Below are 56,256 nucleotides of genomic sequence, written 5' to 3' on the forward strand. Positions count from 1 at the left end.
ACAATAATAACCATTGACATGCATGAAAAAAATAAGCATAACTTCTTTAAAACACACTTCACTGAGAGAGTTTGCTGCACTGTGAAAAAGCCGACAGTCTATGTCAGCAATCTAATGTGTAACCTACTTTCTCTAAGATAGTGAAATCAAGTAAGTTACAGTAGGACAATACACATAAACACTAACCATAATAATCAAAATAAATTGTTAAAGTATAGATTCTTCTAAAATCCTCCAATCGGTATTTGACGTAGTTCTACGTAATAGCACTAAATCAGTATACGTCTAAGTAACATGATTATAAACACTAAAAAACATAAATGTTTCGAAATTAGGACTAGATAATTATATGCACAAACAAATTAGTAGTCCAATAATGCATACTTTCATTTATATCCAAGTATTATATCCAAAGATCAGTTCTCGCTAATTGTCGAAAAATACATTATTTTTCAACTTTTCTTTCTGTAAAGTAGCATATTCTCAAACACGTTCTAAATTCACAGTAAAATTTCCACCTTTTATCTATCAAAAACAATGCAAAGTGAATTGATCCAAGTAATAACAATTTATTGCAGTGAATATCAATAAAAAACGAGAAACGCCATGGAACACCAAACCGCACTCTACGAAATCTGCTGCAAACTGATGCGTATACAATAGACAAAATGTAAATGCTCCAGTCCAATGTCACCACATGATGAAAAGCTTCTGAATAAATGCTAAAAGTTTTAAAAAATTCTTCCATGAAACCCAATGAATTTAATTAATACACAAAAACTAAATCCGTTTAATAAAGATTAATAATTTACCATTATAATTATGCAAATTAGATATAAAAAAAATTGATACACGAAATCTCCCGCCAACTATATGTCATGGGAGGATTGTCAATGTCACCTGCCATTGAAACATTCCTGCTAAACACTAAAAACTTTATTTAATTTTTTAATTAATTCAGTCAAATTTAAATAATATAAAATGTCTAGATCTGTTTAATAAAGATTAGTAATGTACTATCACAGACATGCAAATTAGATATGAAAAAAATCACTGGGAAATCTCCTGCCAAGGCGATAAATATAGAACGATCATGTGACCAAAAGCTAACACCAAGAAATATGAAGAATTATGTTTAAAATTTAATGTTTGTGTACAAATTAATAAATTTTAATGAATTTCATCAACGACAACAGAATAATTTTTAGCTTACATAAACTGTACAATAAATGGTTATCTTTTTGAAAGAAGTCGATATACACAAATAAATAATTATTTAATAATGCTTTTATCCATTTTAAGTTGATACTGTAAAAAAAATTAAGCTATTTAATTTGTGTTTGGCTTTTATAATTTAGAGTTTCCGAGTATTTTACTGCAAAATTGAATTTGGTAAACAGAAACAAAGATAAGCTATTAAATATAAACAGGACAATACAATAATTTATAAATAGTTTAGCGCTTTATTAATTTATTTCTTATTTAGATAGCAGCACATGCTATTCTATTGATCTAAGAGTAAGTTCAAATTTTAGTTTTAAACATTTTAATTACTCAACACTTCTTCATAAAAGAATACTAAGATATTAAACTTGAAAATTCTTATTACAATTCTTGATATATTCAGTAAATTTATAAAATATTCTATGAGACATTGTCAATTTTTCTTATAAAAGAAAATGCTGAAATTTAAAATAACATAAAAAAGTATGTGAGTTACCATTAAATTGTTCACTCTCAACTTAAAATCTTTTTCTGTACATAAGCTAGAATTAAGACAGTTCATTGTTACATTCGCATCAGTACAAGTGGGCATATGTATTTGCTAGCATTTGATGAATACATATTTTATCTGTTTAACAGTATTCCTCAAATTATCAACCAAAAAATTACATTGTAAAGTTATATTATTACAACAGAAAATTTATCCTAAAATTAATCTAGATAAAATGTCTACTTATTTAATTATTACAGTATTAATTCTTAAAATAATTTTCTCTATATATATCTGATGTTTATAATACATTAATATTTCACTTTTAACATTTAAATACATATTATCATAGTATTAATTAAACATAAACAAATTGTAAATAAATAAATAACTTTATTTTTATAAATTTTTAAAAATAAAATATACATAACTACATTCATCATCCAGAGTCTGGAGTAGATTTGGTTTGGTTAGAAAAGATAAAGGTAATATCATCTTTACAAGTTGCTAAATATGTATCCTAAAATGATAAAAAATAAATTACTTCTATAAATATAATTGAAAATACCTTAAACAAAATGATTAATAATAAAATTATAACCTTGTTAATTAAATATACATATTATATATTTAATGAGCAATTATTTATTGTGACATTGTCACAATGCCAGGCTGCAAGTTTTATTCATATTCTTAATTTATCTAATTTAAAATATAGGTTCTCCGTCTCAAATTAGTAGTGTCTTGCCCCTGCATATTCTTTCCCTGAAAACAACTGAGTCATGCTGGTCATCTATGTAACTCCATTTAGGGGAAAATGTTTGAATTGAATTCAAGTACTTCCAGTCTAGACCAGAAGTTTGTATACCCGAGCCTCCTGCTCTACGCTTTCCATACCTGGTCTCGACTTTCATCTGTCTAACGCCATTCTCAAGATTAAGAAAGGACAGACAGACGACAGTGAGAATTTATATGAAATTTAAAAATTACAGCCCAATTAGCCAGTTTATAGCCCAATTATAGATCTGACATTATCATTTACTAACTATATTACTTAATGATGAAGTTTAGAACTTATAGTACAGATATTTAATTTAAAACCAAATATAGTAAACACTCGGAAACCAGTAAACCATACGAACTAATTGGGGGAGGAGTTGCAGCTATTGTCAAAAGTTCATTAAATCAAATACATTTTATAAACATATAATGATGAACTTAAAATGTACAAAATGTGTTAAAACCTTATAATAATGTGTAGGTATGAATAAAATAATAATATAATGTATATTGAGTAATTTATAGTGTTTCACTCATTAATTCTACCTTTTAGCATACTCTGATAGCTTGTGAATGAAAAACTTTTTAAAATTTTTCTATAGGACAGAAATTTTTCATCTTAAATGGAGAGTTTATTCTATAACAAGTTTCCTTCATTAGAAAAATTCATGAATAATTTCTTAAAAATAAAAGTTTATGCTGAATTTAAAATCTTAAAATGTTAAAGAAATTGAGTTGAAGTCTTAATAAGGTATAGAATTCAGTATAAAAAATATTAATTTAATTTCATACTGAAACTTAAATGCTGTAGTAAAAAATTTTGATCTTTTATTCCTAAAATAATTCATAGCTACCACTCACAGCCCTTATGTAATACATTACGTATTTAAATCCACTTATTTATATAAATATAATGTGTTAGACATGGAAATGTTGGATAAAAACAGGCTCTGATCAATTGCCATTATCCATATTGATTTTCATGGAAAAGAAAATAATCAGTGGTAAAAAAAGGAATAAATCTTAACAAAGTTCTGCATGTTTATTCATTTGAATCAGATTGCTGTAAAACTTGTACAGTTGTCATTAAATCATTCACTCTGGCTATTCTTGGTAGTGTAAAAGAATGACTATAGTATGAAAAAATTCTCAAATACGAAACTCAAAATATTAAAATATTCTTATTCTACAGTAGCTTTATGACATGAAAATTGAATGTAATCTCATACAGGTGATTTATAACTGCAATATTTCATAACATAGTTAGAGCTCTTTCATTTGCAAAATAAAGCGTATACCCTAAAAATTAATTAAATTTACTATCAAAAAATATTTAAATTTAGTTTGTAATACAGTATTAATGATTTTTAATGTATATCAATATAGTTTCTAGATTTTACAAAATATTTAGGAATTTAAGAAATACCAACCTGGTATGTATCAGAAATTGAAATTCCTGGAATATGTTCCCATTTCAACAATTCAGACATACCAACACTCTAGATAAATAAATATATACTAAATTTGAAAAATCTAATACTTTATTATAAAATTATTAATTATTGGTAAATTTTGAATAAAAACTTAGTTACAATACTGTTATTGCTAAAACTCATAAATAAGTTTTTAAAGAAGTCCTTTACTAATTTGCAAGATCTTGAGAATGAGTAAATAAAGCTGACTCCTTGAAAAAGATCATGCTACTTCTGTATTTTAGTTAGAAATAAATTATATGATATTATACCTTATTAAACAAAGTAGGTGTTTCATTTAATTGATAAGCATTTGTCTCGGTTTCATCTTCATTACTTAAAGATTCATCTGGTGTTTTGTTTTCTTCTAGACAATGGCATTTCAAAAGATCATGAGTTAAACAAATTGCATCTTTTTGAAAACTAAATAAATCCTGTTAAAAATAATTATAAAATAATCAAATTACATAATGTACAGCATATGTAAATCATTAATAAAAATATTCATGCAAAGAAAATAATAAATAAAAACATGCAAAGATCCCATTAGTAGCACACTTTTAGGTAAAACTAATTAGAATTCATTACATGCAGCATTTCCATTATTTTATACTGTAAAGATTATTTAAAGAATTCTTTCGTCTTCCAATATAAATTAAAGTTTTTAAATGTTTTAATTTAATTAATATATTTTTAAGTGAATATATGATGTTAACAATTAAAACTCCAGTATGCAGGTAGTGCAAAAATGTGAAAGGAGGGCCAAAAGGTAATAGAATAAATAGTGGATAGTGGATGGCAGTCTGGCATGTTGCTACAATGTGTATGCTTACTGCAGGGGGACAGTTGTAAAAAAAGATACTCCAAGGAAGTTTATGAGGAAAGTAATGAATTTTGTGAATTTTGTGTATGTAAAATATCATTCATATCTATGTTAATCTTAGAGAAGCAGATTGCATTTAATATTGTAAAAAAGGAAGATATTAAAAAATAGTAGTTTATTATTATTATTTGCTTTGTTGTCCTATTTTATAATAAATATTCTTAATAGCTACAGTAGAGCATCGATTATCCAACCCCCGATTAACCGATTTATCGGTTAACCGACCGCGTTCTAGTCGGCAAATTCAAATGTCCGCTAGTGATGTGGCGCTACAATATTTGGTTATGTCTTGGCTACTTTAATATTATTTTTGTTAAATTTTTGCATGTTTTTGCTGGCAGCACTGGCTCGACCATGAAAGGGAGGCTAGTATTTAAACTAGGACTAATACACTATACTAATAATGTATTTTTTCATACTTTTCGGTTATCCGACCAACCCCAGTCCTCAATTAAGTCGGATAATCGATGCTCTACTGTACTTTTGAATTTGCCGTTACTTGAAAAGCCTTATCAGACCACAGTTCTTTAATTAGAAAGTTGCTAAGGGAGTTATTTAAAAAAGTAGTAGTTATGTGTCAGTTAAAAAAGCTGTAAATTAAAACTAGCTGAAGAGGATAACATTGTTTTTTGTTGTTGAAATACATACTGGAGTTTTACTTGTAGAAAGTTTTAATTAAATGATCTTTCCAGCATTGTCCAAGTGTATACATGCTTGTTATAGCGGTAAAATAAATAACCAAAGGAAATCAATTTAAGACAATTTAGTGTAACATACAAATAACTTCTTACTGTAAAGGACGAAGACAACATTTCAAAAATTGATACAAAAAAAGTACTCAAAATAACCATTTTCAGTGGCAATATAAATGTGAGGTCCCAAACAGAACTCAAAATTTTGTCTTAAAGATAACAAATGTTCAGCGGGACAGTAAAAAGCTCACCTTTGGAAATTAAAAAAAAAGCAAGATTTAGTCTCACTAAAACAATAAAAGTTCTTTCTGTCAAAAAGGAGAACAAAAGGCTGGAATTACAAGGGAGAATTTTTTCAAAGTTTGGAGGAATTTCAGCCAATTGGTATTGGGTTAAGTGCTCTCCCATGCCCCAAAAGGTTTTGAATTATAATTGGGAGACAAGGGAAGACCAATTGGAATGTGGAATAGAGGATAGAAATCCTTTAAAAACTAACGTTTCAAGGAAATGACATTCTTTGCTCCAAGATTTGTTCTTTTTTCCAAGATCCTTTCTTTGCTCTAAAATTTGTTCTTCATCCAAGATCATTTTTCTGTCTCCAGAGTTGCTCTCTGTCCAAGATCTGTTAGATCTGAACTTACTAGCATGCCCCGAGGCCACTGATCCTGCAGAAGATGATCAACAAAAGACAAGTGTTGACATTCAATGTGACATTAGGACTTTTACTGGACTCTCTTCTTAAAAAGAAATATCAATAGAGAATTGTAACAACAAGAATATCAAAAATTTTGTAACATTTTTATATTTTATTAAATGGGAAAAGTGAATAGTAGATCTGTTTCAGTGTGTATTTCACACCCACACACGATTGTCTCAACCCCTCGACAATCCCGACAATCACACACAGTCAGTAAACCTTACATAAAGATGTAGACAGAGTTAAGTCTGACATTATGAATAACATAAAGCATTCCTGACGTTACCATTTCACAATCCAATCAGCTGAATCTCTCCAGTTTGCCATCATGTGGTATTGCTGCATATCTATCACACACCAATGTTTTCAGATGATCACTCTGGATTTTTCCAAGAAGGACAAGTTTAAAAGATGTAGTGGCCATGGAAGAGGGTCGAATGTTTGAAAAAATTTACATATTGTTACTGAATATTGTGTGATTATTACATGTCCTTTTGTTGAATGATTTATTTTATTTTACAGAATGTATTAATTTAACAAAACGCACCTATACCTGTTACTGGTGTTGTTGAAAAGACGAAAAAACAGAAAATCGTAAACATTTTCGAACTTAATAGTTCTTCTTCAGACGAAAAACAGAAGTGATGGAACACAGAAAAAATAGAACATTGAAGTTTAAACAAAATTCGAACAGACGTCTCATTAAAATCGCTGTATCGACATGCACATTTGATGCAGGTAGACAGCTATCTGTCTACTGTAAACCAGGCACGGCCCCCTGTACATCCCAGTTGGGTCATGTAACCCTTTTCAATACAAGACTGCCGCATTCAACATGTTAATCAAGAGGGCGTTCTCGCATTCGTCCACTCCAGCAGCACTAGCCACTGAATTAGCTCATATCAAACACCTAGCGACCATTCACGGATACCACAAGCTAATCAATGGATTAATTAAACGTCAACATCATTCCACACGTGTTTCTGACGTCCACTTAGGTGACATCTTCCCTCCTGAAGATGAGAAACAGATCCCAGTCACGTATAATCCTTACATGGCATCGTTATATAAGGGGATCGCCAACAAACGCCGCATTAAGATCGCTTACAGAAGATGTCCTACCATCTTGGACATCCTTAGTAACAGGAAGGATTCCCCCCGATCTCAATAGACTCCTGGGCGTTTACTCTATACCTCTTAAGGACCACAGGTGTGACAGGAATCTGCTTTACATCAGTTCAACCAAGCAATTATTGGGAACAAGAATACGTCAGCACAAGCCAGACATTCTACATGGGAGGAACTCTACGGCCCTTGCTGTTTACGTGGCCAACCCAGACATTGAGGTAGCCTTCAACCAAGCAAGGCTCATCATTACTTTGCCTCACCCTGGACACCTGAGGTGGCTGGAGGCTATCTCCATTTACAGATCTAGCTGCACCACCACCTGCATAAATTATAAGGAAGAACTTAATTTGTCCGTTGCCTGGCAGGCCCTCATTGACACGGACCTTTAATAGCTGTCTACCCGCATCGAATGCGCATATCCGATACAGCAATTTTAACGAGATGTCTGTTCGAATTCCATTTAAACTTCAATGTTCTATTTTTTCTGCGTTCCGTCACTTTCGTTTTTCATCTGAAGAAGAACTATTAAGTTCGAAAACGTTTACGATTTTTCGTTTTTTCGACAACACCGGTAACAGGTATAGGTGCATTTTGTTTACATCCCAGTGTTCTGCAGAAGTAGAAGTGTATTAATTTATTATTACTGTGACATTTTTTAAATGAACTAATGTTTTACCCTTGGATAGATATTTAAATATTGGTTATTTTAGCACTGGAACAAGCATGCATCACATGCATACATGTATTCAATGCCAGAAATATCATATTTGCTCCTGCACAGATGTTTAAGTAGATACCATGTATATTTATAAATAAATAATTTGCATTAAATTAAAAAAAGTAAGTAAAAGCATTATTAACAATCACACCAGTTCCTACTATATTGGAACACCGGTGCGATTATTATTATCAAGAAATGCAGGTTAATATTGGATGATAATAATAATAATAATAATAGGTAATTAGAAATTAAAATGTATTTTAAATACAAATTTCATGAAACACGAAAAAGTTAAAATCTAACTTTTAACTCTTCAAGTGAAAATTTCACTTTATTGGCTTCTTTACAATCTACTACAGCTCCACATATATTCTGTTTTGTAATTTGTCTCTGATAGATTTTCTCTTCTATTGTACCCTGAAATATATATAAATAAATTTTTTTTAAAATGTTGATTATAAGTACTCATTCATTTATTTTTATAATTATTTAATAATAATATATAAATGTACTCTAAATGGCAACATAATATTATGTAAATATAATTTTGTAAAATAAACTTATCTAAATAATTTTTATTATATAAACTTGTACATTTATATTTCTGTACTTTAATTATTTCAATGTCTGCAAACTATTTTTCTAGTAAAGATTTCATTAAAAGTTAAAGCAAAATTTTGAAAATCTATCGTTATTAGTTCATGTATATCATCTTAAATATTAAAAACAAAATAATTATGAAAATATTATATTGTAACTTTATTTTATTATTTAAATTTGTTGTGAATCATAGCCATTTGGGTTACGACAGGAAGAGGAAACTAAGTCTTTAACAAATCTGAAAAATTAATCTTTTAATGAAATTAAATTTCCATAAATCATTAAATGATTAAGTATTTTTCTCTGTCTGCAATAAATTGCAGACAGAGAAAGCATAGTAGTGATCACAACACATGCTGTCATCTTGTATTAAATTTAATAATTAAAAATAAATTAATTTGAACTATTCTGAAATAAAAGATCAATCCCGGGCAAAATTCAAATCTACAACTTCTGTTTACCATGAATACAAGGTGCCAATTAAATTATCTGGACCTCTACCTGACCTTCTCTTCCAGATCAATTAATTTGCAAGATGTAATCATAACAGATCATTTACCTACATAATTAAATGATGATATGCTATGATACATTTACAATAAAATATTTACTAATTTCTACTATATTTTATAAAATATAATTTCAATATATTTATTTATTTATTTAGCGTATGGCTACACATCTAATTCATAAAAAGAACAAATCAAAAATGAAAGAACACAAATCATAAATGTAAATCTAAGTTAGAAATATAGTTTAAAGCACTTTCAGTCACAATCAGGAAGTCACTCAGTTGTCCTGGAAAAGATCTTACTGGACAATCTTCCAAGATGTACAGTCTGTCTTTCAGCACCATAGTCACACTGCGGGGATGTAACTTTTCCCCACCTAAAAAGACTGTCCCTGCACAACCCATGTTTGGTCCGAATCCTATTTAACATACTCCAAAGATTTCTGGATAACTCAAATCCAGGTGGCCGCTTTGTGATTTCAATATATAATTTATGCCAATAAAAAAAAAAAGCTAAAAGTAATCCAGCATCAGTTTTCAAAGCAACAAAAAAATTTTTGAACAAATTTAAAATCTTTTCAATATCAACAAATTAACAAAATGAATTTGTTAAAAATGCCATTTAAAAGAATTTTATTTTTCTGTTATTATAGAACTTACTTGTTAGATGATTTTAAAATATGTTTATAATTATTTTTAAAATTTATTTTAACTTGAATCATCAAGTTAAATTGTTAATTTATAGAAAGGATTATAGAACAAGTTCAACAATACTTGCTATAAATTACCTACTGTAACTTAATTACACAAAACACCATACTTACATATTTTTTGTTGGCTGCTTTAGTGTGATATTGTATAGTTCAATGTTTATTTCTAAAAAACAGAACCTCAATTTATGACAATGAATCTACAGAAAATTAAAGTGTGATTTATGGTGGCAAGCGTAATGATAACTTTTCCAAACCAATTAAATCTAAGAAGCAAAATAAATTCTATTTCATTTCTCTAAAGAAATTCCACTTCATCAAAAACCAGTTCAAAACATTCAAATGGTTCTATTAAACATTATTACAAACTTACTACAACACCTGTGCATTCTGAGAGAATTTTTTTATTAACAAATGTTTTCAGCCTACTCCCGTAGGCAATGTGTATTGTTAACCTTATATTTTTCAATTTATTTATTTAATTCATTTAACTTTAAATTTGTATTTAGAAATCCCATAATTTGTATTTAGAAATCCCATAATTTGTATTTAGAAATTCCACAATGTACAAATTATTCCACAGTTGGAATATTTGTACATTGTGGAATATTTTGTAAAAATGGATTTAGAAACCTGATGATAGCATATGGGAGTAGGCTGAAAATGTTTAATAAAAAATTCTCTCAGCAAATGCACAGGTGTTGTAGTAAGTTTGTAAATTTATCTCTGCTGAGTACTTCCAGACTGTCTTAAAAATTATATTGACTAAAAAGCCAATATAAACTTAATCTTAAATGTTCTCAACTATAACTTAAAATACAAGATTTTTAGTTAACACTCACAGTAAGAAGCACAGTAATCTTAAATACGACTTGAGATGTCATAAATGTCTCATATTTAAAACACAAAGTATTTTAAGAATCACATTAAACAAAAGAGTAAATGGGGAATAAAACTAGGAATCTTAAACTTAAAAATATCTTTGTATATCCCTATAAAAATTTATTTAGAATGTCAGGACTCTTTAAAGATGATCACATATTTCCAAAAAAAAAAAAAAAATATATATATATTAACATTACCAAGCTTCAAAATAAAGAAAAAAGTATACGTTTAGTTAATATAATTAACTTGACAAAACACAATGTTATATACACACAAAACATGTACAGTACAATGGGCCTTATTTCAGCACAGTCATAAAGTGATAAAAGTCTAAAGAAAAAAATTTGTATTTGATTAAAATTATATTTGAAGTATAAAAGAAAAAATTACCGTATATCTTGGCAGATAAGATGACCTTCAGATAAGACAGGAATAAATTTTCGTCGAAGTTTTATAGTTTTAGCTTATATCTGTCCTATAAGATGACCCCAAACTATCAACGGCCTATGAATTTAGTTTAGATCATCTGAATAATAATACTGTATAGTGTATACGGAATTATGTCCTATTTGTAATTTTTCAAATGAACAAATTTATTTTCTTGCATCTGGCAGCACTGCCTTGCAATTGTTGCAAGCGTTCGCACTGATTCAGCATTTGGGTAATGACCTTGACTATTCACAAAAACATCGTATGGGCTATTCTATTTTGTGCACATATCCTACTCTCTATTAGTAAATAATTACGGTTTGTCCGTTTTTTTATAATGGTTTTAATTTATATAAATTTCAATCTAATTTTTTGTATCTGTCCTATAAGACAACCCCAGATTTTCGGGGCCTTTTTTTTATGATTCAACTATTGTCTTATCCGCCGAGATATACGGTATATTTGAATTATAAAATATAAATATGAAATACACAAGGTAATTATAAAATTTTTAAAAAATTAAGTTAATCTTCTCATATGTTAATTTTTCAAAGCAATTATAATTCCGAAAATTGTGTATTCTAAACAATACATAATATTCTGTATAAACAAACAACTCTACTAAATCCAATACATTGTAATACTACAGCCAATCATACTAGAGGGAGGCGTTAATCCCTCTAGTATCAAATTGTTTGGTAATTCGTTAATATTATAGTCGTTAATTAGCCCGATAGTGTACGGCAATGGTTGGCTTTAATATTCTGTATCGTATAATTCTAAATTTTATGTAATATGAAATTTTCTTACATAAAATATTGCAAAAATTAAATTAAATGTAAAACATACTGCAGTAATTAATCTGTAAATAAAAACTTGTTTCTTCTGTCCATCTCGCCAAACACGAGACATTGCTTGCAGATCATTTGCTGGATTCCAATCAATATCATAAAGCAGAATTCTAGATGCTCCAATTAAATTTAATCCAACTCCACCAGCTTTAGAACTTAAGAGAAATATAACTGTAAGTCAGAACAGATATAAATATTTTAAATATATTTATTAACAGACTATATACATTAATGAATTAGAATATTCTCACAATGATTAGAATATGGTGAATTGAAACTATCTACAATATTCTGTCGACTGGAAGCTGGCGTTGAACCGTCTAATCTTACAAAACTATATCCTTTAAGTTTACAATATTTCTGTAAAATATCTAAAGTCTGAAAAATAATCAAATTTTAGATAAAATTTTATGGAATAAATAAATCTAAAATTATTTTCAAATTTAAATTATAACTTTAATTTACACAAAAATTGAAATTTATCACATACTTGAGTAAAATGAGAAACCAAAACTATTTTTTCTTTTCGGCCATTGGCAAACATACTTTCTAATAATTGAGAAACTACTTTTAACTTTCCTGAAGTAACTGATAAATTTACATTTTCAAAGTCTTTTGGAAATCTTGATGAAATTTCTTGATATAATACATCCTAAAATTATCACATACATAATTATTATATATATATGTGTGTGTGTGTGTGTGTGTGTGTATGTTATGGACAAAGTGATTAATACGGGTATTATGAATAATGACCAACAAAATCGGGCATTGTAATAAATTTCAATAATGTATCAAATTTTCCGGTCATTATGAATACTGCTATTACCTAGTCGGGCAAAGTGATGATAATAAGTTGAGGAGTGATCATACGACATGCATTAGCCAATTGGCACTTAGTTGCACGTGCGTATTGTGTTTAGTACCGAATTTGGCGGCAGTCACGACTGTTTGTGCTCTCGACAGATTCCTCCTGGAGGGGAGCCGCCGGCAGGCCGCCGATTGTTTAACATCACTAGTTATTTATTCACGGTAGTTCTTGAACACACGTATCAATATCTAGTAACGTTAAACAATCGGCGGCCTGCTGGTGGCTCCCCTTCGGGAGGAATCTGTCGAGAGCACAAACAGTTGCAACCACCGCCAAGATGGTGCACATAGGTAAAATTTTGCCATTTAATTAATATAGTTAATAGTACTTAGTTTTTAAAAGATTACATGTTCTTTTTAAAAACTTTGAAATAATTCACAAAAAATAAATATTTCTAAATGAAATAAGTGGAGGTTTTTTTAATCAAATTTTAAATTCGGTACTAAACACAATACGCACACGCAACTGAGTGCAGATTAGCTAGTGTATGTCAGATGATCATTCCTCAACTTATCATCATCACTTTGCCCGACTAGGTGATAGCAGTTTTCATAATGACCGGTCAATTTGATAAATTAATCAATATTTATTACACTGCCCACCCTTTTTGGTCATTATTCATAATGCCCGATTAATCACTTTGTCCATAATATATATATTACATTCAATTTTGTTTGATAGTTTAACTTAAAAATATAAAAGCAAATATTTTTGTACTTTTTAAGATTTAAATTCTACACAATATAACAGAAATTTTTAAAGAAGATTATATTAGGGGCAGTCAAATGAAAACAAGACAGACTATATAACAAACGTGGTGTGGAAGTTGGTAACACAGGTAGGCATATGTATAGAAGAGCCCTCTATTGAGAATCAGGAAGGAACAGCTCAAACGTTCACCGCTGTGCCATTTGTCTGTTAGACGTGCTCGAAGTAAGGTCAGTGAGTCGTGTGTGCGTCTGACATCACTATGGAAGCCGGGAAAGAGGAACAGCGCGGTGTAGTGCATTTTTTGACTGCGGAGGGAGTGTCAAGAAGTGAAATTCATGCCCGAATGTCTGCTGTGTATGGCGAACACAGTATGTCACGTGCGCATGTGTTTTCAATGCCCAACCTCATCAAAATAAGCTATTTTGATAAGGTCAGGTGTCATTGAAAGTTGCATTCTGTTTGCAGGATAATGTTTGCCCACTTGTTGCCAAGATTGTTTCGACTATGCTGCAGAAATTTCCCTGGGAAGCACTTACACATCCTCCATACAGTCCCGATCTCTTCCCATGCGATTTCAATATTTTTGGAGCCCTGAAGAACAACACTCGTAGCCGTCGATTTGCTTCAGATAAAGAGGTGCAGGCCTAGGTACAATCATGGTTCCATAGGCAACCGCAAACATTTTTCCATGAAGGCATTGATTGTCTTGTCTCACGGTGGGATAAATGTATTAACAGTTATGGTGATTATTTTTGAAATAATAAACAATTTACTTACTTTTTCCCATCTGTCTCATTTTCATTTGACTGACCCTAATATCACAGGTAAAGAATCAGTGTTTTGTGATTCAATGAGTCCTATGTTAAGTAGAGACCAAAACATTTACAAAAATTATTTCAGTTGGTAAATTTAACAATTTTCATTTATGATTAAATTTCACTAGTGTCCAAAATTAAAGAAACAAACACAAAACCCGTGTAAAATCATATGTAAATCAACAAAGTGTCATGCAAATGAATGCAGGAAAACTATTACAAAAGGAGAAAATGGAAAAGATACAGAAAAACCAGTTGAAAAATGTTTAACTTTCCTGCAGTCAAACATAAAAACAGAAAGCAATGGCCAATAGAAATGAGAATACTTGTAACATTGTGACATCACAACTGTTTATATTTAGAGCTTCTCAACCATTTCATTTATTATTTGGCAATGTATCACCAGATTGAAATGCAGACTTTTAACACAGAACATATTAATTGCTTACATCAGAAAGCAAACACCTCAATATACCAGAAAGATCGATAGTTAGATTCCCTATGTGGCAAAAGTGTCAGCATGCTAATCTGCAAACCTTGGTTTTTATCATGGTTGGAAACTTTGGGAAATTTTTTTGTGGTTTGCATGTTACAAATAAGTTTGTACATCCCTCACCATTTGGCTGAACTCATAAAAGTGTCTGGAAAAAGGCCTATTCAGTGCCCACTAGAGAGAAAAGTTCAAACTAAAGTAAAAGAAATATTAAGATTTTAGATATTCGTTGACATTAAACCTTCAAAAAGTATCAAAGTAAATATTTAAAAAAATCAAACATTATATATTACACAATAAAGGGAAAAAATTTGTATCACTATCAAGCATAATAGAGTTTGTCTTGGAATGCAATATCTAATTCAACCAATAACACTAATAACAGTCAAAATTTGAATTTGTTTTCCACAAATGGAATGTTCAGCAAAAAATGACATTATTTTACTGTAATAAATAATATAAAATTCATTTTTATAACATTTTATTCTTCAAAAATTAAGAAATATATAATTGTTATATATAATATGAAGGTGAAGAATACAAATAGTAGTTACAAACTACTATCCCACATGGCATATAAGTATAGCACACATGCTCATAAATGGAATATATATATATATTAGCTTAAACTTGTTAATATTTATTTAAATTTCAAAAAATTTCTTTATGTAATAAATCAATTTCAAAGACATAAATGACAAAATAAAAATTAAAAAATAAAGCAATAATTTAAAATTAAATCATTCAACAGAACATTTTTAATTATAGGTAACAGAGCATATCTAGAAGGTGATACAAAAGCAGTAAGTTTTGTTACTTTAAAATAAAAATAAATATAATAATGAACATTGCATGACTTCAGTTAAGTGAGATTAGGGTACTGTTCCTAAGGAAATTGAGTAAGGTTCTCTAAAAAACAAGTCTCAATGCTTGCTTTGGCCTCTCAAATCTGTCTCGAGCACCATCCATATTCACAAAATTAGAGATATATCACTGATAGATAATTAAAACAAATTCTTAGAGCATATAATTACCTTTACTGTATTAGAAATATTTCTTTCTTCAGCTTCTCTAAATTTTAAATATAACAACAATGGATGATTACATAACTTTCTGAGAACAGTTATGCACATAAGATGATGGCCTGGATCAACAGTTGAAAAAGAAGTCAAACAAGCTCTCACCGATTTGCATCCTAATATTTCAGAATATAATTCAGCTTGTAAAGATGCTGTAGGACAAAATACTACTTGTTCCACTGAAATTATTTAAAATATTTTTGATTTATAACTATAAAATTAAAAGTGATAAAATAATAATTATAATTTACACCATTCTACTTATAAAACAATGTTCTAAAATATATTAAATAAGCTGAAAGATAACTAAAGAGTAAAAATAAGAGAAAATAAGATAAAGTTATAAAATAACATTTTCTAGATTTTTACACTTAGACTTACCGTTTTGTTCTATTTATCTGTCCAATGGACTGTGAACTACTATGTAAAACTTATTTGGCAATGTGGATTACAGTTTATATATCTTTTTAAGAAGCAATTTAATAAGAAATTTTTTATAATATTAAAATCTTTACATTATAATATATTATTTAACTTATTTTGTTTAAGCTTTGTTATTTTAAGTAAAAGTTTTGTTTGTCTTGACTGTTGTTTCAAACTTTTGTTTATATTGCATTTATGTGCTAAACATTAAAGTGTGCTGAACATATGATTTGAGCTTTTATTTTTTGATAAAGCTAAAGGAAAACTATTCTAACATTGTAAAAACATGAGAAAATTTTTCTTCTTTCTAAGCATAATAATTGCACTACTTTTTCAAAGTATTTATAGATGAAAGATAATGGATTGAACTGATCATTGAAAATGATAAAAATGTAAGTTTTGTAAATTGATGCAATTTTTTTCCTTGTAATATCTTGTACATTTAATTGTCATAAATCTATAGGAGTATAGGTAATTGATAAATATATTTTCTCTCTATAAATATAAATAGTAGAAGATTATGAATTAGATCTGAAATGCTCAAACTCCTAAACCATTTATGAAATAACATATATTCTTTGTTTTAATTAACAAAAAAATATATTAGCAAGGTTGAGACCGAAGTTTTAAATGCAAAAACGTGTACGTCGGATGTTCGGCGCCACTTTCCTGTAATCCTAGAAGTTTGACAATGGCGTTTGGAATGTCAAGTATGGTTCCACTGACTTTTCAAACACCATTGTCAAACTTCTAGGATTACAGGAAAGCGGTGCTGAACATCCGACAAACACATTTTTGCATTTAAAACTTCGGCTTCAACCTCGCTATTAATTTTTAAAAAATTTTATCAAAGAAATCAATATATAAACATCTCAAAGCTCAATGTTTTAATAATAAGCTAAATGATTGCCATAGTGAATCAGGCTACTTTACTGCTATTATTAATAATTAAATTGAGTAATTATTAATAGTAGCAATAAAGTAGCACAATTCAATACAACAATCATTTGGCTTAGTAAAGAAATCAACTTAAATAACTATATCAAAATGTATAATAAATTGTTTTTAAATACCAATACACAATACCAATACACAAACAACGGCAATCTTAATTAAACTATATGCAGTCTCCAGGTTACAAATGTCTGACTTGTGGCATTCCATTGATACAAATGGATTTCCATTTGTATCCTAACTGTACAATATTGTTATATTATATTATTATTCATGTAATATAAAATATATATCAAGTTTAATTTAGATAAAAATTATAAAAATATTATGATTTAATTTTTATCTATCTGGTAACATTTGCCAAGAATAAAAGACAACATTTTGCAGCCTACATGCTTGAGTTTTGTTAATAATTTTAATGTCAGAGCAAATAAAATAGAATTTTCTCTAATTATAGTCTTATTTACTTTTAATGATTATTTACTTATTATCATCAATACAGGCAAGTGCCGAAGTGATTACAATAAGTGGATTCTACTGTATGCTTGAATAATAAAAATAATTACATTTTGTTGGAAGGTATTTATTGATGATTTCTTGTGTTCTTCGTAATACGAATGAACTAGTAAGAGAAAACAACTCTTGAGCCCTGTCTCTTCCAAGACATTTTTCATCTGCAGTTGCATTGGGTTGTCTACTCTGAATTATTGGTTCTTCAAAAATTCTATGAAACTGAGATGGTGAACCTAAGTAAAACAAAAGAAATTGTAAAACATGAAGAGTAATAAAAGAGATAATAAAATAAATAACAAACCTAAAACACCAGGATTACAGAACTCAACAATTGAATAAAATTCTTTCAAATCATTCTGAATCGGTGTTCCTGTCAGAAGTATACGTCTTGGAGTCTGTAAGCCCATCAATAACTGCTCAAAAAAAATAAATATATTAAAAATTATAAGTATTTTTTTGAAAACATGTAAGTTTTCTGACCGCTGGTGGAGATCAGAGACTTAAAATCCCACTTCTCTGACACCAGTGAGAGTTTGCCGACTTAATGAGAGATCAGTTAATCCTGTGTAAGGAATGGTCTAGGGGTTGTTCGCATGTGGGTGGTGGTGTTGAAGGCAGAGATGACAAGTATCTTACATAGAAAACTGTTTATTATTTGCAGAAAGAGTTCTTACCTGGTCTAGCTGGTTTGTTACAGTCTATCAGTTGTAATTCTTCCTGATGTAGAGAAGTGATGTTGTAAAGTACTATTTTTTTTAGTATCTTAGGAAACCGACTATAATTACGGTCGGTAAAACTTCCGTTAACCTAACGGGTACTTTACGCAGATTCGAGATTAGTTTGCCAGGCCTGGGCTTTTAAGCGTGCACCGAAAAATTAGTAATAACAACGATAAATATCAAGTCAAATCAAAAGTTCAAATATATTTAATTAGCAACTAGAACGTACTACGTACAAATATCAATAATTCCAAACAAAATTTATTAACGAAAATCAACAAGTCAACCCGACAATAAACTTAGCTTAACTTAATAGTAATTCCCCTTTGAATTTCGACAAATCAAATACTTAGCAACTATGAACAAAATCTCTTACTAATTAAACGTCTATCCGTCACCTCACTATACGAAGAAACTATTTCCTCAATCCTTTCGATATCGTCAAATCGTCAATCGAACTCCTCTTTAGCACCTTGGATCGTCCAATTATCAATCTGGACTTCTATCAGAAAATACTTCGCTTTCGAATTAACCTCGCTCTCACAGTCGCCTCGATTTGGAATTCACCTCGGTTTGGAAATCACCTCCCCTTCTTTGGTTAACGTACGGGTTTTATACTGTGAGGTGACGTTACACTTGAGCTGGGTTACTCCTCTTATTTACATACTTAGTTGCTAACATTAACTTTCTTTTCTGGCAGCTTTAAGTTTCCGACAAAGCTTATAAACCGTTTACAAAATATTTATCATAATTTTCTGGGATGTTTAAGACGGTTTATCAAGTATTTCTCTACTAGTGATTGTGGGGACTCCCCCCTCCATTTTTTTTTCTGCGGACTGTTACTTCCGCCGGGCAGCGCAAGTGCGCAAGATTTTTCCTACGGCGCTTATTTCTCCGTGAGTTGTTTTATCTTCATTTTTCGTTACTAACAAGAGAATGGTGGGGAACCTTCGTCCTAAATAAACATAAACCCCAAACAAAAGATAATAAAACAGAAATAATAATAAAATAAAAATAACGTTCGGACTCAGTTCCTTACACCGTGACTCCTGTCTTCTACTAGTTTCATGTTGCTGGTCGCAGCCCTGGGGCAGGCAAGAAGGGTTCCTGAATTGGCAATGTTGACAAATAGATGAAGGTGAGATGGCGCTTGGCACATCAGACAGTGCAAAGGGAGAATGGAAATTGACGACACACAATTTCAAGAGTTATCCAAAAGGAGACTGCTCTCTCTTAACATGATGACACTCTACGTTTCATGTACAGAGAGTTCATTGACTAACTTTCTGCAGGTGCATAGTTTATGTAAAAGTATTTTGTTCTTGTGAAGATCCTAAAATCACATTGGAATTTCAATTAATTATAAAAGAAATTCCTAAGACAGGAACCTTCGGAGGTTAAATCAGACCGAGAACACGTGTCGAGGCCATAGATTCACAGACTCAATGGGAGGAGAAACACTTGTGCTAAAACAAACGTGAGACAATATGAACGACTGAGAGGAATGTCCAATGAGTGAGAAAGGGGTTTGTCAGGGGTGCTCGTATATAAGAGTTAGGATGTACACAATCAAGAAAAGAGAGGAGAGACTTATGGTCAAGGACACCTGTTAGATCATGTGAGCCCGGGACTGTCTCAGAGGGGGGTAGTTAGACACAGAACATCTGGCCGATCGGTCAAGCCAGATGTCCAAGAAATGGGAGGCAAACGGTATAAATTATGAGCATAGTTGTCAACATTTGGGTGCCATCCCCAGCTGGACTTGGTTTCTGTCTTGCTTAGAAACAGAAAAATGACCAATTGGGAAAAGGGGAAAAGAACCCAAGATGAATCAAGAGGAGAAGATTCGATGGAAAATTGTATAAAAACCCCCAAACCAAGGTCAAGAGAGGAGAAGATGGAGCTTTCCACCTGCCTGTAAGTGTTCGTCGGAACATCTACCAGCCGCCCACTCCATACACCGACATTCGCCACCAGTTCTACGAACTCTTCTTCCCCACTGCCCCGGGGCTTCATCAACTTCTGGCATCATCTCGCACCCAATCGCTGTCATCTGGAGCTCCTCACCCAACAGACGATCTAGATCACACCTTGTATTATTCTTTTGTAAGTTCACTTTAATGTTAAAATAAACAGTTATTGTAAGACACTTGTCATCTTTGCCTCTGCCGCCACCACCCACATACGATCAGTCCCTAGGCTTTTCCTGACGCACAATTAACTTATTGCCTCTAAACGTTGGCAACTTACATTCTTGAAGATTGGGGATTATCTGTCTTTCAATCAGCCAATCTGATTGGTTGATCTCCCTCATCCATGCTTTCCAAGTGGCTGGTCCCTTGTTACTAAGCATAATGGGACTCCAACCTGAAACGTGGGAGAGGTCAAACTTGAAGCTGAATTCTACCTTCTAATCAGAAATGGATGGCATTCCTTCCATAACTTATGGCTCTGGGTCTCATTTTAATACAAACAAAAGGGTGTCTTGACTACACAAAATTTTTTCTTGCCTTTTTAAACGAACAAAATTTCTCTCTAAATTAACTGATTTTCACAAATTTCATGATGGTTTGGACTTGTCTGGGACCTCACAAACATGATAATATAATTAATAAAAAAGTTTCTAATAATAAATGTACAATAAACATAAGCAGATGGAATGAGTTGCGAGGAGGATGATCATGTATGAAGTCAGGGGCTTGAGAAACCAGGCAGAAATATTGTCTGTAGAATTGTCACAAGACACTCCAGCCTGCACCTTTATCACCTGATCAGTGGAATGATTTGACAGATATGGCTTCATTTTTCGAAGTTAAGACAATGAAGAAAATATACATTTTCAAGTCTATGTTTTAATCCATTTTTTACACCAGCCACAGAAGTAACAGCTAAAAATACATGAAGATAAACTTCACGAAAAAACAAACAGTAAGTAGAAAATTCACATGGTTAAAACGATATCAACGTCAGCCTTTCTATGGAGGATCTGACGTTTTCACATTAAAAACGGAAGTATAATCTTCTTACCATACCATCAAGTCCTTAACATATTTATAACTGGTCTGGTTCTGAGTATTCCAATTTCATTCATTTACATGTACATGATATCCAGAGTTATGTAACGACATGTAAATGAATGAAATTGGAATACTCAGAACCACCACTAGAGGGCCAGACCAGTTATAAATATGTTAAGGACTTGATGGTATGGTAAGAAGATTATACTTCCGTTTTTAATGTGAAAACGTCAGATCCTCCATAGAAAGGCTGACGTTGATATCGTTTTAACCATGTGAATTTTCTACTTACTGTTTGTTTTTTCGTGAAGTTTATCTTCATGTATTTTTAGCTGTTACTTCTGTGGCTGGTGTAAAAAATGGATTAAAACATAGACTTGAAAATGTATATTTTCTTCATTGTCTTAACTTCGAAATAGAAGATATCCAGAATTATGTAACGAGATATGGCTTCAATTTACATGCCAAAAAGTCCAAAGCAGAACAGTACATAGGAGAGGTGAACAAATGTAGCAATGCTAAATATGTTGACTTGAGAGGGGGAGTCTACATCATCAAGGCAAATAGTGTTAACTTTGTCAACATCAACCACAAATAAGTGGTGAAGTGGATCAAAGTGGTTCCTAATGAAATCAGACTCTTGGTTATTAATGAGGAAGGCAAAAATTGGTACAAAGGCAGGAAGCTAATCATCAAAGAATGCAACACATTATCATCTACAATAAGATTCCCATACCTAAACCTCACAACAAAAACCATCATAGTAACTTAGTGTGACTGTGTCACATGGTAACTGAGAAACCCTTAATAAGTTTCTCAATTGTGTGTGACACAGTCGAATTTGTCAAATAAAGAAAATGAAGAAGTCAATCACGAGGTTGAAGAAAAACACATCAACCCCTAAAGAATTACAAAATGATGTTAATCGGATAGAAAGTTAGAAAAATTCAGAAAAAAATCAAAGATGGAAGGAAGAGCTAATTTGTCTGGATGTCTGTTCTTAAAATTTTTTATAATAAAAAGTATTCTTCACAAACAATTTACACTTAAATTACATAATGCTAATTGAAATAAAATGTATTTTTATATTAAAAGGTTAATTTTCTCGTGATTTCCTTTTTTTTTAATGTAATTAAACATTTATTATATTTTTCATTTTGAACATCTTTTAACTTTTTATTGAGTTATTTATAATTAAATAGCAGTTTAGAAATATTTTACTATATTTATTCATTTTTTTAAATATAATTTGTAAGCATAATATGTACATTTAAATAATTTTAAAATTTTATTTGTGAAATTATTAATTTTATTCTAAAATTTACTTACATTTGTTGTTTTAATATTTATATTTTTCAGTCTATGACCTTCATCACAGATAACAAGATCAAAATTCACATCTGATAAAAGTTCATAACTACGAACAAACATTTCATAAGATATAAGCAGAACTGGAGACAATCGTGAATGAAGAAATTCCTGAAATCAATTTTTTTTTTTTTGTTTACATTACTTGTTTACTTGACTAAATTAGAGTTTTTAATCAAAAGAAATCAAATATAAATATCTTTATCATATTTTTTTTATTTCTAATACAAAAATGCAGCAATCTTTCAAAAACTGATGTAAACATAACATAAACACTTCTAAAAAACCAAACAAATCCAGCAAACAAGAAAACTTCAATGACTAACAAACATTTTTGATCATATTCAAATGTTATCCTCGGGTTAACGTTTGAAAACAGAACACAAACTGGAATGTACAGGTTTAAAATGGATGAAACATAATCTCAGACACACGGAAGTCTGTTTTGAAATTTACTAAAAACCATTACAGTATGGCTACATCATCCTTGATGCTTATGATCTCTGCCAATGAGATTGTGTTCCATCCATTTAAAATTTGTATATGTCAATTTGTATTTCCATCTTTAAATATTTAACTTGAAGATGACCTTTGAATAAATGTTGAAAACGTTTGTTAGTTTTCGTCGTTTGCTCTACTTTGTTTGGTTTTTTAGAAGTGTTTATTTTATTTCTAATGTTTTAATATATGGCAGGGTCATAAATAAACCCAACTCTTATATTATTAATGTATAAAAGCAATATTAAGTATTGCATTTACAAAAATCTACTTTCAAAATAAACACTTTCTGTAGCTATACTCTGCCTGTCAATATTCATTACTACATATAAAAACAGTCTCTTAGCCCATTCTGTATTATCTTCTTTGGTGCAATTGTGGCAATACTTGTTTATTGTGAAAGTTCTGGTATATTATTACACCTTATTAATCAACAAGACTAACATAACTTGTCTGCCATTAAGTAACAGTCCTACATCAACATTCTTGATCATCTCTGTGATTCATTAAAATGGAAACCTTATCTTTAGCAAGGAAAAAGTTGAGTTCTGTATCAACACCACCCTGGTGTATCACTCCCTTCTAGTTATGGAATATGTGTCAAAACAGATATTTGTTCTTCCACAGCTTCCTTACTTGTTGAATCTTGTTCTTACAGACCAAATATAAAAGCTTTATTAAGGGTATCAGATTTAAAACAATAAATAAAAATGAAAAGTGTTACAATAATTGCACTCAAAGAGGTAATGCAGAATGGGTTGCAGTACCATTTTAATAAGTGTATCAATTATTATATTTGAAGTTTATTAATAAAAAATAAAATAAAACTAACCTGGATTTTATTTTGTTGGTCAACAGCAAAAACTGATAACTTATCAAATCCGAGCCATTTTTTAAATTCTTTTAGCCAGTTCTAAATATTAAATAACAAAAGTAACTATTTTTAACTTTATGAAAATAAAATACAAAATTTTTATATAAAAAACAAGGTATCTCAAGCATACTTTTACTAAACTACTTGGAGTAATAATTAATATTTTCTTCAATATAGGAATTCCTCCGTATGGTCCTTGTTTATATAATGTCCTGTAAAAATGTATTTATGTATTAATACACTCCTCAAAAGTGAAATCATAACATCATAAAGGAATGCACATTGTAGGACTAGTAGAGGTGACAGAAATATGCAAACGATTAAAAAAAACAAAGATACACAACAGATTCCTGTTTATTCAGTAATGAATATGGTCCTCACAGGCCATTATACAGTGAGGCATACTATCAATGAGACCATTAATGGTTGCCTGAGATATCCCTTGCCAAGCTGCATCCACTGCATCATGCATATCGTCTATGGTATGTGGCTATGGTCCAGGGCCAGTTCTTATAGGTATGCAGTGAGTGCATGCATGAAGGTGACCAAATTCCTAGGCCAGCCAATAGTGCACTTTAAAAAATATAATTTTAATATATTTATTATTTTATATGTGGTCGACGATGAAATAGACTGATGTCTGCGTAAGAACTGATGATATAGCTGTATAGTTTATTGATATAAATAATGCTGAAGCATATATTAGATGTTTTGAATCAGAAAACTTAAAAGTGCAAGAAACAAGTGATGGGGATTCATCCATTGAACTAGAGAAAAATTCATCAGTGGAAATTCCATAACCACTATGATTGTTTCTTGTTTTATATCATGTAAAAAGCATAAAAATTTGGAATTTGCAAACTGCAGGCTTTATTTATGTTAATGCCTTATGATTAAGTTTAAGGTTTCACTTACATAACTCATTTTGAATGATTGCATTATATAACAACAGTGCAGTACAAAGTTTTATGTTTATGCTTAATTTTCATTGTATATGGGCTTTTATTCCCATATCGTTACTCTTAAAGCAATACTTACAGCATTGTTTTAATTGTTAATGGAAATTTAAATAAAGAAAGAGATGGACACGAATGTTATTAATTTAAATATTCATATTAAAATTTTAACTTTTATATACAGATACGTGTATATTGTATTTATATACTAAACAAGAAAAATTCCTTTAAATTAATTTTATTTTAATTTGCAAATTCTATTTTATGGCAATGTTAAAATATAACTTTGCAAAAAGATACCTGTTATCTAAGGGGTTGCTTAATTTGAATAAAATTAAAATAAATATATGCTAGACACCAACCAAAGCCGAATGCTATCAGGCTAGAAATGGCTATATTTCTAAATTGGCTTTGGTTTGTGTCTAGCATATAGTATATCGGGTTTAGCGATGTTGTTTGTTTATATAAATATATCAAATATTTTAATGAATTTTCTTACCCCTGTCAACTATACAAAGCTGTCATAAAACATACCAGTAAATCCTCATGGGTTGGATTAAGTTATACATTTACTTGCATCAGTATTGTTAGGGGTGGCCAAATATCTGTAGCACACAGCTGGCTAACAATCCAAAACTGGCCTTGTTGTGGTTCATGAAGAACCACAGCAGACACCTTACTTCAGACAAGGTCCCATGGGTGTTCGATATAAGAGAGATCAGAAGAGGCTGAGGGCCAAGGAAGAATGTGAATTCCATTCAAGTTGGTGAGAGTTTGCCATGTGACATGTTTGGGCATTGTCTTCCTGGAACACTGTGTTGGGTGTGTCCTGCACCTCTGGCCGAACCACAAGCCCCACAATTTGTGTGAAGTACTGGTTCGCTGTCAGAATACCAGAAATGTGCACTGGGGCTGTCACTGATTGAATGTGATGCTTCCCCAAACCATGACACCCAGTGTGGGGCTAGTGTAACACTTAGCAAAAAGGCCAGGCATGTAGCTTTCTCCAGAATACCATCACAGCAATCATTCCTCCATAGACAGAAATGGGATTCATTCATAAATACTCAATGCCATTCAGTGGTCCAGTTGCAATGATGCAACACCATGCCAGGCTTACAACCCTGTGTGAAGCTTAACTGTCAGCCCCATTGCTGGTTGCCATGTGTAACCAACAATGGGGCTGACAGCAAATGGGGCAGCTGAACCTCATGCAACCTGTTGCAAACAGTTTGCATGGACACTGATGCACCTGCTGATGGAAACAGGTGGCATCAGATGTTTTGTGCCATGGAAAACAGGTCCCAATGGTTCATTTGGCAAATCTGCTGGTTTGTGTGCTTTGTTGTGCACTGGTGTGATCAATCCCTTTTTGGCATGTTCACAGATGTTCCTGTGTCCATCATATTACACATTGCTGGATGGTACTCATGTTGTGCACAACGTGCAAGGCAACTGTGCACATTGACAAACCAAGGTCTCACAGCTCCAGGATACAATCTATTTCCCGTCATTAACTGGTGGTATTCAGCTCACTATTGTCTTTGAGGCATTTCCTATGGCAGCTGCAAACTGTCACTGATAACATATTTTGCCCAAGCTAGATGCTGGTCTTTATAGCCCAAAACTGCGTACTCCACACCTTGATGCATACACAAACTTGCACCTCTGTCTCCTCTGCTAGTCCTACAATTTGCATCTGGCTACAAGCATTCCTTCATTGTGTTGAAATTTCACTTTTGAGGAGTGCATAATGAATAGTAAGTTATTAAATATAAAGACAAAAATTTAATAAAGTATTTTCATTAAAAATAATTATTTACCATACTAAAGTTATACATTGTAATGTTTTTCCCAATCCCATCTCGTCACTGTAAATAGTATGGTATAATATTAATTATAAAATTGATATATTTTCAACATTATATTTAAAAATTATAATCTCTTACGCAAGAATAGCACCAAGACCACTGTAATCTCTAAATCCTAAAATGCATTCATACAGGAAGATTACTCCTTCTTTCTGATGAGGTCGAAGTACAGCAGTCAATTTTGGATCAATGATAACATCAGTTGTAGGGAGTTGTTTTTTGTTATATAACCACTTAGTTAAGTAATTACATAAATTAATACATCATCTTAAAATCTTTCATATTATCTTGTTTAAAAATTTAAAAATCTTTACCTGATGACTATTACTTGGATGCGGCATGATGAATTTATCAACAGAATTTGCATATAAAGAATTTATTGGCTTCATACATTTATTACTTTTAATATAATTCTTAAGAGGTAATACAAATGATTTATCAGAACCTAAATAACAAGTAAAAAATTTAGTATTTTATAATTCAAAATGAATTTGATATATATGTAAAGTACAAGTACATATATAAAATTTATAAAAACTTTATATTTACAATATCAAATCAACAGTCTATTAAGTTTAACTTGATCAATTAGTTAATTAAACAATTAGTAAAGCACAATCACAATGTAATTAGTAATATAAATTAACGTTAAGAATTTTGTTTTGATAATCAAGTATTAATTAAATTATTGTATGTTTACAAATATAAACATCTATGTTTTTGGTCACTGCTCAATAATTACATCAATTCAAATAAGCTTTGCTAGTAATAAATGTTTAATTTAAAGTCCTAACATTTAAATGTTTCAAGATATTATTATAATGGAGCATTACAAGAAAAATTTACTGTATATAAAGAAAAGTAGGAATATAAGCCACTGGATATTATCTATTTTGTGGCATTGTATTATTTTTCTAACTTGTTATTACTTATTAAAACATTTAATAAAATTACTTCTTTAATTCTACAAAGAATAGGATCTTATCTATTTCTTAATATTTAGTCGATTAACCAGTGATTAAAAAGAGAGAAAAATATTTTAAGTGATTGTTGTGAGGTCTGTGTGACAATTGCAAAAGGACATCCAGCAAATTTTTATGGGCCAGAATGGGGTTTTACACAGTGGTGATATTCGAAATATTTAACAAAGGGTTCGCTAGCAGAAAATTTTTCCCTGAAAATCACCGACAAACAAAATGGAAGTTTTGGCTAGAAATAAATACAATACCTTTTCTTGCGATATATCTAATAATCAGTGGCATATTTAGAACGTAAGGGGCCCTGGGCGAAAACCAGGTAACAATAGTATTGTCGACTTTTTTTATTTTTTATGCAGAGAAATTTTTCACCCCGAATGGCACTGCTGATAATAGACAGATGTCATCATCTCTCGAAATACAATATCCTTTTTATTTCGCTGTCCATAGCCCGACACGTGTTCCATAGCCATCTTGTATTATCTAGTGCACGTGAGATTGTGGGATCTCTCTTATGACTGGATCTAGTTTCAAGAACTCTCTTGAATCGATCGCGATTAAACCTCGTTTCGGTCGAGATTGAAATGGTCGAGAGAGATCGCACCAAGGCATAGTCCCCGACCTTGCTCACAATCTAGATTGAAATGCTCGGTGCAAACAGGGTATAAGGCTCTAGTTTAGTACTGTTACAGAGTATAATACATATATTTTAATATATTTTTTAAAAGAAACAAAACCACTGAGAAATGTTGTGTGTTTAACAAGGTTCGGGAAACTGAAAATTTTACTAATGGGTTTGGCCAAACCTGTGCGAACCTGCTGAATATCACCACTGGTTATACATGTGGATGTGTATGTGTTTACGTTTGATTTGGAAATAGTAGACTCGGGTTATTTAATAGGACTGTTTATCAAGAGAAAGTGAGACTCTTCCATAATCCGTGGACTTCTTTTGACAAGTTTGAAAGTTAATGAAAGTTCTTAAATTTTGATTCACCAAGTTTGATAAATTATGCATCTACCATACAGAGTTTGTTGGACAAAGATGAATGTTCCAGATCTACAAAGTAGAGAGGAGGAATCATTATCTTCAATGAGGTTGTTCTCACAAGCATACCCAATTTGATGAGCAGAAGACAAGGAATACAGCAACAGCACAGGATTAATCCAAGGAGCAGGATAAGTCAGATAAAAATGGACAATGAATAAATGGAGCCCATTTCCTTGGGACATGGGCTCCATTTGTTCATTGTCCATTCAATTTGTTGATTGTTCATGGGTTTTCATAACATTTTTTCCTTGATTGTTTATCGTGATTGATCTCAATTCTCTATCATCACTTTCAGATTGGCCTGTTTCCATGATAATTTGAAACTGGGACTGTGGGAAAGGTCAATACTGATATTTAATTTGACACCAAATTCTGATCCCAACCAGAGATTTTTCATTTCAAATTCTGTTTTGGAGAAAGATGAGGATTCAGACCTTGTTGTCTGGGACCTCACACTGTTTTAAGGTTTTATGATAATCTGCTAATATATTATGAAATTTGTTGAATAAATTTTCTGTTTTAATAAATAGTGATGCTATTGAGAAAAATTTTATAAATTTAAAATTAATTTTAAAGACTAGGTTTAAAAAGTTTAAATACTACAGTTCCTTGATTCTAAGTTGCATTGTGAGTTTGTGGAATCAAACTCATGGGAAATGGTTTTTTAAATACAGTAAATTTTGCTGAAATAAATAATTATAGTAACTAATTACACATACATAACAGGAAATCCATTCAGACTGCCTTCATTTATGACACTTTTCTACTATGTTGAAATTTATGTAATAATAATTGTGTAAACAATATTAGTTTTATACGTATTCAACAACTATAAATAATAAAAGTTTTATGAAGAATAATTGATGATAAGACAAAAGAAAATGTAATATAAAATAATGTGGGACAAGCTAATAATAATTACATGATATACGATAATTAAATAAAACTGACTATTCATACACAGTCATATTCTTTGAAGTTCTGTATATCGAATATTGACACTTCATAACAAAATATTTTACTTTTTTTGAAACTTTAAATTTTTTCCTTGTTAACTTTGCCAGTAAAATGGCACAGTTGTCAGAGACAAATTCTACTTTGCTGTCTGCTCAAAAATTTCATGTTACTGAGTGAGTCAGTCAGAGAAGCAATGTAGCTTTATAACATGATTAATGTCCATTTGTTCAAAACCATGCAAACTATAGATTTTGAAACTGAATAATGCTATTGTTAGTAGTAACGAATCAAATCGTATCCGGTTCTGTAAAATCTACATCTCATGGTGACAAATATAAGTAAAAATACTTATGAAACGTCTTACATATTAATTTATCATCAATTTTATGTATTCAAATAAAAAAAAAGAAGTTTCGTTTTTAAATTTCACATTATAGAAAAACACCAGATTAAAATTTTATGTCATTTTAAGTTGTATAATTTGAAATGTTTCCAAATAAATAAAAAGTATCTGAATATTTTATCTTTTGATTTTGTTTATCTGTATGGAATACATTATAAAACACTTTAAAATTCATAATTATTATTTATTCCCATTGAAAAAGTACATAGTAAAAATAAAAATTATTATTTATAAATTTTACTGATTACAAATACAGTTAAATAAAACAGAGTTGAAAATTTAAAATTACATACATTGTGATTTCGATAAATGGCTTGTTTCAATTTCTTTATTCTTTCCCAAGAAGCATTTTCCAGATGTAAAATCACCTTCATTTAATTTGTTTTGAATCTAAAATGTTAAAATATATTATTTAATTTAGAAATTTTCTAGTTTTATATTAATTATCATATTTATTATAATTTCATTAAATATTTAACCACGTTATCCTTAAATTATAGTTAAAGTTTCTTAAGGCAAATAAAAAAGTTCTTTTGATTTGCACAAATATTAGCGAGGCTGGTGCTGAAGTTTTAAATGCAAAAATGTGTATGTCGGACATTTGGCGCCACTTTCCCGTAAGCCTAGAAGTTTGACAATGACGTTTGAAATGTCAAACATGATCCATTGACTTTCCAAACACCATTGACAAACTTCTAGGCTTACAGGAAAGCGGCACTGAACGTCCGACATACACATTTTGCGTTTAAAACTTTGGCCTCAATCTCGCTATTTAATAATTTAAACTGATCAAATTCCACTGTGGTATATTGTACATCTACTGTTTACATGGTTCATTGACAGAAACTAGGAATAACAATAAATGCAGTAATGTACAATGTCTTCCTCATAATAATCATAAAATCAAAAGCTTACCTACTATGCAAAAGACAATAAATAATAAAAAATTGAATAATACTGTACAATTTATACAACTGTATGATATATACCAATAAAAATATAAATGCAAAAAAAAAAAAAAAATTTATGAAAAAATCTGCATATATTAGAGGTTGCAGTCGAAGTTTTAATCTCTAAAACGTGAACGTCGAGTGCCACCATCCTGTAAGTCTAGAAGTTTGACAATGGTGTTTGAAATGTCTAGCATGATTCCAATGACATTGTCAAACTTCTAGGCTTACAGGATGGCAGTGCTCAATGTTCAACGTTCACGTTTTAGAGATGAAAACTTAGACCACAACCTCTCTATTGTTTCAATATAAACTTCTACAATACTTATTATTTTCACATCAAAACGTTATTATAAATTTTTAAGAACATACTTGCAATCTACAATCTCATCACATATTTCATATACCTGAATAATTTTGATATTTAACAAAATTTTTTTTTTCTTATTTTACAACATATAAATAATGAATGTGTTAAAACAAAAGAAAAAATATAAGATTTATTTAAATGGCAGAAATGATTAATGACTATGAATATCAAAAAATAAATCATACATTCTTTAAATATGTAAAAAAAACAGAGAAATAAAAGAATTTTTGTAAATACTTTCTTATCATAATAAAAAGTCTATGCATCATAAAATTTTTAATCATTTGCAAATATCTTGTCATTGATCATTTATTTCTCACTCAATTTTAAACAGAAGAGCTATTTAAAATTGTTAATTAAAGTTTAAAATGAAAATGTTTTTTTTTATTATGTGATAAAAATATTTATATAATTTTATAAAATCAAATTTATTAACACATGAATTTGCTTGAATATTAATTTATGAATTTATGTATACACAGTTAGTCAAAAAGTTGGTCCCAGAGTTGCCCTCCAGACAGTAAAGGAGAAATAAAATTGCGTGCATGTCATTGCAAGGAGAAGATTATAATGTCTGTTTGCAGCTACAACTGGTCCAGACACATTTCAGCATGTGTTTTTTTCAATTTGAACAACGTGTAAAATAAGCTTTATGTGCTAATTGGGAAAATTTGCTTCAGATGTTATCAATCCTGCGATAAGTTTATGGTGATACTGCATCAAAAAAAATCTGCAATTTATCAATGATTTAGCTTTATGCTTCCATTCTGTTTTTTTTTTTTTTTTTTTTTTTATTTTTGATATATAACTGGTTCAGACATTGTTATTTTCTAGGAATTATCACATCAACAAACTCCAAAAAAACTAGCCAATCAACAACTTTATTTTACCCAAAATAAAGTCAGTAAAATAAAGCTGTTGATTGGCTATATTTTTGGAATCTGTAGATGTGATAATTCCTAGAAAATAATGGTGTCTCAACTGGTTATGTATTGAAATCTGCAATTTATGATTGGTTTCATGGTTTAAGAAAAGACAGGAAACATTGGAGGATGAGGAGACTGTCCACATACAGAAATGAAGAAATGATTGCCAAAGTATGACAGCTAATTAGTTTTGATCCACAAATGACTATTGTAGAGTTGGAACTAGTGACAGAGAGATAGTTTCTGCACCATGATAATACATAACATCACTCATTGATTGTTATGCAGTGTAGTAATTTCTCACTAACAAAACACTTGTCCAATCATTCTAATCATCGGATGTTACTCTGAATGACTTTTGGCTGTTCCTTACCCTGAAAATAGGTCTCAAGGGAATTAATTTTTCATTAAATCAAATCAAATGCAATGGCTGAACTGAATATTCCAAAAGAAGCTTTCCAGTGGTACTTCTAATAATGTCAGGATCAAGTGAACAAGTGTATGTGTGTGCTGAAAGGGTCTGACTTTGAAGGTGATAAGTAAGTGTTTCCACATGTCATACCATTACAGTGCTATATCACAAATCTGAAAACGTTTTTGATTGTCCATGTATATTTTATACATATATTTGTAATAAGCTAAATATTATAGAATTATAAATATGATAAAACTTACTTCACATTCTTTATTACCAACGATAATAATCTGTCCTTCATTGAGACATTTTGTTTCTTGTATTTTAAATCCTGATCGTTTTCCAATTCTATTTTTATAACGATAAACAAAAATTAATAAAATAAAAATATATTCAAATTTTTATACATACAGAAACCTATTAAATGTAGAAGTTAAATTATTAAACATATTAAAAAACTTAATATACAATGTGTTTCAGAAATATTTGACTGAATTTTACAAGATTAAAGAGGGAGAAAATCCAAATAAAAAGTTGAGAGCTGTTTTTTGATCCGAGCTTAATTAGTAAATTATTAAACATCAAAACATAGTGACTTCATTTCCATTTTTTGTGTCTATGTAATATAATCTAAATAAAATACAGAAATATAACACAGTCTCGTATCACCAATTTTAATAACATATTCTGTAGAAAACGATATTGTACTTATAGTAAAAAATATATATATTGTATTTGAGAACCAAATAGATTTTTAATACATATTATCAATAAAAACCTTAAGCTTAAAAAACAGACAACAGTGTAATGTTTTGAACTTTTTATTGGAGTTTTCCATTTAAAAAGGCTATTGAAATGGCATTTGTAATACTTCTGGAATATAATGGCCGCATAATTACAAATAAAAGTGGCCTATTTATTTCTTGGGAAACTAGAGCAATTTAAATTTAAAATTGCAGAAATTTTAATTTCTTTAAAAATAGACAAAATTCTGTGTCTGAAAATTATTTTAGAAAAGTAGATTGATAAATAGTTTTCCTACATCTTACGAAAATATAAAAGTTTGATTTCTATTGTTAACAGCTTCTGAGATAGTTTGTTATAACTTTGGTCATTAGTGAATGCTTTAAATGATCTTGTACTTTGGTTATTATTTACTAATCATTATATTTTACTTATAACAAAATAATACTTTACGTTTTTCCTACAGATAAAATATAATTCACTGAAAAATATTTCATTGAGTTCAGTTATATGAGAACTATCACCTTTTCTGAAATTTTGCTGATTTTATTAGGGGATAACTAAAATGCAAATAGACTGTAAATTACATCATAAAACACAAATATTTCTTATCAAATTATGAAAAATAAGGGTATCAATTATGTATTGCTGTCATATCAATATCTTATGAAACCGTTCATTATATTAGAGTGTTCAGTCATGCAATATAGATCTATTTGTAAGTGAATAATTTTTACATATACAAAATCATTTCATAAAATAAGCAACTAAAAAAAACAAAAGATGCAGAACCCTAAATATAAACTTTATATAGTTAGCATTGTTGACTAGAGCAGTGTTTTTCAACCAATGGTCCATGGACCGGTGCCAGTCTGCAAAAATTTTCTGCCAGTCCCCGAGAAATTAAGTAAATTACAAATTAGCAGTGGCTATATTTAATGTCGTTTTTTTTGAAAAACATTTTTCAATATTTTATGCGTTTAAATGACAAAAAATTATACAGGGTGGGCCAACGAAAACGAAACGGCCGAGTGTTCGTGTTCGTCCAAGCAAATCACTCGGACAGGTCGATTTTATTCTCGAGGGGACATCTTATGCAATAAAGTTTTTGCGATTCTGAATACAACAGACAACAAAAAATTTTAAAAACTCATTTATTTTGTATTAACTAAACAAACATTTATTTCGAAAAAAATGTTTGTTTAGTTAATATTCAGATTCACAAAAACTTTATTGCATAAGATGCCCCTCGAGAATAAAATCAAACTGTCCGAGCGATTTGCTTGGACGAACACTAGCACTCTGCCGTTTGTTTTGTTGGCCCACCCTGTATATACACCCGCAACTGCCGTAAATTACAGAGCTATAATTTGGATGTAATGATTATACCACGGGAAAGTGTTATGTCTAAGTCGAATAGCAGTCTCATGTTCTCTTATTCTTGTTTCTAATAAATGGCTTGTTTCGCCAATATAAGTTTTTGAATGATTGTTGCCATTAAATTTCCGTTTTCTTCTTTTTTAATTGTCAAATCTTTAATACTTTTATCAATATTGGCTATCATGTCTGTTGTTATATCATTTATGGACATATTATATTCTATTCCTAATGCTAGGAAATATCTTACATATTTAGGTATTTGTATATTAGAATTATTTATGATTAAATTATTTATCCAAGCATTCTTCTCTTTTGGTGTTGGGTATGAAATTAAATTGTAGTTTCATATCTTCTTTATATTTATAATCATTTGCTATTCTTTTATATGGATTATCATTATAATTAGATCTATGTAAGTTTTTTAGAACATCTTAAATGAATGCGTTTTATACTGTTAAAGTGTATAAAGTTTTATAAAATGTTTTAAACTGCAATAATTTATATTTTTATCAGGGCTGCGGAGTGGAGTCATGGAGTTTTGGTTTTGTAGTCGGAGTCGTCAAAAATCCCCCCGACTCCGACTCCTTTTTACTTTCCCAACTTGTTATGTATATAAAAAACAAAAAAGTATTTGAATCATGTCACATTTGACTCTCTGAGATTTTTGCAAATCTATACATTTGGAGATCCTGTAAACCCAAAAAATGTCAAATAAAGGGAAAAATTTGCATGTCCACGCGTGTATGTTGGCATCTAATTTGTTAAATTTCTTTATTCTGTTCTGAACTATTAAACAATATCTCAGAATGAGTAAAGTTTAAGAAACAAAATTTGGCACGGTAACGTGTATATAAAGAGCATTAATGCTATTAAATTTTAGTTCTTTATTAAAGGTCGAAAGGATAGAAACATAGAGGAGGTCATGTGTCATATCTCCAGTGTGGTCAGATTTAATGAATATTTTACCTGTTATTGGCATTCACAATCTTATAATATAATTGAGATGGGTTAATAATAATAATACTGTAATAATAATAATGATGATAAGCTCAAAATTCAAATGGTTAAGAGTTAAAATTTGGTACACAGTTAGGATACATCATAAGAATGTACACTAAGAAGGGATTTTTCGAAATTCCTCTCGCAGGGGGAAGAGGGTTAAAGATTACCCCAAAGAACTCCATTTCTACCGTAGTATTTTAGATGCAGTATTTTGCGTTTTTATGCAACTGGAAAAAATAAATCACATTGACCACTCTTCAAGTTTGGATGTTAAAATGGCAATACTGCACTATCTACACATTATCCAAAATACAACATTGATTGTCACAGCATTATCACCAACCAAGTTTCGGTAGAGCGTTTATTTTCCGCTCTTAAAATTATTAAATATGATTTAAGAGCTTTGGTGAATGCTGACTTAACAGAAGTGATCTTTTTGTAAGGAGTAATTCAGTTTATAACAGAGATGAAAAATAATAAATTAATCAACATGGCAAAATAAGCAACCTTTTTTTTTTACCAGTCTAAATGTTATATTTCTCATTCTTGACTTAGTTTAATGTAACTGTGTACTTATATATTACCCAATATACTCGTATATTATGTACAACATTTTTATTAAACTAATTTGTTTGTATAAGAATGTATTTACTATTTTTATTCATACATGCTTACCAAATACCAATGTCATCATCAAACAAGTCAATAAATGTGAACTTATATATTCAGTAGATGTGTCAGATTTTAATGTTTAATTAATTGTTTTAAATCGTTTTATTTTATATTTTTTTAAAAATAATCAGAATCGTCGTTATTATTACTTTCCTGGCTGTTATACAGTATAGGCCTATAACAAAAGAAAAGAATGACAATCAGTCAAAAAATGACTTTCTCAGATTTTTACTCTTTTGGACTCGGGAAGCCTCGAAACGTAGAGAAGTGCAAACGGGTGTTAGAATGTGTACCAACCGATTTAGTTCAACCATTTCAAGCTTAATAACTTCTGTGTTAAACCATCCGACTCCAATTCAAAATCGTGCCTCCCATCTATTCTAACATTCGTACATACAGAAAAAAAATCCAAATCTTTCGCATATGTCAACATTTCAAACTGCTGAGTTCAAAAATGAAAAAATTTGGGGTGGGATCATTTTTTGATTGATCGCTACACTTTTCCTCTGTTATATATAACAGCCAGAAAAGTAAAAATTATCGTATTTGACTCATTACTTAGAGGAATATTTTAGCTTTGGAATAAAAAAATTTCTAAGTTCTATCATTATTAAAACTATATTTATTGATGCTAATATTCTGAGGTCACATGATGACGTCAGAATTTTCCGGCCTACTTTGTTAACAAGTTCGTCTCTGGTCGGAGTCGGATTGTAAGAAAAAGTCAGAGTCGGAGTCGTATAAAAATCTACCGACTCCACAGCCCTGATTTTTATAATATAGTGAATTGTTATATACACCTATGAAAGATAAAAATATAGAAATAGACTTTTTAATATGTACCCTTATATGATATGTAAGTATTTGTATTGTAGAAATCTTTTTACATGATATTTAAATAATGTCGTGTCCTTTATTACAATTTGTATATTTTTAACAGCACCGAAGAGGGGTTGGAAACTTGAACCAACCCAAAATGCATTTGTAGTTCAAATTTTTTAAAAATAAAACCGTAATTTTCTGACCAAAAAGCTGTGAGATCATCTGCCAAGATAAATTCTTTGGATCAAAAGGATGTTATACATAGAAATTGAATAAACAGCAACCATACTATAGTAAGAAGAATATCAAACATTGAAAGATAAAGCGATCAAATTATTAATTGTTTTTTCGACTTCTTATTTATGTGAGAAGACTTTTCCTGCCATGTCAATAATAAAAACCAAGCAGAGAAATTGAATGGATATAAATGCTGCATTTCATCTCTCAGAAACAAAACTGAAACCAGGAATAACTGATTTGCTAAGAAAGAAGCAACAGCAGACAAGACACTAGTAATGTCATATAAATTTGTATTTCTATTCAATTAGTTAATAAAAATATTATTTAGGTTTAGGTTTTTGTTTCAGTCTTGATAGTTTGCTGGTTTGCAACATAATTCCTTTATTTTTGCTGGTCCGTGAGTGAAAAGGTTGAAAACCATTGGACTTGAGCATGCAGAATAAATTTATAAAATAAGAATTTAACTCCAGTAAGGGTAAAATATACTTTCTATTTAAAACTAATTCTTTAAGTGACCCTGTAATTTATACATCAAAGTTTGTATCTTGAATTATTATTTATTTGTAACCAAATCATCTATTCAATTATTTTAAGAATTTCTTAAATCTATTTATCTAATAAATACTATCAATCTTTCATTTTATATTTGTTTTCTTTTTGTTTATTTTTTAAGCAAATCTTGTATCTGAACTGTTCTAAAGATGAAAAAAAAGTACTCCATAATTATTAGTATTATTATTAGAAAATTATTTAATTGTAAATCATTAATAGGTAACATTTAATTAATAAATAAATAAAATTGAAAATACATACTCTTTTCCATCAAGATCAAATAATATAACCGTTCGTTCATAAACTTTCATTACAGCTGTAACAAAAAGTTTCATAATCTAAATATTTTAAATTAACTATATTATTTTAATCAGTTTCTACAAAAAAATTCATAAAAATAAAATTTTAACATACCATCTCCTTCCCACTTCTTATGCTGAAAGAGAAAAAACATTAAAATTAATTTTAAATTAATAAATTAATGATCATGTTAAAATTACTATGCTTTTAAGTGCACACCTGTGGTGGCATATAACCGAGAAAAAAATTTTAGAACAAAAATAAAACTTGTATAACCCACTATACTCTACCCCTCACAATATTGGCTGCTCTAAAGGTACAATTTAAAAACTGCATAAAGCCCACCCCAATGCATTATCCATACCCAGTTTCAAGTTTCTTTTAAACAAAGATAATCTGTGGTTGATACACACAAAAATATATTACAGTATGTTGAGAGAATTTAAATTTTAAACTTTCTATTACCTTCTTTTTTGATAATTTACACCACATGACATTAAAATATTTTGGAAAAGAATTATCATCATCATTTTCAACATCAATTCTCTTTTCGTTCATACTTGACTTTTCTATATTTAATTTCTCTGCATCGAAGTCATCAAGGCACGATGTTATAATTTTACTTTTAAAATCATTCCCGTCGGGTTTTGACTGTTCTTCGGAAAAATTATTATGAAGAAAATTATCTTCTTTTTGTTCTTTTATTTCTGATGTTGATTTCGATAAAAGCTTAAGCACATCTGACATTGACCTTGTTTGTTCATAATTCGCTTGACTTTTCTGTTTAGCCTGAAATTACACTAACATTTTTAATGTTTATCTTGTATAAATACTAACTTTTAAAAAATTTTAATAAGGAATAAAGTTTCTAAAAAATTATGCTTACAGTTATGATTATATTTTTGAAATTATAACTTTAAATGAAATTATATTGCATACGCATTAAATAAATTATGAGTTTAACCTGTTACAAATTTAAAACTAGGTAATATCATAATAGTCACATAAGAAAATAAATAAAATCAATTAAAGATAAAGAATGTAAATATATAACTAATATTTATATTTTGTTAAGGTGCTATGAAAAACTTACAATAAAAAAAGTCTGTCCAGAACAATCAAGTCTGAATTTTCTTATACAGGATTTGCAAAAAAAGCGTTCTTCCTGGAAATGGGTGATAGAACTCGTTGAGATAAGCAAAAAAGTACACTAACATATTTGCAAATTTGCAGTAGTTACCAAAATATTCAAGTTTAAAAGTTTGCCAAACAATGCCAGAATGGGCTGCCATTACAGACTTGCCAACTGTTGACCTACAACTGAAAATGGAAGGATAGATTGAAAAGCAATCACAAAAGCCTCATCATTGCAGTTTTCTTCTTCCCTCTAAACTGGCAACACTAAAAATCTAAAATAACCTGGAGATGTCTTTTTATCGAAAGTTTTTGTGCAAAATAAAGTGGAATCTATTGCATTTTTTTTCTTGTTTTAAAACATTGTTTAGTTCAACAAATCTTTATACTTTAAAATGACAGTTTAAATAGTGATAACTGTAGCATAATTCCTGAAAAAAAGTGGCTTCAAATTTGTAGCTTTAACCTCAAATATTTTGGTAACTTTCGAATTTACAAATATGTTACCCCTACATTTTTTTGCTTATTTTGATGAGTTCTATCACCCATTTCCAGGAATAACACTTCATTTGCAACACCCTGTACAAAAGTGTAAATAATATCACCAATTGAAAATCTATGATATACACTAAAAGTAACATTATTTTGAAATCAATATCATTATTGATGGTGTCTAAATTTAAGTCAAAAACAGAAATACAAAAAACTAAAGGAGAAAAACGTATTTAGTTTCAATGAGAATCAATTTAAAAATTACATGTTTATAATCAAGACTCATTATGCTGTCTTAATATTCTGCAAGTAATGAATAAATGGCTTAATGATTTGCATTGGAACAACTATGGCAGGTTTAATATCATTAGGATGGTGGACTAGCTCAATCTCAGGTGAGCGTGTCGGTGGCTCGGAAAATGGTTAAACAAGCAGCCGATAGGACAATGAGGTCCTGTTCCATGGACACTACATTCTCTGGATACCACTGGATTTTTTCTTGTGAAATCACCTGAAAGCACCAGTTTACAATGTGCATCTAAAAATGCTATATGATTTTGGAAAGATGCAGAGATGAATACAAGAGACTTTCAGAATGGCAACACCAGATATGTTGTGTGTCATCTGTAACACTGTTCTCAACTGTCTACACTTTTATATTGTTACTAAAAGTAGCCATTTTGAGTATGTATTACAGCAAAATAAAACTGACTAGTTTTGTATTGATTTATGCATTATTGGATTTTATTCTTCACAGTCAGATTCTTTGTATGCTAGTTAAATCTTTTCAAATAACTCCCTTGTTATCCTTGTGTTTGGGAGAAACAGGAAAAGTTATATTCTGTCTCAAGACTATTGACAAAGAGAGGGTCAGATGTTTAGGTCTCTGATACGAAAGAAATTTGATGAGCACATAACCCTTAACACAAAGAGCTCACTTCTCAAGCATTTCCAAAAAAAATGGGCCTCTGAAAATCAAGTGTTTAGCTTATAAGACTTTGCAAGTTTTACATTTTCTCGAGTGGTGAGTCAAGTGGACAAGATGAAGCACTGGAGCAACCTGATGCAAGTTCAAGACTTTGCAATTTTACTGTTTCTTTGTAACATAATTACTTTACTGTATCATTATCATTACTGTTATTATTCTGCTATAGCATTTTTATTTTTTTCATTTATATAGGCTATGTCACCCTAGTTTCATAACAAACTTGTCTCTTCTGTCCATGCACAGTAATGTCTGAAGCTTATTTGTTCATGGTGACACAGTACTGCATATGTATTTTTAATTAAACTTCCAACTTTATGCATCCACTTTAATTTATTTTATAAGCTTTAAACATAAAGAATAAGAATAGTAATAATAATGCTAACGATATGGTAAAATAATATAATTACGTTATACATAAAAAACAATAAAATTGCAAAGTTTTAAACCTACATCACATTGCTCCAGTGTCTAGCATCTTGTCCATTTGGCTTTTACCACTCTGAGAAAAACAGCAAACTTCCAGTCTTATAAGCTAAACACTCAATTTTCACAGGTGCATTTTTTCAGAATGCTTGAAGTGGGTCTCATTATTTGGATGAGGAGCTCTGCATTAAAGGGTACACACTCACCAAGTTTCGTTCAAATCAGAGAACCAAATGTCCAACCCTCTCCTCACAAATGATTTATACACTTCTTTTCTGCATTATTTCTAAACATTGTAATGGAATAATACATCATATGAATATCCAGGATTTTGAGAATACGGGTGCTATTCAAGGCAGGTGCTCTGTCATTTTTTGGAGATAATTACTCAATTACCTTTGAATTACATTTAACCACCTAATCTTACATAATTGAATTTGTGCAATGTGTGTTACATTTATTTTTACATAAAGTAACAAAACTAACTACACCTTAATCAAATGTGATTAGTTACATTGTATATGTGATACAACGTATATATTTATTTATAAAGTTATATTTAAGTTATACATAGTTACTTGATTTTGATTACATTACTATTCGAGTACAAAACTGTAAAGTAGCGTAAAGCACCCTTTCTGAGGCCAGACCACACAGAGATCGCCGCCAAGCAATTTATCTCGTTGAGTCACATAATACATAAAATTATCCCTAGCCATCCTTTGAGAAATTAACACCCATCCTACAAATCTATCTATAAATACAAGCAAGATTACATAGACCAGTGCTTCTCAAAGTGGGCAATAGGAATATAGGAGGCGACAAGCTGTCACTTCCTATAGCCGTTCTGCACACACAGAACAGGGAGCATTACTACTAATGGTCACAATCAAAGGGGTCAGCGATCCAAAAAGTTCAAGAAACGCCGACACATGTGAATAAATCTTGTAAACGTGAGCATTTACACATTTGTCTAAAATTCTAATTATTGTAGCAGCAACAGCACAAATAAAATCAGACGCATTCCTAATCATAATTAATAAAAATAGATAATTACATCAAGTTTGATAATTGTTTTTCAAATGAATTCAAATAACTGAAAATAAATCAAATGATTAAAGTCTACCTCACGTTCTTTTCCACTGTTAATTACATTGGAATTGAGCGAATGATTAACTGACTCTGTCAATATTTCGGTAAATGGCATCTTGTTTTGTTGTTTTATCGCGAACGGCGCCTTGAAACAAGGCTTTTTATATGAGGATTCTCGTTGACTGGGAGCGGCTGAACGTCTCATTTCCCCTTGTTAAAATATAATTAAAGCTTATATTACTGATAATTTGTGAAAATAATTAATTTGGTAATAACTTTTGTCTCTTTTTCTTAATGTTACACTCTTTAACTATCTAAAACACTTGTAGCATTTCAATTTCAACCGGCTTCCCGCGCCAGGGATTATTTCGGCGATCAGCGCCGCCTAACTTGTATTCAGGTCAGTGCGCGTGACGTCACAGAGGTATAGTACTAGTTTATATGGAGATCGGTTTTTGGTTATACGGAAGAAAAGTAAAAAAAGTAATGCCAGCTTCTAGCAAGGACTGTTACAAATAAATCGTTTATGGCACTTTGATATATGTTGCCCCACAAAAATTCTTTGTGTTTTGGAAATGTCTATCAAACATGTTTCTAAAAAATTTAAGAAACAACGTTTCGTGTACAAGTAATTCGCTACCTAATTTATTTTCCCCATTCGTAACACTTTTGACGTAAAACTATGTCCTTTACCGAATCTGTGCGAGTAGTACGATACAGGTACTTACGGAGTTTCGGATGTACCAAAAGGAGAAAGTTTGAAACGCTTACCGCACGGAAACTATAAAAGCTATATTATTGATTTATTTATAGTTGGATAGAGAATAGATATCGCTTTCTAACAATACGTAAACTTGTTGCAGTGATACGTGAGAAATGGAGTGAACGCGATGAAAATGGCCGTCTTTACCTGCCTCGGCACACACCGCGCTATAAAATCAGGACCGATTGCATCAGTGTGACATGAGATACATAAGCAAACAATATCTCATTCTGTAGCCTTAACGAAGACTGACAGAGGGTTGAATATACAAAATTAAGTATGTATAATTAGATATTCTCGCGGAAAGTTTATTAAAATAAGTTTATTACAGCTGAACGTAATATTATCAAAATATCACTTCAAAAAATATTTTGAAATCCCAAAATTACTTGCACCCAGCCCCCGGGCCTCTTTCCGGAGAAAGCTGTTCTGAATACAATTGCCCATGTGCAAATACAGTCAAACCTGTTTTTATGCGGGGGATAGGGACCGCATTAAAAAAAACGCATTAAAAAAAATCTCACGAAACTTCACGAATGGCTGTAAATAATAGTTTTCGCAACACAATTAAAAAATAATTTTTTTATGCGGTCAACAGGGACCGCATAAAAAAAGTCTCACATAGAAAATAACTCAAAACCGTACGAAATAGAATTTATTGACAACAGATGTCAGCACTTGACTGCATCGTCTGGTCTATCGTCTGTTTTACATATTTTTGTCCAGGTGGTGTTTTGTTGACTTAAAAAGTAAATTATTTCATTTTTCGCATATTCATGCAATAATATTACTATAATAAGTGCATTTATGCTATAATAAGTTTATTTAGCTATAATAAGTCAACGTGAGACATGACGAAGACTAGTCGCACGAGACTAGTCGCCAACTATACCGCACAAATTAAAAATTCGCATTAAAAAATCGCACAAATAAAAATCGCACATAAAAAGAGCGCATAAAAACAGGTTTGACTGTACTTAATTAATTATCTAATAGTTATGCCAACTGATAGTCAGATTAACTAAACAGGTAGTAGATCGCAATTTCAAGCCTAACCAACCGGCTGGCAACAGAAAGTTCCTCGGGTTTTCCTCACTTTTGTAACACTTAAATCTCTGTAAATTTATTATGGTAAGAAATTATCTGCGCACAAATCTCGCTCGTATTTCAGTATTGCTAACTCTTAACTAAGATCATCAATTAAAGATCTTCGTGCTCGTCGTATATTTCATCACACTTGCAATACAGCAGCCGGTGATTTTTTTTTTTGTTTTGTTTTGTTTATGGAGGGCCGTTTTAATCTTACCCAGCCCATCGTCGGTTTCTCAAGATTCACAATTTGGGCAACCGGACTGTCTTGATACACCAGGTACAGATCGCCTCGGGTTCTTCAACAGCCCGAAATCGATGTCAGAGCGGTAGACTGAGGTCTTAACAGCTCAAACATCCGGCCGTCACTTTGTTATACCAGGTGTTAAAAGTATAACAAGTAGCGACACTTCCATATAAACAGTTTCTTATTCTACGCAGGATACTTGCATATAAATTGTTTTTAGTTGGTCTGCAACGTACCCATATCTCTTACACAATATATTATTTCGGTAAGAAATTGACACCATTTTGTTCACGATGCGATTCAGGATCTAAATAGCCAATTATTTCTAACACGATTGGATTTCAACAAATCTAATCGAACTTGGGCCAAAGGATATACATATAACAAATAGGAAAGATGATTGGGAGGCCGACAAAGTCTCGCTTGGAACGACTCAGGGCCGGTTTTGGTAGGTACGCAGTGCGTGCATGCACGCTGGCGGACGATAGTGCACTAAAAAATGTAATTTTTCATACTGTAAATATAATAATCAACTGGCTCATGCCAATCGTTATCTAACACCTTTCGGGGGAGAACTTTTTGAATGATGTATAGTTAATCGGGACATGCCGCCCCTCCGCTTTCTATATTTGGTCTCGAGTTTCATGTATCGAACTCCGTTCCCGAGATTAAGGAAGGGCAGTCATACGAACGGACGACTGTGAGAATTTATAGGTCTACAATTTTTTCAAATTGCAGCCCAATTTAAATAAACGAAGAGATGCGTTGTTAATTTAAATAAATTTTTATATACAACATATTCATATACTAAAGAAAAATTTTATTTTAATTTGCAGCCTTGTATTTCATGGCGGCGCAGAACGGCGCCTATTATCAACCGGGAGGTTTGATTTGAATAAAATTAAAACTAATTTTAATGGATTTTTTTAATCCCTGTCAACTACATGAAACGCTCTCATGGGTTTTGAATTTACTCGCGATCAGCATTGATAGGGGCAGTCAAATACGTGTAGCACGCAGGCAGCCGTATTATAAAGGTTTTTCCGTATTTTTAATATTAACTTTATCCAGTTTGATGTTGCATTAATACGATAAACCCGCAACCCCGACGGCGACCGAGGAATCTTTCCGAAAAGCCAAATAATATTGGGCGAAATCCTAAGAATTTGATTTATTTCATGCCATGGCCGAAAATGGATGAAAAAGATGTTTATTCAAACGAATTTCGAGCGATTTTCGGAGATGGTCGTGCCTCGAGACGTAGAATTGAAAAAGATCTCCACGTTGGACATTCTGCCCCAACAACACAGTAAAATATTTATTAAAAACATTGCACATACAATAGCTTAATGCGAAAACTGTATAGAATATATCTTGGAAAATACAACTTACATTGGCTTTTGCAATACTTTTAACAAATATTGCACGTATATTTAGTCTCTTAATCTTACAAAATATTTCAATCTCATAACATTTACAATAAATTTAATTTTCCATAAAATGTTTAAATTCAAAATTTAACAAATTCATGATTTATCCATAAATATTTGAGTTCATTTGTCAAATTTCTTATATATACAGTAATTTATATAATAATCTCATATTTATATAATTAGAAAATATATTTAATTGTTAGAATGAAAATGAACTCAAATATTTATGGATAAATCATGTATCCATAAATATCATGTTAAATTCCATGTCTCAATTTGTTATTACTTTGATTTCAACTATACCATAACCAATCCCAAAATATTTGATACCAAGGCAAATCGCACTGTTTATCCTCGTCTTCAAACCTATTTAAAACTTTAGCATTCTTAGCAGTAATATCGATCCATTCAGGCAGATAAGTTTTATTATAAGGCAAGTGATCCGTTAAGAACGTTGAATTTGGCATTAAATATTCTGCGAAATAAACAGTCTCACCACCCGCCAAATAAGCTCCCCAAAAGCCAAATGAGCCATAAGTTATAATTGTGTGATTGCACTGAGATAGAAGAGCCAAATCATAAGCTGCTTCAGGAGGAGTTGGTGCGACCACTACATCAGACCACTTAGTTAGATATTTACGACACCATCTTCGATCATCGCTAACTACTATGAAGATCACATTACTATATTTACTACGAAAATATTTGAAAGCTTCGTTAAAATAGAGTAAATTTACTTTTCGTCCGCTGTATTTTTTTAACCACTTGCAATAATCCGTTCTTCTCACATGAACACCAACAAAGATTGTTTTCGGATTCTGTTCTCTCAAAGTTGAAAGAAATGTTTGAACATAAGACACTAAAAATTCCTTAAATTGAAATTCGCTGCGAATTATATTTCTTATATGATCAAAAAACGTATATGAATTGGGAAATCCATATCCACTTAGTACATTTTTATCCGTTGGGATGTGACTATCTTCAGGACGAAAATACGGAGCTAATGGATAATGTCGCCTGTTATTTTCTGGAATTTCTTGAATTTCTGCAGCACTTACATAAAAATAAGGTCGGAGGTGAATCATATTACAATGTTGCGCATATGGTGTACGATTATTTAGTTTAGATAATCCCAGTAAAGCTGCGTATGTTGACATTTGATTACCTAATCTGCCAGGATTACAGTATATGGTCAAGAGGGAAGGATCTTGAAAGGCATCTTGTTTAATATGATACCATTGATGCCAGTTGTTAGTCGAATGTACAAATAACCATCCGACAAACAACAAACCCGTAATAAATGCAGTAGTTAACAAACGTGAATGACGGGAAGAAAACTTCCTTGTCGTTTTAAAAATTCTTGCGAGTAGTGATGGATAGGAACCGTGCATCGCAGTCAAAACACGCTTTAAAACATTTGATAAAATTTACTAGAACTTGGAAATAACACAAGAAAGTGAACAAATTTGCGAAGGAGAAACATACCATTCTACTAGACGAGATAAATTTCTTAACTACACTCGCTACGACCAATGTCAAGATGGACTCCTTTGATCATATTATGCAATTATTATTAAAATTTTTAATAATTTGGAACTGGAGGAAAAGTTTAGTAAGATTAAGTTTAGTAAGAGATGGCGCCTAACGCCAAGCTCTAGTGCCAAATTGTCATATTAATTATTTTATTTATTATAGCCGACTCTAGCCCGATAATTCGGCTTTGGTGGTTGTATACCTTTGTAACGGGTTAGTCGTTATTATTTATATTCTGCATTTACATTACAATCAAATTGTCATTACAATTTGATGCACTCAGCATGAACTTCACATTATTCATTACGTACTTTTCTATTTGTCTTAAAAGACAAATATTCTTAATGTATATATTTGTAATAGTTCTTAAATTCTTAAATAAATCTGAACTCAGAATTTTCTGAAAAGTACAGTACGTAATGAATAATGTGAAGTTCATGCTGAGTGCATCAAATTGTAATGACAATTTGATTGTAATGTAAATGCAGAAGATAATTTATTTGTCAAATTCCGAACACAATAAAATGATTGAAGCAAAATTAAAAAAAAAAAAATTATAAATTAATTTTAAAAAATAAAATTGATTTTTTTGTAATTCGAATTTTTACGTAATTCGAACATTGTTGACGCGTCATTTAACGTTTGTTCGAAAAACGTCACGCATGACGATTCGCAGTTCGATTGTGTTTGTGGTCAGACGTGCTTTTCGTGTGCTCTTGGATTGCGTTGGTTTTTTTTGCGGTTTGCGGACTTTTGCAGAGAAGATTGAAGATTTTTCAGGTAAGTCTTAGTCCATATTGACCCTAGACGTAAGAATTTATTTAATATTACTTGGAGAATCGGTCCCAGAAGAATCTCGGCACATCGTTCGATGGTCGGATTCGAATCTTTTAGATTTAAAAAGGCAGCTGCGGTGAGCATTTTGCTTTTCTCGGAAGAATTTAAGCATTAATTTAAGCTAGAATTGGAAGGTTTATGATATTTTTTATTTTCAATTTTATTTTGTGTTAATTTTATGTTCTTCCGTTTCTCTTGGATTTTTTAAAATAATTTTTTGTTCTAAATTTTGATTTAAATATTTGTATTCTATACATGGAACGTATCTGTTCCATTTTGTTTTTCACCTGTTGATGGCCTGTTAATCGGGCTGAAAACGTTTGTGTTTTCAATTATATATTCTTCTCAGCAACAGATTAAGGTGTTATATTTCTATGTCTATATTAATTTAAGCTTTTGTTTTCACTGGACTAATTGCAAATTTTCTTTTTTACAGAATGAAGACGTTGGTGCGGCTTTGGAGGCGGTGGCGCCGGAGGGAGGGGGTTCCTCGGACGACGCGGAACGAGTCTGTCGTTTCGTGCCGTTGGAGAAGCGGGGGCTCGACGAGCGTGAGGCAGCGGGTGAAGAAGACCTTCCCCAAGTGCGCGTGGCGTGGCATCCTCCCGGAGTCGGGATGATGCGACGCTACACCCTGGGTCCAGTGCACTTGTCCAAGGTCTTCGGGAGTCATCCGGTCACAGACCTTGCTGTGGAAGATTTAGAAAATGACAACTCCTCCGAGTTGACATTTTCTGGTTGGTCGCGTTCTGCCCGTTCTTCTGCGACGGCGACGCCACCGCCTAGCCGAAGTCGGAACGGGGAGGAATCGGAGGAGAGAGCCGCCGAAGTTGAGGGACCGTGCTGTCCGTGTCCGTTTTGTCGCTGCGGACGGCTGCGGTTCTCTTGGCTTAGGCGGTGATCCTCTTCGATTTCCTCTTCTTCACCCGGATGCGACGTTCTTACCGGATTCGACACTTTTCACCCGGACTCGACACCTTTTCCCGGACGTGACTTCTCTTACCCGATTGTGACCACCCGGACTTGTCTCCCGAACGTGGCACTCGGACTGACGGCACGCCACTGTTATTTAGTATATGAATATGTTGCATATAAAAATTTATTTAAATTAACAACGCATCTCTTCGTTTATTTAAATTGGGCTGCAATTTGAAAAAAATTGTGGACTTATAAATTCTCACAGTCGTCCGTCCGTATGACTGTCCTTCCTTAATCTCGAGAAACGGAGTTCGATACATAAAACTCGAGACCAAATAGAAAACGGAGGGGCGGCATGTCCGATTAACATTCAAAAAGTTCTCTCCCCGAAAGGCGTTAGATAACGACCGGCATGTAAATTATATTTACAGTACAAAAAATTATATTTTTTAGTGCACTATCGTCCGCCAAGCGTGCATGCACGCACTGCGTACCTACCAAAACCGGCCCTCAGTCGTTCCAAGCGAGACTTTGTCGGCCTCCCAATCATCTTTCCTATTTGTTATATGTATATCCTTTGGCCCAAGTTCGATTAGATTTGTTGAAATCCAATCGTGTTAGAAATAATTGGCTATTTAGATCCTGAATCGCATCGTGAACAAAATGGTGTCAATTTCTTACCGAAATAATATATTGTGTAAGAGATATGGGTACGTTGCAGACCAACTAAAAACAATTTATGTGCAAGTATCCTGCGTAGAATAAGAAACTGTTTATATGGAAGTGTCGCTACTTGTTATACTTTTAACACCTGGTATAACAAAGTGACGGTCGGATGATTTGAGCTGTTAAGACCTCAGTCTACCGTTCTGAGAATCGATTTCGGGCTGTTGAAGAACCCGAGGCGATCTGTACCTGGTGTATCAAGACAGTCCGGCAGCCCAAATTGTGAATCTTCAGAAACCGACTATGGGTTGGGTAAGATTAACACTTTCCCTCGCGATAACCATCTAACTTCTGTATGGAAAAGAGGAGATTTTTTTATTTTCGCCCATTTCATCGCATTATTTAGCAAACAGCCTGTTCCGTAACGGTAGGCGTTTAATAAAATTAACCAACTTTACAGCTTCACAAAGAATTTGATTGAGATTTTTCGGCATATTTTTTGTGACAAGAGCGTGTCTGTAAAGGAAGCAGTGCGTCCATTCCGCCCTTGGTATAAGACGATCTCTTAATATTTTAATTAATCCGCTGTTCTTTCCTGTTATCGCCTTTGCACCATCACTACACACTGCAATACATTTTGTCCAATCTACGTTAGTATGGTTTCTCGTATCTTTATAAAAAACATCAAAAAGACATTGTCCCGTTGCAAGACCCGGTACTGTTTTGCAAAACAACATATTTTCTTTGATTGACGTGTCCCTATCGCATTCGTACCTCACAAAACATAAGACCTGAGACACGTTTGCTACATCTGTTGATGTATTAAATTGAATACTAAAAAATTCACTCGAACTCACTTGCTAAATTATCTGATCGCCAACATCGGCAGCTGTGTCATCGATTCGCCTCGATATTGTGCGTTAGAAACTGGAGTGTTTTTCAATTTTTTTCCTTCCACGCCTATTAAAACACTGACCGTATCAATTGCAGCAGGCAATATGAGGTTTTCGGCGATTGTATGGGGTTTGGACATCTTAGCTACACTTAATGCTACGAGATAAGATGCTTCAAGTGCACTTTTATCAGTATGCCTCAACTTACAAATAGAAGTTTGTTGATTTCTCGAGGTATGAAAGTTTTTTTGGAAAAATTCCAAGGGTTTGTATTTTGGAGCCGGATGTTTAGTTTCCGAGCTAATTTTGATGGCGTCGTGCTTTCGTCGGAGAGAACTTGAGAGCAAACAACGAACTGTGGCTTTCCATCCAATGAGGTGACGCCATAATTTAAATAACTGTCATTGGTTTAATTCACCACACTACACCTTTATTTGTTCCTGAGAGAGTTTTATTGAAAGAACTAAAAAAGGAAGAAAAAGCAGGAGTGTACAAAATCCCTTACGAGAACACAGAACTAGGAATTGAAAAAGACTACATTGGAGTCACAACAAGAAACTTAGGGATAAGACTTAAAGAACACAAGTATGACGTCGGAAAAGGCTCAAACGCAACGGTACTTTCGCAGTTCGCGCAGACCCAAGGCTCAATAATTAAATGGGAAGAAGCGGTTATTGTCAAACTCTTGAGCTCCCCAACGTTAGCGAATACCGCTGAAAAAATTGAAATTTACAAAAGCAAGCTGGAAGAGACATGCATAAATACGAGGGACGCAGACAGCCTACCGACAGCTTGGAAATTTGTAATCAAGAAATTTAACACGACCTCGTAGTCTTGCCTTTTTTTTTTTTTTTTTTTTTAACTCTTTCCGCCCTGTGGGCACTAAGAGGGCCTCTTTTTAGTAGGCCCATTATGGGTTCGGCCAGGCCACAATGAGGCGACCGGGTGGTGAGGGACGGGGTCCGACATATCCGAACGGACCACCCCCCGAAAAATTCCTGGGGATTATTCGACCCGTTCGGATTCGATCCCGGGTCCCCCAGAGCGGTAGGCTGCCACCTTTACCGCTCGGCCATCCGGCCGTCCGTAGTCTTGCCTTAGTTTATATATACATTTTTCATTAATTATTCCTTAACAATTTGCTACTATGTTTATATAAAGTATCATCAGTAGGTTTATTTTTATTTTTATTTATTTATTTATTTTTTTACTTCTTATTTTCACTATTTTAATTTTATTGTATATTTATATTTGTATATATTATCTTGTTCTTCCTTTTTTCCGTTACTGATGCTTTAAATTTTTAAACAAATGAATTCTTTTAATGGAACGCCAATGTTCCGTTTTCGAAAGTTAAGCCTGAGGATGGCCTATTGAGTAGGCCGAAAACGTTAGTTCTTTCAATAAAACTCTCTCAGTAACAAATAAAGGTGTAGTGTGGTAAATTAAACTAATTATTTGCTGAGCACGTATCTGCTTCATATAACTGTCATTGTACAACCATGTCTTCTTACCAACCGATTCACTGGATGTAGATGGCTCACTTCGATTTTTCACAAATTTATTCATTTCGAATTAGAAATTTAAAAATAACACAATTTAGTTTCACGGTTAACTGCACACTAAAATAAAAGCACCAGACGCACGCTTCGCATTTGAAACTTAACTGAAGTGGTGCAATCGCCAGCGCCTCTTTTATACTAGTGACAGCACGACTTGTTCAAACGCATCCATATGCGTGTTCAAACATGCTCTCGCAGCGAGTATTATAGAAAGAGGTCAAATTACAAAGAGCACGTACACATAAAGTTGCAACTTGTAAATTGCTCGTGTATGTACACGTCATATGTGCATGTTCATAATCGGTTCAGTCCGATTTCGCCGAATCCATAATTGGCGTGCTAAAAGAGGTCCTCTTCGTGTCTAAATGACAGAAAAAAAGTAAAAAAATAAATAAAAAAATAATACTTGTTACTGGGTGAATGCGACATACCTAAATGCGGTATTTTACTATTAGAAAGATTTCACGTAAAACCAGTCGTAAATTAGCGGCTGGATGGCCGAGCGGTCAAAGTTAGCAGCCTGTTGCCCTGGGGGACCCGGGATCGAATCCGGACGGGTCGAAAAATCCCCAGGAACTTTTCGGGGGTGGTCCGTCCGGATATGTCGGGCCCCGTCCCTCACCACTCGGCCGCCCCATTGTGGCCTGGCCGAACCCATAATAGGCTTGCCTATAAGATGCCCTCTTAGTACCCACAGGGCCGGAAAGAGTTACAGAAAAAAAAAACCAGTCGTAATTTTTTCTGTTCTAAAATATATCACATTTTTAACGTTCAAACTTGTCAATCTATTTGGCACGCGTTGGCAAAGGCTTACGTAAAGATTCCAAACAGAAGAAAATTTCCCAATTTTGCTATCGAATTTGAAAAAAAAATGGAACTTTGGTCATTGTGTTAGTGCAATGAATGTAATGATGTAAAAATTGCTGTGACACACCAGAGTTTGTCAGTATAAAATTTCGATTGAACAAATTTTTCTATGCTGATCGGGTTGACACATTATCGATAAACTGACCACGTGGAGAAAACCCAAAAATAAAATTACTTCACATGCGTAATGTTTAGCACGCGCTGCGATTATCATTCCGTAAGCACGTTTTCCATTGTTGCATAAAAAGTAAATATTAACAATAGATTTTCGGAGATTGTCGAAGTCAACTGTCGAAGCAAGTTGTGCGATTTGCGAATTGCGAATAAAAATGAATTTTTACAGTAAGTTAAACTATATTCTTATTGTATAATTATATTAACCTTTCATAACGTGTTGGCAATAAAAACAAAAACAAAGTTAATAGTAATTTCTACCAGATGTTTTAAAATTTTTATAACAATGTTATATGGTGAGAGCGAATACATTCTCTCCATTGAATGCGGACGATTCTAGAAAAATCTAACATAAATTAATCACATTAACAAACAAATGTAATTGCGATTGTTTTCCTCAGCTGGAAAACAATCGCAATTACATTTGTTTGTTTGTTTTGCTGAAGTAGCGCTTTATTCTTTTCTGTTTTACGTTCAAAAATTCGTTGGAATATTTCTGAATCTTTATAATTTGATAATTACATTGAAAATATTTCCATTTAGTCATCAGAAAATCGTGCATTTAACACGAATTTCATAATAGAGAAAAGCAGTAAAAGCTATCAGTTAACAAGAACCAAGAACACCTTCATACTTAACTTTAATTCATTAAATACTTTCTAAACAGAAACTGTCACAAATTGTAAATAAAAAATCTCTAACATCAATTATTAGGAACACGAAAATTACAATCAGATATTTCTTAGTGTCAATAACGATATTTAACTTTTCAGTCATTTTCTTCTGGAGACAGTTTGAACTTTAAACGTATTTTCTGCATATGAATAACAATTTATTATTTCATTTCTGCATCTTTTCAAACATTTAAATACCCCATTTCATTCAAATGTATAAAAAAAGTAAACATTACAAATTATAACAACATTTTCATAATGTTAATTTCTTTCGCATCACTTTTTATTTCATTAAGAATAAATTAAAACTAATCATCTTTAATTAAATTTAAAAGAATAAAATGATTGTTTTCAGGTGTTGAATACTTCTTTCCTGGAAGTTATTTTCTTTACGAATATTATATGGATTATTTTAATTTTGGGGTAAGTTGATTCAATTATAATCTATAACATAATAAAAATACAGTTAATAATTGTCAAATAGCAAGAACATCTTAAGAAAGTTAAATACAAACTTAAAATAAATTGGTAACGAGGGTTTGAGTTTACATTTTACTCAAATACCGTTCCAAATCAAGTAAATATCTTAAAAAATATTCTAAACATTACATGATAGCTGGCTGCATTTTTAAGTTAGGCTGCTCGGAATTTACATACGAACTAAAATATTTTCCGACAACTTATTGTAGATCATTCCACTCAATGAGGTGTTTATCAATGTATATATTGATCTGTCAATGTGTGACATAACACAGAAATAAATTTCACGTTCATTTTCACATTTTGGTACTCTGTCATTAATGTTCATTGTATAAAACAGTATTGTGTAGATTTGTACTAAACGAACCACAATGTTTAAATAGAATTTTAAAAAATATATACATACATATTTAATACAATTTGCCGTAAATTACACAAGATGAGTCCCATAAACTTGTTGTTGCTACAAACTATTAATATTAACAATAATAACAAAGAACATTCGCAAATCACTCTTTTAATACGTAGGCTAAATAGAAAGTTTTTAAATTTGACGTGACGTTTATGCCGTGTGTATTTTTTTTTTTTTTTTTTTTTTGGTACAACACCGAAAAAAAAAATCCAATAAATGAGTCGTAATATGACAGAATTCTATCAAATGTTTCTGTAGTAATAAATAATTATCGTAAATATATTGGATAGATGCATTTACTTTTACACGTTAAAATAATTACTTACTTCATAAATTACTGCTGTTGAATATTGTTTTAGTATTTCGTAAAACAAATAATTAGTATTTATTATAAAGAAAATAACACTTAAGAATAGTTATTATTACAAATAAAAGATAAATGTGACATTTGAAATTATTATTAATCAATTTTTTGTTTAATTCTTTAGCATGCCAGGCAGAGGCCTCAATATGGGCCAACTGCCCAAGGTCCCGAATTGAACGAATTTGGACCAGTAAGAGAAATGCCTGCATACGAACCAGC

At 31.5% G+C, this 56,256-nt stretch overlaps 2 protein-coding genes across 2 annotated transcripts; both read right to left on the bottom strand.

The window, feature by feature from the left end:
- Nucleotides 1-2,108: 2,108 nt before the first annotated feature.
- LOC136976234 (DNA repair and recombination protein RAD54B-like) lies at nt 2,109-43,448 on the bottom strand. The gene is made up of 22 exons (XM_067271461.1): nt 43,165-43,448; nt 39,462-39,796; nt 39,111-39,132; nt 38,958-39,012; nt 33,545-33,632; nt 30,917-31,013; nt 27,550-27,680; nt 27,314-27,468; nt 27,188-27,235; nt 24,539-24,620; nt 24,367-24,447; nt 22,998-23,147; nt 18,234-18,345; nt 17,986-18,165; nt 15,998-16,221; nt 12,564-12,725; nt 12,325-12,451; nt 12,072-12,244; nt 8,391-8,504; nt 4,239-4,400; nt 3,925-3,993; nt 2,109-2,234 (listed from the first exon to the last, which is right to left on the bottom strand). The coding sequence occupies exons 2-22, from the start codon at nt 39,741-39,743 to the stop codon at nt 2,154-2,156; spliced, it is 2,595 nt and encodes an 864-aa protein (XP_067127562.1). The 5' UTR covers nt 39,744-39,796; nt 43,165-43,448; the 3' UTR covers nt 2,109-2,153.
- A 3,494-nt stretch (nt 43,449-46,942) lies between these two features.
- On the bottom strand, nt 46,943-48,185 carry LOC136976245 (galactoside alpha-(1,2)-fucosyltransferase 2-like). The gene has a single exon (XM_067271469.1). The coding sequence runs from the start codon at nt 48,046-48,048 to the stop codon at nt 46,951-46,953; it is 1,098 nt and encodes a 365-aa protein (XP_067127570.1). The 5' UTR covers nt 48,049-48,185; the 3' UTR covers nt 46,943-46,950.
- Between the last annotated feature and the right edge of the window lie 8,071 nt (nt 48,186-56,256).

The sequence above is a fragment of the Centruroides vittatus genome, unplaced genomic scaffold (assembly GCF_030686945.1).
Source record: "Centruroides vittatus isolate TY-2023 unplaced genomic scaffold, ASM3068694v2 contig_1110, whole genome shotgun sequence".
NCBI classification, from domain to species: Eukaryota; Metazoa; Arthropoda; class Arachnida; order Scorpiones; family Buthidae; genus Centruroides; species Centruroides vittatus.

Bases quoted from the DNA above. Each gene is read 5' to 3' on its own strand.
- LOC136976234 (XM_067271461.1), bottom strand. From the start codon at position 39,743: ATGTCAGATGTGCTTAAGCTTTTATCGAAATCAACATCAGAAATAAAA. The intron at 31,014-33,544 runs GTAAGTTTTATC...TTAACATTTTAG, and splicing joins TTGGTAATAAAGAATGTGAA to ATTCAAAACAAATTAAATGA. The intron at 8,505-12,071 runs GTATGTTTTACA...TATATATTTCAG, and splicing joins TTTACAGATTAATTACTGCA to GGTACAATAGAAGAGAAAAT.
- LOC136976245 (XM_067271469.1), bottom strand. From the start codon at position 48,048: ATGCACGGTTCCTATCCATCACTACTCGCAAGAATTTTTAAAACGACA.